This window comes from Triticum urartu, chromosome 5, assembly GCF_003073215.2.
Source record: "Triticum urartu cultivar G1812 chromosome 5, Tu2.1, whole genome shotgun sequence".
NCBI lineage: Eukaryota > Viridiplantae > Streptophyta > Magnoliopsida > Poales > Poaceae > Triticum > Triticum urartu.
In genome coordinates, this window is record NC_053026.1 from 219,631,794 (window position 1) to 219,703,882 (window position 72,089).

The window sequence follows — 72,089 nt, forward strand, 5'->3', positions numbered from 1 at the left end:
ACTTCACCATGATTTTGGACTAGGGGAAGGCATCGGGAATTAGTAAGTAGATGATGGGTTGCTAGAGTGATAGAATATTAAACCCTAGTATATGCGTTGCTTCGTAAGGGGCTAATTTGGATCCATATGTTTTATGCTATGGTTAGATTTATCTTAATTCTTCTTCCATAGTTGCGGATGCTTGCAAGATGGGTTAATCATAAGTGGGAGGCTTGTCCAAGCAAGGGCATCACCCAAGCACCGGTCCACCCACATATCAAATTATCAAAGTAACGAACGCGAATTATATGAGCATGATGAAAACTAGCTTGACAACAATTCCCATGTGTCCTTAGGAGCGCTTTGCTTTATATAAGAGTTCTTTCAGGCTTGTCCTTTGCTACAAAAAGGATTGGGCCACCTTATTTACTTTTGTTACTTGTTACGAATTATCTCATAATACAACTATCTGTCACCGATAATTTCAGTGCTTGCAGAGAATATCTTGCTGAAAACCGCTTGTCATTTCCTTCTGCTCCTCATTGGGTTCGACACTCTTACTTATCAAAAGGACTATGATAGATCGCCTATACTTGTGGGTCATCAATTCTCGCGTACATCTTGATATGCTATCTGAATACAAACTTTCGTGGAAAACCGACAACTTTTGTGTCATATGCAAAAAAAGACAAAATTTAGTGTTAAGAAAGACTTTTCTTTTTTGCGGGAATAACTTTCGATCTATTCATCAACTGTCAAGGTAGTACAAAGAACACCCAAAGTAAAAAATGCATCTAGGTCCGTAGACCACCTAGTGACGACTACTTGCACTGGAGCGAGCCGAAGGCGCGCCAGCGTCTTCGCCCCTCCCTCATTGAAGCCGGGCAAACTTTGTTGTAGTAGACAGTCGGTAAGTCATCGTGCTAAGGCCTCATAGGACCAGTGCACCAGAACAGCATCCACCGCCAATGAAGAGAAGCATAGATCAGAAGGATGCAATATGTAGACACACGAACACAGACGAACGAAGACAAGATTCACATGGATCCACCGAAGACAAACGCCGACCGAATCCCGTGAGATCCGCCGGAGACAAACCTCCACACGCCCTCCAATGATACTAAAAACACCATCAGAATAGGGACAAGGCGGGGAGAACCTTATTCCATTAGCAGAGAGTCGCCACTGCCTCGCCTCTCTGAGATGGACACAAACCCTAACAAAACTCAAAAGAGTATGAAAAAACGAAGCCCTCCCGCCGGCAAAGGCCAGGATCCACCATGTCTCCATGGCCGTAAGACCATAGAAGACGAGGTAGACCGGCGGCGGCACCGGCGGGAGGCACAAGAAACCTTAGCCAAGGGGTCCTCTTTTCTTCAAGTCATAAGAAAGGCTTTTCATGAGACATTTTTTTGTCTTTTTACACAAGGCATATATAATGTCAGGTTTTCATGAAACTTGACGTGCACACATACCATGTTGAGATGTGCGCGTCAAATTTGTGTTCGGAATTTTTTTTACATTTTAAAATATATTTTTCGATGGCAGGAGCATATGCTCCCATGTGTCAAAGTGAATTTCCATAACAAAACGACACACCCTGGCTAGGATTTGGAAACATTCTCACACGGAAAACTTGAGGAGATTAGGATTCATAGGATGGAGGAAAAATATCAAGGAAGATGATACGAGTATTATGGTCTAAAATTTTACATAATGGCATCTATAGGGGACGCGGAGTTTTGGCTCTAGGGAGCGGTTGCTCATTGGTGAATGGTTATTAAAAACTAATAGGAAATAAATTTTTAAAAATCAGTTTTTTTTTGTAAATGTTCGTGTTAGTGTACCAGTGTGCTTGCCAAATTTCATGGAAAACGGGATAGCAGTACTTCGTCGATGAAAAAACAAAATTAAGTGTACCAACATTTGTCGTTCGACTTGTTTTTTTTTATGTTGCACACATCCACATGCTTAAGCTTTCCCCCTAAAATTTTGCAGGTAGCATTTGGGTGTGACAATGAACACATCTATTTTTATAAATAAACAAATTGACCTTGGCAAAATACATTTTTGACGCGGAGGAGCATATATTCCCTAGAGCCAAAAGCAATATCTGCATCTATAGGTGTGATGCAAATTCGAGTGGCATTTTTTCAAAGAGAAAAGTTGTAGTAGCATTTCTCTAAGTTGGAGGCGGCATAATTGTAATGTCATGTCATTTATCTAATTAACCGATGAGAAAGACTACTCCAGAAAAGTGACGAATGTAAAGAGCACAAACAGCTAGTACTTTGATAAACAACAACCTCAAAGCAGCATAGCTCATACAACAGAGATAACATCTGCCCTGGGATCCAAATGAAGCGAGTCATGGATGCCGAATAAGAGCGCAGCAGTAATACAGTACTTCAATTTTTGTTCCTGCCAAAATGGAAGTTATACAGAAAACTCTAATTCTAACTGATGCTAATTGTGTTCATAAAAAGAAAAGAGTAAGGCAATCTGTCAGACAAAAAAAATACATAATGACTGAAGCAATCTACTACAAGAATTTGCACCACATTGGACTTACCAGATATTTTGCTGGCCAATCTTGTAATGAGAAATCAACATTTTGTGTTTATAGCTGAAAAAATATAGCTGCAACAGAAACGAAACAAAGTAGGCTACTCACTCTCCTCACTTAATGAAATCAGCACTGTATTTTGTTCCAAACAAAACATGGTAGGCTACCAAACTGAATAGTCTACGTTACTTTCCTGTTTAAAGCAGAGTGTAAACAACTTCGGTTATTGTCAGCTAGTGCTAACCATTTTGACAACTGACAGGTGCAGCAACAGTCCAAAACATAATAGTACAAACAAGAACTTGCGGATTCCATCATAACCATCTGGTCGTCAAACTGGCCTACATTTCTGCTTACAAATTTCAGTGAGACTTTCATTTCCATTGCCCCTAATTTACAATTCTCTGTCGGCTAAATTGACATTTTGTGAATCAAGTGTAGTAGTATCAATTTTACAACAACACAGTAATACACACAGTTAAGGCAGCCTCACCAGTACAACCTGACCGGCGGCACCGTGAAGCCTTGGGCCTCGTCAAGGAACGGCACCATCTCCGGCCGCGCCTGGAGGTCGCCGTAGAAATCGTACTCCGCCTGGTAGTCGTGCAGGTCCAGCTCCTTCTTCTGGTTCGTGTGATAATGGTGCTTGGCCCCTGCCGGCTTGCCGAACCCGAATAGGCTCAGTTCCTCGCATACCCCCAGCGCCATCACCACCGCCTGCATACCTGACGAATAGTGGAAGTACCTCTCGTCGTGCTTCCGGGTCCAGTTGCTCGCCGGAGCACCCGTGTCCGACACGAATCGCCGGATCGAGTAGTACTTGGCAATGCGCGCCGAGAGCGTGTCCAGGCGCGCGTCGGTGACGAGGAGCGGGAATGGGGAGGCGTGGGTGGCGGTTGCGTTGCAGATGAGGGCGTCCAGGAGGTGCGCGGGCTGGCAGATGTACATGGCCATGGGCACGGTGGGGCCATACGGGTGGCACCCGCAGCCTGCGGCGGTGGCGGCACTGCGGGACGCGCAGAGGTGGAGGATGTTGGAGTTGACGAAGGAGAGCGAGGTTTTGGCGCCGACGTCGGCGACGAAGCCGGCCACGCGTGCGTTGTTGAGGCGGATGACGAGCTCGTGCGCGTCGATCTGCGGTCCGCGGCCGGAGCCGAGGAGCCCGCCACTATTCCCTACGACCGCGCAGGTCGGGAAGCGCCGCCCGAGGACGCCGGCGAGCTCGCTCATGACGCTGGCCACATTACCGGTTCCGCCCCGGCGGCGGCGGTGGTGGGCGAGGAGGAAGGAGTGGAGAGACGTGCGGAAGGACGCGAGCAGGGATTCGTCGGAGGGGAGTGCCTCGGCGGGGATGCGGAGGCGGGACACGGTCCTCGGCCTCGGCGGGCCGCGGGCGGAGCGGACGTACGGGAGGCGGAGGTAGAGGAGGCGCTGGCGGTTGCCAAGGCTGGGGAACGTGGATATCGAGCCATTCACGAGCAGTGCAGCCGCGTCGGCGAGGACTTGCTCGGATCCCACGCCTTCCACCGCGGCGAGGCGACGAAGGAGCGGGTCCCCGGCGGCGGGACGAAGCGGCAGCTGTAGGGGGGTGAGGTGGCGGCGGAGGGAGAGGGAGAGGAGGGAAAGCAAGGCGAGTACAAGGACCGGCGGGAGGGGGCGGGGCTTCATCTCCGGCGGTGCGGGCGGCAAGATCCCGCGGCCATTAGTAGGTGCCGCGTGACTCGAAGGGTGGGGGGTGAGTCGCCGACGTGAAAGAGTGTCAGTGGGGTGGGGGAGAAGTCAGAGCAGCTGGGGCCGAGTGGTGCGAGGCAGCTCCGGTAGTTCGAACGAGGTGACCGAACTGTGGGGTCGGATCGCGTTGGGGCATACGTGTCAGTGGTGGGTTGGTTGGATAGTTTGTTAGCTCTGTGGGCAGTTCGGGTGCGCTGCACTCAAACGTCCCAAAAGTAGACTAGGTGCGAGTCGTGTGTTAGCGGACAAAATTACCGTTCTGACCTAAAAGGCTAACAAAATCCTTATTTAATCTCGTTTCAAAAAAAAATCCTAAAATCTTAAAAATGCACATGCACTATTTGGTCGAGCGTCGAATCCATCGGCCCGCAAGCGCAGGTGTTATCTGGTCGGAGGCTCAGAGCCCACGCACTATCCTCCCTTCACTACTTTCTCTCCGAGAAAAAAGCCTTTCCTTATCCTCTTTTCCTTGTCTAGATCAGATCCGGTGAGGCAGCGGCTAGGGAGGTCGAGGCGAGGCGGCGGACCGAACGAGCCTGGAGAGCAGATCAGCCGGCAAGCCGGACCAGCAGTGCCGCCGTCTCCTCCTTGCTCTTTCTATGAGCAGGAGCAGGGGTCGCCCAGCCGCCGCAGCCCCGACGGGAAAGGGCCGCCGCGGTCCTCCTTTCGGCTACGCGCTTGGCCGCCGCACTTCTCCAGCCACCTCCCAGCGCCAAGTACACCCCGGCCGCCTCCTCCACTTGCCTACTCCTGGCGACGCGCGACGCGCCTAGCACGCGCCCGGCCGTTCCCCTCCTGCTACCTCCTCCTAGCGACGCACGCCGCGGTCAGGGGGCCTGTTTCCCTAGGTCCCCAACGCCGACGGTCGATTACAGTGCCATCTAGGTGTTGTTGCTGCATACTTGGATGGGAGATTGAACATATGTGCCAACTTTCTTCTGTCGGCAGAGGTATGTGCAGCTCCGAAGAAATATGAGTTGTAGTATATGACTGTTCCGATAAAAATGTTTCCTCCCAGCAATGAATGTGCTGATATTTTTGGATTACTATCTTCTGAACTTGTAGTTTGTGACACACATTGACCGTTCAAAGAAGAAGTAGAAGTTTGGTTTTGGGATCACTGTAGGAGAGTAGATATGCTCATAGCAATTACCATGAGAGGACTACAGATGTCTTCTCAGTTTGTTATAAGTGCAGGTTTACCACATGGTCTAGGTTCAGTGTTCTGGACTACAGATGACTCCTCAAGCGTTCAGCCTCTTTGGGTGTACTTGTGGTTGTCTCATTTTCAGCTACTTTAGATAACATGGGCTTTTGGGCGTCCATGATTTACAGGCTGAAACGTTGTTGTGGTAAAAATATGCATTGGCAGTCGAGCTTGCCGGTCGGGCGTCACGCCTCCAAGCTCCTACACGAAGGACGACCTAGGCCCCAGATTTGGTGTTTCGTGTCTGCAGCTGCAGTTTCCAGTGAGGTTCCGGTCGCCATGGCTGTGGTGGGTAGGTGGGGCATAGGGATGGATTTCTTACTTCAGTCCCAATGTGTGTTGCGTTGGGACTACACGACGAGATACTAGGTGGTGGTGCACCCACTCCCCTATGTATTTACTTGAAAGATCTGGGTAGCTGCACGGAGAGCATTATGTAGTTGGCTAGTTAGATTATGTAGTTGCACAAAAATGGCAGGGAAGTTGACTACATTGCATAAAAGCTTGTTCATGCACTCTGGGGTGTTTTTGCACACACACACATATATGCTCAGTTGGCCTGCAAATGTAATTTAGTTGCACACACATTTGTTGTTTAGTTGGTAGGATTAGTTGCACACACATATGCTCAGTTGGCCTGCAATGTAATCTAGTTGTACACACATTGATATTTAGTTGACAGGACTAGTTGCACACACATATGCTCAGTTGGCCTGCAATGTAGTCTAGTTGCACACACAATAATGTTTAGTCGCACACACACAATATGCTCGGCGGGCTGCTCAGTTGGCCTGCAATAGTGTAGGAGTTTGCAGATTTGTTTCCTTTTTTAGCCATTTTTGTGCAACCGGGCAGCCCCCTTTGTGCAACTTGTTAGATAGAACTTACCAACCTTATGTTAAAAATAACCAACTTAATTTTTCTTCCGATGGAGTATTGTGTTTTTGGTGGCACTTATTTTTTGTTCAACTAGGCAGCAAATCATGTGCAACTTTTCTTTTAATTCAAACTAGCCAACTTCATATATAAAAGTAGCCAACCCACCACATTTTCTCTCCCCTGTGCAACTTCTGTTAATTTGATTAATACATTGTTCGCATTTTTTTATTGCAGAGACCAAAATGGCTGGAGAAGGAGATGTGCCTGACAATGAAACAGAGGTTCCCATTTTTTTTCTTTTTGCCCTATTACCACTTTAATTTTTTGGGTTTTATCCTCTGACCATTTTTATTATGCCCTTTTCTTTTACCCTCTTAACATCCCAATGTTTTTGTTCATTGTAGGGTTCTGCAAATCCGATCTCACGGCGGCACTCAAAAAGGGCTGCTAAGCGACAGCCGCATGGCGATGATAAGGACGGGGATGGAGAGGATGACGATGTGAGTGGAGAACAACAGTCCTTTGGAATTTATTTTCCTTCATTTTTCTTTTGTTCTTTAGGTTTTTTATATGGCACACATACATGTTTAATTTTTTCTCAACCCCTTATGCTTGTTAATTTTTTCCTTACACAACTTTAGGGTGGCGAAAGATTCCTCTTAGTAAAACTGTAGAGAAGAAAGGTGCGCATGAAGGCAGTATCCAAAGGGGTAGATGCCACATCTTCTGCAGCAGCCGCTGAGGTAACATAAAATTCCATCAGGAATATTTTTTACTCCACATACAGGCAGCCAAGTGTATTAATTTTCATACATAGTTGCAGAAGGACTAATTAAGCATTGGCATGCTCAACTTTCTCAGTTGCTCACCATTGCCATCTTCAAGTTTTTTAGAATTGTCCCAAGAGTATGTAACGACTTGGCATCCTCAGGCTTTCTAGTTGCACAATAGTATCTAATTAGTTGGCAACCTCAGTAATTCTAGTTGGACAACATTATACAACTAGTTGACATCCTTGGCTTCTCTAGTTGCACAAGACTCAGATTAGTCTCATCTTAAAAAAGTTGAGGATTGCCCAACAGTATCTAATGACTTGGCACCCTCAGGCTTTCTAGTTGCATAAGAGTATCTATTTAGTTGGCACCCTCTGCAATTCTAGTTGGACAACATTATCCAAGTAGTTGACATCCTCAGCCTCTCTAGTTGCACAAGAATATCTCATTAGTTGGCATCATCAGCATATCTAGTCACACAAGAATATCTCATTAGTTGTCATCACCAGCATTTCTAGTTGGAGAACAAACAGGATATCAAGTTGCCATCCTCAACTTTTTAATCTAGTTTTCCAGAGAACAAATATTTGTATGTAATGATAACTAATCACCTCTGCCTTTTTTTGCAAACCCCAAGATATTTTCAACGGAATGAGAGAAATGAAGCAGATAATGTTGACATCCTCAGCCATTCTAGTTGCACAACAGTATATAATTTAGTCTCATCTCCAAAAAATTTGAGGGTTGCCCAAGAGTATCTTTGGCACCCTCAGACTTTATACTTGCACAGTAGTATCCAATTAATTGGCATCCTCGACAATTCTAGTTGCACAATACTTTTCTAACTAGTTGACATACTCAAGACTTTTTCTAGTTGCACAAGCGTATGTATTTAGTTGGCATCCTTAGCATTTCTAGTTGCACAGTAAACAAAATACTGTGTTGGCATCCTCAACTTTTTTAATCCAGATTTCTAAAGAACAACAAAAAAATTATGCAGTGTTAACTAATCACCTTTTTTCACCTTCATGATATTGTGCAGGGGGGTGAGGGTAATGAAGAAGATAATGCAGAACGACAGTCACAAGCTGGTAGGATAAGGGCATCTCCTGGGAGGTTGGTGAAGTTGAACAATAAGTTGAGCCCATTACAAAAGTCCCCCCCCTCTGCCACAAGCTGTTTGGAGGCCTGGATTCATGTTTTAGTAGCACACATTTACAACAAAAGTTGGCTTTAGATTCATGTTTAGTTGCACAAATATGTTTTTTTTGCACAGACTGCACACATCCATGTCTGTGTGTGTTGATTGCACACATTTACAACAAAAGCTGGCTTTTGGATCCATGGTTAGTTTGCACATCTCTTTTCTAGTCTTGGCTGTTTGGTTGCACACATAGAAGGAAAAGTTGGTTTTGGATCCATGTTTTAGTTGGCACAAATATAGCCTTCTATTTGCACACATGGCATAAAAAGGTTTCTTTTGGAATCCATGTTTTTTTAGTTGCGCAAATATGTGCTTCTTTCTGCACAAACAGTACATCCAGTCCATATTTTCTAGTATTTGGTTGTTTGGTTGCACACATTGCATAAAAAGTTGGCATTGTTGGAACTGTGATTAGTTGCACAAACAGGAACATCCAGTCCATGTTTCTAGTTTGGGCTATCTGCAAAACTACTCCCTTGTGTCTATTTGCACACATCTAGGCAAAAGTTGGTTTCACTACAGGGGCCGCAAAACAGTAGCCATGGTGTTAATTTTTCTAAATACTAGTGGTGTCTTGTACCAAATTAGTTGTCTTGTATTTGTCTAAATAAAAATGCACCTAACACTAAAATGTGTCTAAATACATCAGTATTTTAGACAAATAATTACATGATGGCAGCAAATAGCATGTGGAGCTGCAGCGAAGGTCAAAACCAACACACGCATGCAAAAAGGAATCAAAAGCTATGGCAGCAAGGGGACCACACCCGTGTGTCAGGTCGGACATGGAAGAAAGGGCATGGAAAACCAAGGACCAATACGCACCGCACCACAAATCGTGATTAGGAAATCTGACTGCCCAGCATTCCCCACCACAAACAGGGTCTAGTGGCTGGCGGCCGCTCGCGAGCGCTATCGAGCCAACGAAATTTGCAGTCGGAAGGAGGCCTTCATTTCTGGGAACGGGGGACAAGAATTTTCCTTTTCTAGCCGGCCGCTCGCTACCGCTAGCGAGCCAACAGCCGCCAGCCAGACACATCCAAAAAATATATATTGATTTTGACCTCTTTAGGTGACGCCAACATCCCTGGCGTCTGGGTTGCGAACCAGACGCCAGGAACCCTGGCATATGGCCCCTGGCCCGCACTGCCCGCTGCCCGTTGACCTGCTGACGTGGCAAAGGGGCCAGACGCCAGGGACCCTGGCGTCTGGCCCTGATAAGTGGATAATCCCCGCGGGCCGAGCCCAACCACCCATCTCTTTTCCTCTCCTAGCGGCGCACGAATAGACGAACAGAGGGCTTCTCTCCTTCGCCCCTCTTCTCCCTCACACCAAATCCCCCCTTGATCTACTCCATCCTTCATCCAAATTTGTGGATCTGAGGCCCCCAAGCATCCTTGAGGTATTCTCCCCCATTCCCTCCAATTTATTTGGGTTGAGTCCTCTTCTTTTTGATGCATTATTCAACACTAGGTGATGTTAGATGAGTAGATGGTTTCTTTGTTTTAGGAAATTGTTTGTAGTTGATAGATGATTTGGTAGGCAGTAAATGATGTGTAGTTGAACATGTAGGCAAAATCAATTCCGTTTTGTGCATATGTTGCCCATAGGACAAATTTTTTTGAACTAAGAGGGGTGATGGATACATGATTTTTGTATGTAAAATAGACTTGTTTGATAATTTGGTTTGATAGATGATGTGTGTATGTGGTATAACAATACAGTTGAATTTAAATATGATGTCTCTATGTGTAGATAATCCTATTGTTGGCATACTTTATTTGCAAAACACATGGTGAAATTTGGTACTCTAGATGATATTTATTTGCATATGTGACACCATATTATTTGACAAATTTATTTGCTTGAGATGATGTTGGTATGTTTGAGAAGAATTATGTGTGCATATGAAGAAGAAAAAAAATGATGTGGTTATGTTTGAGAAGAATGGTGTGTTCATATGGCATAACTTGGAGAAGAAAATTGTATTGTTTGATATTGTTCATGTATTCATAGATGTTTGTGATTTGTTTTGTAGGATGGCGGATGGTGATGGATCTTGGTATGACGGATTAATCGATGAGTGGGATAAGGAGCATCGTGCTCGTGCCATTGAGAACGGACATGTAAGAAGCAAGACTTATCAATTTTCGTTGTTTCTCATTTGTGTTCTTGTATTGATTAAAACATCACTTTATTTGCAGCTTGTAGTTGCTATGCGCATGAGGGGACATTCGGCTGATGACTTTACTTACGACCCGCGGTACGAGCTTTATATTCGGAGATTGGGTCTTCTCCCATCCGTGTTGCAGTTTAAGCGACGCGCTCCGCCGGTGAACCACGCGGCGCTGACCGCACTTGTGGATCGTTGGAGGCCGGAGACTCACTCGTTCCACCTTCCATTTGGGGAGATGACGATGACCCTTGAGGACATGGCTATGATAAGCGGCCTTCCTATCAACGGACAAGCTGTTACCGGTCGTGTCAGTGCCGTTAATTGGCGAGAACGGACTGGCATTTTAATTGGTGTTCAGCCCGATGCCCCTGAGGAAGGCAAGGCCGATACCGCGAGAGTGAGGCATTCTTGGCTAAAAGCGGTTAGAGGAAACATCAATCCGTGTCCTTAGGGTGCTAATGACGTGGTTGTGCAGCAGTACGCGCGGTCCTATCTTTGGTATGTGCTAACCAAGGTAGTCTTCTCAGATGCAACCGGGAACTCGGCCCTCTGGATGTTCCTGGAGCTACTCAATAACTGGGATACCCAGTATAGCTGGGGTTCGGCCGCACTAGCATATTTGTATCGTCAGGTAAGAGATATTTGCAACCATTTAACTTGCATTTGTCATGCTCCTCCATATCTAACATGTTTGTTTGATTGCAGCTTGACTTGGCGTGTCGCAGGAAGGGAGATACATCCTCATTGGCTGGGTTTGTTTGGAGCCTATCCGTGTGGATGTGGGAGCGGATCCCGGTTGGACGGCCCGATATCAAGGACCCCAATATGGCAAACCCACGGGGTAATCCAGACGGGTTGCATGATGATGATCCATATCGGTGCCCTACGCTTGCTTACTATTGGGAACAAGTGACAGTGTACACAGGAAGCTCGCATGTGCGATACAAGTGCTATATGAACGAGCTGGACACCTTGACTGCTGAGCAGGTATAGAGAAGTTCGATGAGACCAAATTTAGTCAAGAATGAAACTTGTATCTAACAATGTATCTCTTTGTTTTGCAGGTACATTGGTTGCCTTATATGGAAGATCGTGACTATGATCTTAATGAGATGTGCACGCGTGATAGCCATCTTTGGCGGGCAAGGTGCCCAATGATATGCTTCTTCGCAATTGAATGGCACTTTGTCGACCGTGTGGCGAGACAATTTGGAAGAACACAAGGTATTCCAATTGAGGAGAGCAACGAGGAAATGCTATCTCTGCATCGGTGAGCAAGCATGCCTTGAGTATGTAGTAGAGCATTGAATAAGTCTATGATTGCTAATGCTTTGTCCCGTGCATCATTTGTAGGTTCGATCGAAGGAACAATCAGGATATATCGGATTGGGCAAACAAACACCGTGCGTGGATAGAAATTTGGAATCAAAGAGACACGTTAGTGCAATCAGAGAATAGACCTCACAATCAGTCAGCATATCAGAAGTATCAAGTGTGGTATGCGGATCGTTACCGGTTAAAGCTAAAGCCTGGTTGGACTCACGAGGAGTGGTCGGAGTTGGTGTCTGAAGACCCGGAGACTGCAGAAGGTTATCATACCTTCAACACGGCTGTGAGAGACACCAAAGGGGCTCACGTTGACTATGCACCGATGCATGACGAAATGGTAGTCTGTTTGACCTATTCTAACAAACTTGCATGCATCATGTTGTCTTCTTTCAAATACATAAGTTTGGTGTGTTCATGAATTGCAGGGCAGATCGTTGCTTCTGTGCGTCAACGATGCCAATGTTGCACTGAGTCATCCACCTGGTGGTGTATTATCTGAGAGGACTCTTAGGAGCATGATGGAGGTGTGACCAATATATTATAAAAGTTTCTTTTCGCGGATTATTTATTTGTATCTCATATCATAGCATATTTTGTGTTGTTGCAGAAGTTCAAGAAGCGGTTCCATAAGATGGCAGCAATGCTTTCTTGCCATGGTGCTCAGTCCAGTGACGTGTATGCACTTGGTACCCGCGCCAGAGCTAATAGACGGTGTTATATCCAGAACGACAAGGACATGGAGGAGGAGGTCCATGAAGAGGAGCCATCACATCAAGAGGAGCCAACACAAGATGAGGAGCATGAGTATGATGCAACACATCAAGAGGATCATGAGTATGATGTTGATGCTCCACAACCATCACATGTTACACAACTGACACAAGGCAATGCTCGCTCTAGGAAAGGCAAAGCCATAGCTAAGACACCGGGCAAGAAAGGTAGAAAGAAGACATGGAACACACAATTCCATAGTCCGGAGTATCCTCATCAGCTTATCCCAACAGGAATGCAAAGATATAAGGCCAACATTGAGGCGGAGGAGGAGGCATACAACGAAGAGGAGGAGGAGGCTAGCGAAGAGGAGGAGCCTACACTTGCAGCACTTGTGAAGAGAGGAAGGAGGAAGTGAGCTTCTTGTTTGGAAGTGTATGAACTAGGTGGCGTTTGTACGCATGAACTTGGTGTTGTGGTAAAAACTTTTAAGGTTGTCTTGAATTTGGTGTCTTATGTATGCACTTGGTGTCTTATGTATGCATGAATTTGTCGTGATGAAAAATCTGTGAACTTGTTGTCGTTTGTATGCAAGAATTTGTCATGGTGAAAGTTCTGTGAAATGTGCTATCTTCTGTGTTTTATGAACCTGTCATATTATTATATATGTGCTATCTTCTTGTGTGAAATAAGTACAAAATAATGTACAGGGTCCCAGACGCCAGGATCCCTGGTGTCTGGTATGAAGTCAGGGGACCAGACGCCACGATCCCTGGCGTCTGGTGGTCGACTGGAGGCATGGGACAGTAGAAACAGGGCAGCCAGACGCCAAGGTCCATGGCGTCTGGCCCTGGTGTACTAGTTTTTTTTCTATCAAACACCTGTAGTATCGAATGACAATCATTAGTGTTCACATAGATATTTTGTTCTATCAAACACCTATAGTATGACATAATAGCAAATGACAAACATCAGTGTTCACATAATAGCAAATGAAAAACATTAGTGTTCACATAATAGCAAATGACAAACATAGTTATCACATAATCTCAAATTACACAAATAGTCTCGAATGAGAAGTTCATCACATACAAAGTCTCGAATGACATAAGTAGTTCATAACCACGATGGTCCACGATAATTGAAACGACATGAACATCACATATAACTTGGTTTCCTGTAGCAATGCAAGTCAACAACCCTTTTCCATCCCCATTCTTGCAGCATTTCTTGAATCTTGTCATCATCAGTTATGTCAACCAATTTTCTTTGGCCGGGGCCATCTGACTGCTTACTGCTGACATAGTACACAAAATCCTCTTCCTTCAACCCTTGCTTCAACATGAATTTAGTCTTCAACCAATCTAAAGTGAGGTCCACTTCACTAACTTGCACAACACATGGAGACAAGCCTAGGACATGAACAACAGGGCTAAGCACCCACTGAGTACCCTTAGCCATCTACAACACACACAACCAAAAGATGGGGGTGGAGTTGATTTACCTTCTAGTTTCGAAATACTGAAGATCCAACGGTGAAACCAGACCGATTCGTGAGAGATTTGAGGGGGGGTTAGGGTACTGGATGAGAGTGATTGGATGAGAGGGCTAGAGGTGAGAGTGAGTGGAGATGAAAGGAATGAGAGGGGTAGAGGTGGAGATGAATGGATGAGAGGGCTAGAGGTGGGCCCAAAGAATCTTATCCACTCGAAACTTGCTCTCTGGATAGGGAGCCAGACGCCAGGGACTTTGGCGTCTGGGTCTGGACACCCAGACGCCAGGGTTCCTGGCGTCTGGCTCTCTGGATCGGGCATCAGACAGATTAGACAAGTGTCTGGTCTCCTGCGCGACCAAAATGAGCCAGACGCCAGGGACCTTGGCGTCTGGTCTGGATATGGACCCAGACGCCAGGGTGCCTGGCGTCTGGCTCTCTAGATCGGGCGATAGATCAGACAAGTGGCTGGTCTCCTACGCGACCAAAACAAGCCAGACGCCAGGGACCTTGGCGTCTGGTCTGGATATGGACCCAGACGCCAGGGTTCCTGGCGTTCTGGCTCTCTGGATGATCAGACAGGTGTCTGGTCTCCTGCGCGACCAAAACGAGCCAGACGCCAGGGACCTTGGCGTCTGGTCTGGATATGGACCCAGACGCCATGGTGCCTGGTGTCTGGCTTTCTGGATGATCAGATTATGAAAAAAGCATAGTTTGCACATAATTTTAAATAGGTCTCGAATAACAAGTTCACACATGATGTCTCAAATGACATAAGTAGTTCATGACCACACACGGTCTCGAATGACAAGTTCATACATTAAACAAAGTCTCGATATTCCATCATCGATGCCGGTGCCTTTCCATTTGTCTATTGAGTAGTACGGGGCCACTTTCCCTTCTTGTCACGTGCCTCGTCCTCCTCTCGTGCATCGCGAGCCCTTGCAAGTTTTCTTGCCCTCTCTTCTTGACGAGCCTCCTTCTCTTTGCGTGCCCTCTCTTGATCACGCTTCTTGCGCTCGTTCTTCTCCTTCTCACGACGCTCATGCTCCAATCCCCGTGCAAAGGACTCCTCGAACAGGCGCTGCCTCCGTAAGTAATCTCGATGTTGATCCTCTTGGACATCTTTTGGTACCTCGTGATCTATCCAAGTGAAGTACTTGCAAAGTGGAGGAGGCGACTACATAAAAGTCATGTTTTTGTTAGTAATATGAGTTCAAACTTGATGAGGTTTTTTGTATGTACACCCAACATACCGGTGGTATGTCATATGCGTTAGTTGGCCTTCGACGATCATGTGCATAGTTGGGACACACGAAAAACCTTCTACCTTCTGTCCATGACTTCTTGCGGTCCGTGGACACCTTCAGCTTGCAAACATCACCACACCAACATGGTGGTGTGGGCACATCCTTCTCCTTCTCCTTGTCCAGCGTGGCCTCCATCCACGTCTTCGGCATGTCCTCTTGGTCCGCGCACGCCGGCCTCGTCCTGGAACCGGATGAAGCCATGCCTACAAAAAGAACAATTGTTAGCACAAGACACAAAGAGATACAAAATACAGTAGATCAATAAATGCTAGGAATTTTAAGAACAAATAATATACCATTATTATTAGGTCAACCATCTGGATTAAGCAAATAACCGAAGGCCGATCCATTATCAACCATTCCTCTCCGACCACCACCACCTCTAGCACTTGTGCTTCCTCTCCGACCACCACCACCTCTAGCATTTGTGCTTCCTCTCCGACCACCACCACCTCTAGCACTTGTGCTTCCCCTTCGACCACCACCACCTCTAGCACTTGTGCTTGCTCGACCACCACCTCTAGCACTTGTGCTTGCTCAACCACCACCTCTAGCACTTGTGCCTGCTTGACCACCACCTCTAGCACTTGTGCTTCCTCGACCACCACCACCGTCACCTGTTCCACCTCATTCACCATCGGTGCCACCTCCACGACTTGTTTTTCTTTTTTTGGTTTTCCTATTCTTGCATGTCCGCTCATTGTGTCCCCCTTCACCACACACCCCACAGTTGATAGTGTCAGGAGCCTCCATGTAATGACCGCTACCAAATTGTTTCATGCCAGTGTATCCGGCCAGGTCATCCATATCACCCCTGAACCTCTTAGTTCTCCTTCTACCCTTGGTCTCCACCTTCAGAAGAGGGTCTGGCCTAATATGAGGGCCATGGTACTCAGGCCACTGTGATTGGTCCAAGAAAGGGTGAAATCTTGGTGCCCATGTCAACCTAGTAGCTACCACATGGAACTCTTGCATCCGCACGGTTTTTCCATCACAAACATGTATGTTTCTCGCCTTCACCGCCGTTATCAAATGCGAGCATGGCCAATGATACTTACTAGGCCTCTCGCACTGGCGCCATCGAGTCTTCAGACGCACCTCAAATGCAGCACCACCATATTGTCTACCGTCTCGTGTTGTGCCACCTGGCTCATCAATTTGATAGATCATTTCAGTTCTGTCGAATATGATAACTTGTTGCCGTGAAGACTTGCTTGCTTGTAACTGCAACCATTCATCAACCTTTTCCGGATAATCCTTTTTTCACCTATCCATTTTGCAGTCTCTTCAGAATGCCTCTGAAAGTACTCATTAAGCTTGAAGAATGTGTACTCCACTATTGCAGTCACCGGCAATGCACGAGCACCCTTCAGCACATTGTTGAAACATTCTACCAGATTGCTCGTCATGTCGCCATATCGCCTGCCACCATCGTCATGAGCGCGTGCCCACTTGTGCTTCTCGCTTAAATTCCTAGTTAAGAACTCTTTTCCCCCTTCGTTCACCGCTGCAAAGAGTTTGTTGTACCGAGCATCGAAACCTTGGGTGGTGAAGGCCACACATACATGGGTAAGGTCTTTGCTGAGCTCCTTGCTCTTACATGCCTGGTAAAAGTTGGCCACGAAATGCCTCATGCACCATCTGTGGTGAAGCTTTGGAAATCCTGGAATAACAATGTCCATTGCCTTGAGTATGCCATGATGCCTGTCCGATATGATGCATACCTCCCTAGCCCCAATCACGTTGTGCCTAACATGACCCATGAACCACTCCCAGTTGTCTTGGTGCTCGGAAGGCACCAAAGCAAATGCACACGGCAACACGTTGTCGTTTGATGAGTGCGCCATTGCTACCATTAGTGTGCCCTTGTATCTACCGGTCAAGAACGTGCCATCTATAGACAAGACCGGATGACAATACTGAAACGCCTCCACGCATTGTCCATAACTCCAAAAGGCACGGTGGAACACTCCCTCGTGATCCTCGACCACATGAAACATGCCCGGGTTCCTATGTGCAATCGCGGCCAACAACCTTGGGAGCTGGTTGTATGCTTCTTCATAACCACTATACAACATCCTAATAGCATTTGCCTTTTCCTTCCATGCCTTCCCATACTTGACTTCATAACCAAATTGTTTTTTCACCGTCCGCATGAGAAACCTCACTTTCATTGTGGGATCAAAGCCTATGTCTTTCATCCATTTGTATCCGACATACTCAGATGTGAGTTGACGGTGTGTCTTTCTAAGTCGTTTCGATGGAGGTTTGCATCTGAGTGGAAACACAACTTTTTAACACCCATTCTTCGGTTTCTTTAAGCTTTCTTGCATGAACCTTCCATGGGCATCCTTCTTGCTCACACACCACGGTGTAACGCAACTTCATGTAGGAGTGCTCAACATAAATTGGCCTATGGTTTCGAATGGCATAGTCAGCCAACCAAAACTTCAGCATAGGCAAGCTTAGAAACTTCACTCCTTTCTTCAAATAAGCATTCTTGTCCTCATTCTCCACCCTTGGTTCTCCTGGATCTGGGCATGGTGTTGGCTCAATCGCCATCATTCTCATTCCACCGTCAACAATAGCTTTATGGGCAAGGCTGAGATCTTTAAACAAGTGAGTTCTTTTTTCTAAGCCCATCAGCTCAAAGTGGATTTGGTTTTCCTCCTTTGTGAATCCATCCTCGTCCAACTGTTCAACTGGACCCTCGTCATCCGAGTCATATGCATATTGACGACTAAAAGGAAAGTCACGATCCATGTCCTTTTGCACTATGTACGCATCCAAGTCACCAACATCATTACCATGAAACCCTTCCTCTTGCTCTTCGTCATCATCATAAGCATCTTCATCCTCTTGAATTACTTCGTCACTAGCAATCACCTCAAATTCATTTTCTTGGCTAGTTGGTGGTTGGCTAGAAGCATTGGGGGCATACAACTCAACCTCATTTGCTTTAATAGATGGTACACGGGGACGTGGTTGGCGATAAGCATTGGGGGCATCAACCACAACCCTATGCTCAACAAGTGGCACCATTGTCCTCTCGCTCATGTCATCCATTGGGGAAGAGACATGCCGGTTCAAATCAAAGGTAAACCGAGGAGATTCAACCTTGGTGGCAAACAATTCAAGTGACTTGTCTTCCGATTGGGAAACTTTTTCCTTGTATACATCCCAATGCAAATCCGGGGTGATAGGCATACTTTTCAAGCAAGATTTGGCTCCAACTCCAACATCATACCTTCCTATTAACTTAACATCAACATTGGTGTCCATCCACTTTAAGACTTGTCTCACTTTTGCAACAACATCCTCATAGCTAGGGCTTGTACCAAAAACCAATGGTTCCTCACCCGTGTCGGCATTGTTACTCAAGAACGCCTCCTTGTCCATGTAATGAACATTAACAAGTCTCTCCATCTAAAAATATCATGAATGCATTTAAGACTTCAATGAGAATTGGTGTTTATCCAAATACATCTCATTATATCCAAATCATATCAACACTAAATTATTGCCATGGTCAAAAAAGTATCACTAATTAACACACACTAAGCAAAGTTAACCCTAATCACTAACTAACCCTAACCCCCAATCTTTCTACTCAACAAGCATATATTCCTACTACACACCATGCATATCACTATATTATCAAAGTTAACCAAGCCATTCACACTAACATAAGGGAGAAAACAAAAACTAGGGTTCCACGAACATGTATAAAATGCAACCAAAATAACAAGATTTAACAAAAAATAATTGGATGATTTGGGGGAGATTACCAAGAGCAACAAAGTGATGGAAAGATCCACCTAAGGGATGCACCTTTTGGAGAGGATTTGAGGGGGAGCTTGAGGGATGGGAGAGAGTGTGGGAGCTCCAAGTGTTCTTCAAGCTCGGGTTGTGGATTGGGGAAAGTGTGTGGGGTGGGTCCCACACACTTTCCCGTGGGTTATCCACTTACCAGGGCCAGACGCCAGGGTCCCTGGCGTCTGGCCCCTTTGCCACGTCAGCAGGTCAACGGGCAGGCGGGCAGTGCGGGCCAGGGGCCAGACACCAGGGTTCCTGGCGTCTGGTTCGCAACCCAGACACCAGGGATGTTGGCGTCACCTAAAGAGTCAAAATCGATTTTTTTTGAAACAAGGTCAAATAGGGATTTTGTTAGCCTTTTAGGTCAGAACAGTAATTTTGTCCTGTGTTAGCAGCCGTAGAACTAGCCAATAAGAAGGGGATAAAAAATGGCCACGTCATACTCAGTTTTTCCACAAAACCCTAAAACCCTCTGACGGCGATTAGGGTTAGGTGGAGTCGAGGGCGCCCGCAGATCTCATCGGCTGGGCGCACCGGCGAAGCGCGGAGAGGATGTCTACATCATCTGCCGGCAAAGGATGGAAACGTAGTGGCGCTCTTTCACCCTGCTCTTTTAGAGCATAGATGGAGGAGGCACTTGGAAAGTTGGACATATCCGAGGAGGAGGCAATGCCTCTGGTGATCGATGATGCTGCTGATGAAGGTGAACCAACGAAGTGGCTAATAGTAGGGAAGGTCTTGCATCGTTATCTTCTCCATATACAGACTATCGGCAATGCCCTTCGCTCAGCATGGGGTAACCCTAGGGGGCTGTTCTTTCGCCCTTTGGGAGAGAATATGTTTGCTGCTGAGTTTGAGTCCAGACACGATCATGATCGAGTTTGGGAAGGAGCCCCGTGGCATAACAGTAAACATGCGGTGATTCTAGAGGATTTCAAGACACACATGCAACCATCTGAACTGAAGTTCGATAAGTTGCAGGTTTGGATAAGGGTACTGAATTTACCCTATAACCTGAGGAACGATAAAACAGTTTGGTGATAGCCCGGCAGATTGATAAGCAGGCGACTATCGTTCAAATTGATCATGTGGGAGGTTTTCTCAGAGCAAGGAGTGACTATTGATGTGCTTAAACCTTTGCGCAGATGGATTGTCATCGAATCGACCAAGAGGGATAAGGTGGACTGTTACAATATAGAGTATGAACATATACCCCACTTCTGTTTCTCATGTGGTCGTTTAGGGCATGCAGATTTGTTCTGTCCTACGCCAGGGACAAGAGATGAAAATGGTGATCTTCCTTTCAAAGCAAGTCTTAGGGCACCTGAGGAACAGAAGAAAACTTATTCTGGTGATCACTCGACCAAGGAGCAGCAGGAGACGGAGAACAACACAAGGGAGTCTTGCTCGTCGAGGTCCAAGCAGAAAAACGGGGTTGAAGTAACTTCCCCAGCCAAGAATGTAGCTCTGAACAAGTGCAAGGGAGGGCCACAGAACACTCAAGTTTATCGCAAGGTGGCCTCTACACCGCTGGCTATTACAGAGAAGGGTGAAGTTCTTGAACAAAGGGAGGAGGTGGGGGGTTTTGCTCCAGCGTTAGACACTGAAAATCTGGGTGATATCTTGGCTGTGAGAGACCCAAAAAAGAAGAAGCCCACACCACCGTCATATGAATCCTCAGCAGCGGTTGCTAGTCAGCCCTGCCAGAGTGAATGAGTTTATTAAGTTGGAACCGTCGAGGGCTTGGGAACCCTCAGACAGTTCGAGAGCTTCGCAAAGTTGTGAAGCAAGAAGGCCCCGCCCTTCTGTTCGTAATGGAAACAAAGATCAAGGGCAAACGAGTGGAGGATTTGAAGACTACATTAGGCTTTTCTGGATGTTTTGCTGTCGATAGCGACGGGCTTAGTGGTGGTATTGGTCTTTTCTGGTCTAAAGACGTTGATGTTTCTTCGATAAACTATAGCTTGTCCCATATTGATGTAAAAGTCAAGAAAGATAATAAGAGCTGGCGATTTACTGGTTTTTACGGAGAGCCAAGAGTGGAAAATAGACACCACAGTAGGCGTTTCTTGTGTACTTTGTATGAAATTCAACATGAAGCGCGGGTCTGTATGGGAGATTTCAACGAAACGTTGCATGCTGAAGAACACTTTAGTGTTAACGCTTGCCCGGAGAGCCAGATGCGAGAATTCCGGGAAGCAATTGTAGACTGCGCGCTCCAAGATTTGGGGTGGCGAGGAGTCCCGTTTACATGGGATAATAGACAACAAGGGGAGATGAATGTTAAAGTAAGGCTTGATCAAGCTCTTGTCAATGCAACTTTCCTAGACCTTTTTGGGTTTACAACCGTGAAGCATATTGGTAGTGTCGAGTCTGGCCACTGCTATGTACTTGCGGAGTTGAGATCCACTATACCTTATGGTTCGTTACGTGCACAACGCTCGTTTCGATATGAAAATGTCTGGCAGTCCCATGCAGATTATGATGAAAAGGTGTGGACGATGTGGCAAGTGGGAGCTGGGTAAAGAGGTTTGCGGGGTATTGTCGATGCCCTTACAGAAGTACATCAACAACTCGGCTCCTGGGGAGAGCAAGAGTTTGGCAACATGACAAAAAAGGTGCGTAAGTTGCAGAAGTGGCTGGGGAGGGTGGGAGGTGCCTCGTTGGGTCATGGCCCGATGGAGGATGAGAAGACAATTTCAAAACAATTGCAAGAGGCTTTGCGGCAGGAGGAGATTTGGCTGAAACAACGCTCTCAAGTTTTGTGGTTACGAGAGGGCGACCGCAATACTGGATATTTCCAGGCTCAGGCTGCCCAACGAAAGAGAATCAATAGGATTACCTCACTAGAGAACGCTGCAGGTCAGATGTGTACTGAACTAGGGGATATCAAGAATGAAATTCAGAGTTTTTACCAGGCGCTATATCAAACACAAGGGTATGCACCGATGGAGGAGCTGCTATCACATGTTCAGCCTAGGGTGTCGGAAGGCTATGAATGAGACCTTGCAAAAAGAGTTTGTGGCGGCTGAGGGAAAGGAAGTGTTATTTCAAATGGCACCGTCAAAGGCCCCCGGGGTTGACGGTTTCACAGCCGGATTCTATCAATGGCATTGGGATGTAGTTGGTGACGATATTACTGTTGCGGTGTTGGGATTCTTAAATGCGGGAGAATTGCTCTCGGGTCTGAACGATACTGCGATTGCCCTTATTCCCAAGGTGCCTAACCCATAGAAGATTGCTCAATATCGACCAATTTCTCTATGTCCAGTTCTTTATAAGATTGCAGTCAAGGTGGTGGCCAATAGATTGCGCCTTATTCTGGATGAGGTCATAGGAGAGGAACATAGTGCGTTTGTGCCTGGTCGTTTGATAACGGACAATGTACTTGTCGCATATGAAAGCATGCACGCTATCAGGAGGCGAAAGAGGGGCAAAAATGTGTGCTGTGCGATCAAGCTAGATATGCTCAAAGCCTATGATAGGGTTGAGTGGCATTATCTCAAGGCTATGCTCTCAAGGCTAGGCTTTGGAGATCGTTTTCTCAAGTTGGTAATGAAGTGTGTAACCTCTGTTCGGTTCACAATCAAAGTTAATGGTGAGCTCCTGCCATATTTCACTCCTTCCAAAGGACTTACACAGGGGGATCTGGTATCGCCTTACCTCTTTCTAATATGTGCACAAGATCTCACATCTCTGCTGAATAACTATGGTGGAGCACATATAGACAGAGGGATCCGGGTGAGTGTTCATGCACCTTGGGTGAATCACTTATTATTCGCTGACGATAGTCTTATCTTTCTCAGTGCCAATATTCAGAGTGCAGAACGGCTAAATGATATTCTTCGGTTCTATGCGGACTGCTCAGGTCAAGTGGTGAACCGAGAGAAAAGTTCGATTTTCTTCAGTGGTAATTCAGGCCATGACCTGAGGGAAGCTTTAAAAGTTACTCTTGGGATTCCAGTGGAAGAATTCTCTGAACGTTACTTGGGATTGCCTACCGCAATTGGAAGAATCACTAGAGGCACTTTTAACCATCTAGGTGAGAGAGTGAGGGAAAAAATTTGTGGTTGGTCTGAGAGAAATCTAGCTTGCACAGGAAGGGAAGTATTGTTGAAATCCATTGCCCAAGCAATACCAACATACAATATGAGTTTATTTTTGTTGACAAAGAAGGTTTGCAAAATTTTGACTTCACCAATGGCAAAATACTGGTGGAGCAGTTCTATTGATAAGAGGTTGATGCATTGGCTGTTGTGGAAGAAGTTAACTGAGCCAAAAATCAAAGGGGGGATGGGGTTCTGAGACCCCCATCTCTTAAACCTCTCTATGCTGGGTAAACAGGGGTAGCAACTTCTGACGCACCCTCATTTCCTCTGTGCTCGTGTACTCAAGGGTAAGTATTACCACTACTACAGGTTGCTGCTAACGTGACACTACGATCAGAGACCCTTCGACGAAACTGTGTGCGATGCCATAATCGCAAACGATGGTGTAAAATAACCGTCAAAAAAGGTGCAAAACATTTGCGATGTAGGATGCATCAAACACGGTTCAGATTTTAGTTGCGTGTGCGATGCAGGGCACACGGTTCAGCTCAATTAACTGTTTGCGATGAGGAGGAACAAAAGAAACGGGCAGCCAGATGAAGGTGTGTGCAATATACATCATACAGTTCACTCGGATGAACTGTTTGTGATTAGGCAACACAAAAGAAACGGGCAGCCAGATGAAGGTGTGTGCGATATACGACATGCGGTTCACTCGGATGAACTGTTTGCGTCGAGACAAGAGAACAGAAACGATTCAATATAACAAGATGTGTGTGATACACGGCAAATAGGTCTGTAATCAGAAATGTGTGCGAAGACCCATAATAACACAGACGATTGCTTCTAATAAGACGTATGTGATATGCTCTGTCTACACAACATCTATTAGCCATTGGGGGACGGGCGGTCATCCGGATACGCCATAAGGATACGAAGAGGCATCCAATCAGCAAGGACTAGCTGTTCCACAAGTAGCTCATGTAAGAGAACTCTCAAGTTAAGTGTGCTCAAGCTGGAGCAACCATCAGATGGGTGACTGGATGGGAAGTTGTGTTGATGTTAAATTAACTGATAGGATGGGTCATATCTGTCAAATTAAATAACTGATACAACCCATCCCATGAGTTAATTTAACCTCGAGGTCCTTGTTTTTTTAACACATGTTAAAGAAGGTCTACCGCATTACTTTTTGACAATGTGCGATACGTGGCATACAGTTGATCTACCCGACCTGTTTGTGATGGAATAGGCCGTGTGTTTTGTGGGCAAACACTTGCTAGTATTCAACCGTTTGCGATGTCACGCCCAATATGCGACTCTATCCTAAAGGAACTCGAAGGTCCCACCAAGGATAGAACCGCGTATTGACACGCTTTTGCAAGGTGGATATCATTACATCATACCATTACATAATAGTTGGGGATACATACAAAGGCATACAAATTCCACAAGAATACATCAATACATCATACATGATATCAACATCCAACTACAGATTAAACACAATAAGAAACTTAAATGACATCCACCCTGCTAGCCCAGGCTGCCGACCAGGAACTTAACCCAAGATCGACAAAGAATAAGAAGAACTCCAAAACAAGTAAACATCACTCTCACGTCATGATCATCGCATTACCTGTACCTGCAACTGATGTTGTAGTAACCTATGAGCCACGAGGACTCAGCAATCCCATTACCATGGGTATCAAGACTAGCAAAGCTTAATGGGGTAAGGAAGGGTTAAAGTGGTGAGGTTGCAGCAGCGGCTAAGCAAAATATGGTGGCTAACTTACGAGTACAAGAGTAAGGTGAGAAACTACGCAAACGGTCGCAAACTAGTAATGATCAATAAGTAATCCTGGACTACTTACGTTCAAACATAACCCAACCGTGTTCTCCTCTCGAACTTCCCCGAAAAGAGACAGTCATGGTTATGCAACGCGGTTGGTGTATTTTAATTGAGTTTACTTCAAGTACTCTACAACCGAGTATTAACAAATTCCCATATGCCACATAACCGCGGGCATGGCTCTCGAAAGTTTAAACCCTGTAGGGGTGTCCCAACTTAGCCCATGACAAGCTCACGATCCGCGGAGACAATCCTCCATCGTGGGACCCTCCAATCAGACTCGGAATCCCGGTGCACAAGACATTTCCACAATGGTAAAACAAAACCAGCAAGACCTCCCGACGCACCAACATAGCCTGATAGGAGTTGCACGTATCTCGCTCTCAGGGTACACCGGATGGGCCAGACGTCGGGTTGGCTGAGACCCTGGTTGCCCAGGGGGCGCTGGACATCGCCCAGTTTGGACCAACACTCATGAGGAGCGTTGGCCCGGGGGTTGATTAAGAGTCCTTGGGTGCTAGCCGGTCCCTATGGAAGTTTTTAGTTGTTATTAGGCAAATGGTAAAACCAATGCTGGGCCTTGCTGGAAGAGTTTTATTCAAAGCGAACTATCAAGAGGGGCCATAAACCCTCACCGTGTTAGGGACGCAAAATCAAGGAACATAACACCGGTATGATGGAAACTAGGGCGGCAAGAGTGGAATAGAACACCAGGCATAAGGCCGAGCCTTCCACCCTTTACCAAGCATATAGACGCATCAATTAAATAAGAGATATTGTGATATCCCATGATATCCATGTCCCAACATGGAACAACCTGCAACTGCACCTGCAACTAGCAACGCTATAAGAGGGGGGGGGGCTGAGCAAAGCGGTAACATAGCCAAACAATGGTTTGCTAGGAAGGGTAAAAAGGTTAGAGGCTATCATGGCAATTCGGGAGGCTTGATAAACAAGTGGTAGGTAGCGCGACATAGCGATAGCATCGAGACAACTAGCATAGCAATGATAGTAGTGAGATCCAAGATGACGGTCATCTTGCCTGAAATCCCGCTAGGAAGAAGATCGAATCCATGAAGTAGACGAACCAACATAGTCGAACGGATCCTCACAATCGCAACGTAACTGGAACTATCAAGGAGAAGCGCAACCGAAAATAATGAAACATCATGGTAAACAACCATCACATAAACATGGCATGATGCACAATCAAGTATGATGCATGTCCGGTTTAATGAGGCATGGCATGGCAAAGTGCAACAAACAATACTACAAGTTAAGCGGAGCTCAATATGCAACGAGTTGCATATTGACGAAACACCACATTCAATTATTTAGTTCACTCTTGTTTATGAACAAGACAAGATTAAATGTTGGTTAACATGGCAAGAGGTGAAACATAAGTAAACTAACTATTTAGGCAAGTTTAAATGAGGCCGGAATGACAAACAACAATTTCGGAAAATCCCCATGTGCATATTTTGGATTTGGTACTGTTCTGCCCTAAAGCATATTTTATAGTTGTTAAACATGAAAAGTAATGCCAGCATGTTAAACTATGCATTTTTTCACCCCATTTACATATGAATTTTATTTAATTCGGAACAATGGTTTTTTTGGTTATGAAATAAATCATTTTAGCATGACATTTATGCAAATTAATGCAAACAACAAGTTAAACATTTTTAACATGGATGAAAGCAACATATTATGAAACTAGATGAAATTCTAAGCATTTTACATATATAAAACATTTTAATCCGATGCACGGTTATGAAGTTATTATATGCATGAACATGGAGGGTTTTTCTGCAACACTTTAAATCCTGGGATAAATAGCTAAATCCGTCCTGAGGAAAAAAATACATCGGGCCGAATCTGAACACGGGCCCAATAGGAACAGGGGCTCACCCATGGGCTGAGGCCTGGTCGAAGCTGGCACTTAGCGAGGCAGCGACCAGGCCGCGGGTTGACGCGGTCAACGGGACAACGAGCGAGCGGCTGTTGCTCGTTGCAGGGGAAGCATAGGGCACAATGATAGCCTGGCGCGGCTGGAACTTGGCACAGAGGAGGCTCGCGTCCCTGGCGCGTCACTGGGGTGGCGCAGGTGATGGCTGGGAGGCGGATCCGGCGGCAGCGAGGATCTCTCCAACAAGGCAGGGACTTGTCACGGGGGAGCAGAGGAGTCTGCGTGCGGCGGTGTAGCGAAGTAGAGCCCGGCGCGGGTCTCCAGCTGCAGAAGGCGAGGCTAGAGGGGTGCAGAACGGACGGGTTCATCCGGGAACAGGACGGAGGCGAGCTGGGCGTCGAGGGCTGCAGGCCATGGCGACGGCGCGGTCATGGCGTTCCTGTGCGCGGGAGAGATTTGAGATAGAGAGAAAGAGAAGGAAAGAGGAGCTACAGGAAGGAAGAAGGAATAGGAGCAAGGGCGGTCTGGTCTTGCGGGTCGGTCGCGGATGTCGAGGGCTTCGGTGGCCGGTGAGGTTTGGTGGCGTGGTGCTCGGAGAGTAGCCGACGAGTGCGCTGGTTCGGGAGCGAACTCTCCTCGCTCGGGCTCCAATCCAGACCGAATGGGAAGACAGAGGAGGCCCTCCTGGCTGTTGGATGGATGGATTAGTGGACGTGGAGGTGAGCGCTAGTGGTTGGCTTGCTGGTGATACCGAGGGAAATGGAGAGGGTGCCGGCGGCGTGGGAAATTGGAGGAGAAGGTGGAGGCTTGGCTGCGCTGGTTGGAGCGAAGGGGATCTGGGAGAATCCCGAGGAAGACGAGACAGGAGGAGTGGTGGCGGCGGCTAGGAGGATGAGACAGCTCTCCTCAAATTTAGGGTTGGGGTAGGTTGGTTTGTATAGCAGGTGGATCTAAATGCAGACTAATGGAGGTCCTTTGATCTAAATCGGACGGATGAAGAAAATATAGGCTAGAGAGTCCAAATCAGAAACTGAAGATACTTTAGGGATGTTTGGGAATGATCCAGACCCAACGGTGATCACTGAGCGGGTCGGGTTCGGCACAAATTTCGGACGCGCATGCGAGGTGGTCTGACAAAAGGCCATGGAGATAAGGGAGTTTGATGGGCTCGGAGAAGAGAGAGAAGAGAGCGGTTCGGTTGATCCGCGAGGAGGTCAAAACAGACAAAGAAGAAGCGGCAACTACGAGTGGATGCAAGTTTTATGAAAACATGTGAATGCAATGCACATGATGACATGATGAAATGCAATAAGCAAATAATTAACACAACTGACACGCAAAACATAGAAGGCATTTGGAGCACCGGTCTTGTGGCGTCACAACTCTCCTCCACTTACAAGAGATCTCGACCCAAGATCTAAGGATGGCACCGGGGAGAAACGGAAGAGGAAGAGGTAAAACAAAGTTGCTTCTTTGACAAACGAGTGAAACCACGAGCCTTGGGAGGTTGAACAAATTGAAATAAAGAATACAATGGAGATGAACAAGATTGCAAACACTCTGTTAGCAAAGAGGAACAAGGAATATGACAAGAACCTTGTAGGTTGAAAGACATGAAATAAGAGCTTCACCAACCAAGAGAATATGACCACACTGGTATAATGAGATAACCAAGGAACAAGAATGGCATAATTTGGACATCACTCTGGTAGAAAAGATAATGAAAACTTGATAAGTTGAAAAGAACTTAAATAGGGGACACAACACTCCTGTTAAATGGGTAAGCAAGGAAAGAACATGATCTTGACAAAACGAGGTGATACTTGACGAGAGCAACAACACAATTCTCTAGAAGAAATGAAAGAATGGAATGAAAAGAACGAAGCAAAGAACAACAACTTCCACCGTGAATGAACATGAAGGAGCCTTCCTATGAAGAAGGGTTGAACAGAGTTGTTGAAAAAAATCAACAACAAAAGAATAAGCTTGTTGTGGCCTTATGGGAAACATATCAAAATTATGAGGTGACAACCGGCCACAAACGGAAATGATTGAATAGCTGAGAAGAATGAAGAAATGCAAAACTCCACTTCAAAAGAATACGAAGAATTAATTGCACTTCGAGACGCAAAGAGGAAAAGATACTTGCGCTCCTCCAACAAGAATCTTGATGAACACTTGAAGAATGAATTAAATCCTTAACGAACCACCATGAAGAACTCCGGTAACAAAAATGATGATGAGTTAGAATTGAAGGATGAAAGAGTAAGATGATGCCTTGCGATGATTTAGATGGAGCTTCGCGATGAGACAAGCGAGAAAAACTTGGAACTCTGGAAAAGAAAAGATGAACAACTTAGAACCAAGAAATTATTCATCATGAACAATCTCCGAAGCAAGGAATTATTCAACTTGATGAAAGAATAATATGAATTATATTATGCTTATCCTTCATTTATTAAATTGATGAGAAGCAATGGATTGCATACAACTTATTCACGTTGGAAAAGATTAAGGGGAGATATAGCGCAAAACTTGGGAAGGTCTTCATGAACCACCGGTAGGACTGGAAAGAATGAATGAATTAATACGATAACAAAGGAATAGGAATGTTGAACGAACCACCGTAAGAATTGAAATGAATGACGAAAAGAGAATGACTCTCCGGAAAGCATTACAGATGCACGAAGGAATTTATAGACAAGAGAATGAAGAGATCGCGAACTGATTAAAGAATGACTGAACGAAGCACCGGTAGAAATATGGGAACGGACGAAGCTGAAAGCTTGGAACGAAGGAATCTTCTGAAATGGAGGCCTCTGGATAATCGAAACGGAAAAACAACTCCTGAAATACTCCGGATGGTTAAGAAAAGAATTTATGGAAAACAGAATAATTTGAGAGGATAGCGTGAAGCTAGTACCATGAACCTTCGAGAGAACGGACAAGACATAAGAGAAACTCTTCTTCGGTCTTCAAATGTTGAGAATGATGACGAGGAACACCACCAAAATTGTTGAGATACTCCGGGAGAATAAAAAGTGAAGAAGTTGAGCCAACAATGAAAATACTTTGAAAACAATCTTGGAAAAGCATCTAACTGATGAAATTCATTCTTACGTCAAACTTCGAAAATAATTTGAGAATAACTCCATGAAAATTAGAAGAGTCAAGTAAGATCCTGGGAAAAGACCTGTGGGTTAGGGCCCATTGAAAAGAAACACCATTGAGAAGGATTGTTTGAAAGAGAAATGATGCACCAGAATGATTGAAAGATTCGAATAAGGTGACAACCTTAAATTAATTGAAGGCAACCATGAATCTTCTGAGATGTCTTCAGCACTCCGGAAGGATAAACTGGCAAGAGGCGAACAAGCAAGGGGAAGCACTTGAGTCGAGGAAAGGAATATGATCAAAAACGAAAATCTTGAATTGGATCCACCGGAAAGAAAACGAGACAAGCAATGATTAACTAGACGAGAATTCACCGGTTGAGACAATTGAGGACAGATCGAAGAGGCTCTGCACGAATGAAATTGATGCTCGAATAGAGGCTTAGACTCTGGGTAGAAAAGGGGTGGGGGGCGGAAAAAACAAAGGGAACTCGGAACGGGGAACCGATGAATAACTTGAAGAGAAAAGCATCGGTTGAACTAATTGAGGAAAGAATGCAAAGGCTTCGCATGAGTAGGACGGGTACTCGATTAAGGACTCCGGCTCTGAGAAGAAAAATGGTGGGTGGGTGTAAAAAATAAAGACAACTCCGGATTACATCGTTTATCTTCGGACGGGGAAACAACATTGTTGAGAAAGAACTAAGGATCGACCTTGCAAAAGACGACGAGGGTCGAGTCAACTCGAAGAGAAGTGCACCGGATGAAAAGAGCTGACATCGCAACGAACGAAAACTAACTGCGTGATCCTAAAAAAAATTTAAAGGGGAAGAGGAGTAGTTCAAAACACCTACGTCAAGATTTCTCACCAGAGCGATGACGGGACTGAGGAGTAAAAAGAAGTCCTACTCTCTGGTATAACTAGACTCCGAAAAGTTTTCTTCTAGACTCGACAACGGCCAACTACGAACAAACAAGGGGGCTCCTATGTTCGGTCGAGGCTCTGATACCAACTTGTCACGCCCAATATGCGACTCTATCCTAAAGGAACTCGAAGGTCCCACCAAGGATAGAACCGCGTATGGACACGCTTTTGCAAGGTGGATATCATTACATCGTACCATTACATAATAGTTGGGGAAACATACAAAGGCATACAAATGCCACAAGAATACATCAATACTTCATACATGATATCAACATCCGACTACAGATGAAACACAAACAGAAACTTAAACGACATCCACCTTGCTAGCCTAGGCTGCCGACCAGGAACCTAACCCAAGATCGATGAAGAAGAAGAACTCCAAAACAAGTAAACACTGCTCTCACGTCATGATCATCGCATTACCTATACCTAGAACTGTTGTAGTAGTAACCTGTGAGCCACGAGGATTCAGCAATCCTATTACCATGGGTATCAAGACTAGCAAAGCTTAACGGGTAAGGAAGGGGTAAAGTGGTGAGGTTGCAGCAGTGGCTAAGCAAAGTATGGTGGCTAACTTACGAGTACAAGAGTAAGGTGAGAAACTACGCAAACTGTCGCAAACTAGTAATGATCAATAAGTGATCCTGGACAACTTACGTTCAAACATAACCCAACCGTGTTCTCCTCTCGAACTTCCCCGAAAAGAGACAGTCACGGTTACGCAACATGGTTGGTGTATTTTAATGAGTTTACTTCAAGTACTCTACAACCGGATATTAACAAATTCCCATCTGCCACATAACTGCGGGCACGACTCTCAAAAGATTAAACCCTACGGGGGTGTCGCATATTAGCCCATGACAAGCTCACGATCCGCGGAGACAATCCTCCCTCGCGGGACCCTCCGATCAGACTCGGAATCCCGGTGCACAAGACATTTCGACAATGGTAAAACAAAACTAGCAAGACCTCCTGATGCACCGACCAAGCCTGATAGGAGTCACACGTATCTCGTTCTTAGGGTACACCGGATGGGCCAGACGTCGGGTTGGATGAGACCCTGGTTGCCTAGGGGGCGCCAGACATCGCCCAGTTTGGACCAACACTCATGAGGAGCATTGGCACGGGGGTTGATTAAGAGTCCTTGGGTGCTAGCCGGTCCCTATGCAAGTTTTTAGTTGTTATTAGGCAAATGGTAAAACCAATGTTGGGCCTTGCTGGAAGAGTTTTATTCAAAGCGAACTGTCAAGAGGGGCCCATAAACCCTCACCATGTTAGGGACGCAAAATCAAGGAACATAACACCGGTATGACGGAAACTAGGGCGACAAGAGTGGAACAAAACACCAGGCATAAGGCCGAGCCTTCCACCCTTTACCAAGTATATAGATGCATTAATTAAATAAGAGATATTGTGATATCCTATGATATCCATGTCCCAACATGGAACAACCTGCAACTGCACCTGTAACTAGCAACGCTATAAGAGGGGGGCTGAGCAAAGCGGTAACATAGCCAAACAACGGTTTGCTAGGAAGGGTAAAAAGGTTAGAGGCTATCATGGCAATTTGGGAGGCTTGATAAACAAGTGATAGGTAGCGCGACATAGAGATATCATCGAGACAACTATCATAGCAATGATAGTAGAATGATAGTAGTGAGATCCAAGGTGACGGTCATCTTGCCTGAAATCCCGCTAGGAAGAAGATCGAATCCATGAAGTAGACGAACCAACATCGTCGAACGGATCCTCACAATCACAACGTAACCAGAACTATCAAGGAGAAGCGCAACCGAAAAGAATGAAACATCATGGTAAACAACCATCAAATAAACACGGCATGATGTACAATCAAGTATGATGCATGTCCGGTTTAATGAGGCATGGCATGGCAAAGTGCAACAAACAATACTACAAGTTAAGTGGAGCTCAATATGCAAATATTGACGAAACAACATATTCAATTATTTAGTTCGCTCTTGTTTATGAACAAGACAAGATTAAATGTTGGTTAACATGGCAAGAGGTGAAACATAAGTAAACTAACTATTTAGGCAAGTTTAAATGAGGCCGGAATGACAAACAACAATTCCGGAGAATCCGCATGTGCATATTTTGCATTTGGTACTGTTCTACCCTAAACCAAATTTTAGAGTTGTTAAACATGAAAAGTAATGCCACCATGTTAAACTATGCAATTTTCCACCTCATTTACATATAAAGTTTATTTAATTCGGAACTACGGTTATTTACTTATGAAATAAATCATTTTAGCATGGCATTTATTCAAATTAATGCAAACAACAAGTTAAACATTTTTAACATGGATGAAAGCAGCATATTATGAAACTAGATGAAATTCTAAGCATTTTACATATATAAAACATTTTACTCCGATGCACGGTTATGAAGTTATTATATGCATGAACATGGAGGGTTTTTCTGCAAAACTGTAAATCCTGGGATAAATAGCTAAATCCGTCCAAAGGAAAAAAATACATCGGGCCGAATCTGAACACGGGCCCAATAGGAACAGGGGCCGCTCACCCATGGGCTGAGGCCTGGTCGAAGCTGGCGGCTCACGAGGCAGTGACCTAGGTCGCGGGTTGACGCGGTCAACGGGACGACGTGCGAGCGGCTGTTGCTCATTGCAGGGGAAGCAGAGGACGCAGCGACAGCCAGGCGTGGCTGGAACTTGGCGTGGAGGATGCTCGCGTCCCAGGCGCGTCACCGGGGCGGCGCAGGTGATGGCGGGGAGGCGGATCCGGCGGCAGCGAGGATCTCTCCAGTGAGGCAGGGACTTGGCGGGGAGCAGAGGAGTCTGCGTGCGGCGGTGCGGAGAAGCAGAGCCCAACGCGGGTATCCAGCTGTAGAAGGCGAGGCTGGAGGGGTGCGGAACGGACGGGTCCATCCAGGAACAGGACGGAGGTGAGCTGGGCGTCGAGGGCTGCAGGCCATGGCGGCAGCACGGTCATGGCGTTCCTGTGCATGGGAGAGATGTGAGTCAGAGAGAAAGAGAAGGAAAGAGGAGCTAGAGGAAGGAAGAAGGAAGAGGAGCAAGGGCGGTCTGGTCCTAAGGGGCGGTCGCGGACGACGAGGGCTCCGGTGGCCGGCGAGGGTTGGTGGGAGGTGCTCGGAGAGGAGCCGACAAGTGCGCTGGCTCGGGAGCGAACTCTCCTCGCTCGGGCTCTGATCCAGACCGAGCGTGGAGATAGAGGAGGCCCTCATGGCTGTTGGATGGATGGATTAGTGGACCTGGAGGTGAGCGCTAGTGGTTGGCTTACTGGTGATCCCGAGGGAAATGGAGAGGGTGTCGATGGCGTGGGAAATTGGAGGAGAAGGTGGAGGCTTGGCTGCGTTGGTTGGAGTGAAGGGGATCTGGGAGAATCCCGAGGAAGACGAGACAGGAGGATTGGCAGCAGTGGCTAGGAGGATGAGACAACTCTCCTCAAATTTAGGGTTGGGATAGGTTGGTTTATATAGCAGGTGGATCTAAATACAGACTAATGGAGGCCCTTTGAACTAAATCGGACGGACGAAGAAAATATAGGCTAGAGAGTCCAAATCAGAAACTGAAGATACTTTTGGGATGTTTGGGAATGATCCGGACCCAACGGTGATCACTGACCGGGTCGGGTTCGGGACAAGTTTCGGACACGCATGCGAGGTGGTCTCACAAAAGGCCATGGAGATAAGGGGGTTTGATGGGCCCAGAGAAGAGAGAGAAGAGAGTGGTCCGGTTGATCCGAGAGGAGGTCAATAGAGATAAAGAAGAAGCGGCAACTACGAGCGGATGCAAGTTTTATGAAAACATGCGAATGCAATGCACATGATGACATGATGAAATGCAACAAGCAAATAATTAACACAGCAGACACGCAAAACATAGAAGGCATTTGCAGCGCCGGTCTTGGGGCGTCACATGCGATTGATGAATTCATCACCGATGGGTTCCCTAGTGTGGTCCGTGTTCATTTGATGATCATCTACTTCTTGTGCTAGCTCGATCTTCCTTCTATTCTAAGTTTACATTAATTGATGGCATTTTATGAACACGACACTATTTCTCGCCATTTCCTCACCTGTTTCCCGCCACCCAGCGATATTGCGCATAGGCGGCGCGCGATGCACGAAGGAGACAAGCGCAGCCTGTAGCACATCCACCTTTTCCAAGCATGCCAACCCACCAAAGCGCCGCCTCTGCCATCAACCTCGTCGACGAGGAAAACGAGCAGGCGCCACGGCCCGTCGAGGCTGAGGTGTTCCCCGGCAACGCGATGGATGACGCCGTGATGCACGTCATCGCCAGGGTTGAGTAGACCTTTGGCGCATGGCGCTTGAACGCCGCGGATCAAGATAGGCATGTCAGCGCCTACAGGATGCATCTCACCGCAGAACATGATCGATAGCGCACCACAGAGCAAGCTAGGCGCGTCCGCGCTGATAGGCTGTGGCTCGCCGCACGGTGAGACCATTGGAGCGCCGCAGAGCGAGAGGCGCGGCGCGCCGTGATACGTCTCCAACATATCTATAATTTTTGATTGTTCCATGCTATTATATTATCTCTTTTGGATGTTTAATGGGCTTTAATATGCTCTTTTATATTATTTTTGGGACTAACCTATTAACCGGAGGCCGAGTGCCAGTTTTTGTTTTTTTTGCCTATTTTAGAGTTCTGCAGAAAAGGAATACCAAACGGAGTCCAAACGGAATGAGACCTTCGCGATGATCTTTCTTGGACCGAAAGCAATCCAGAAGATTTGGATTCGAAGTCTGGAACTCCACGAGGAAGCCACGAGGCAGGAGGGCGTGCCCAGGGGGTAGGCGCGCCCCCACCCTCATGGGGCCCCCGTAGCTCCACTGATGTACTTCTTTCGCCTATATATACTCTTATACCCTAGAAACACCGGGGAGAGCCACGAAACCATTTTTCCGCCGCCGCAACCTTCTGTACCTGTGAGATCCCATCTTGGGGCCTTTTCCGGCGATCTGCCAGAGGGGGAATCGATCACGGAGGGCTTCTACATCAACACCTTTGCCTCTTCGATGAAGCGTGAGTAGTTTACCACAGACCTTCGGGTCCATAGTTATTAGCTAGATGGCTTCTTCTCTCTCTTTGATTCTCAATACAAAGTTCTCCTCGATGTTCTTGGAGATCTATTCGATGTAATACTCTTTTGCGGTGTGTTTGTCAAGATCCGATGAATTGTGGATTTATGAACAAGATTATCTATGAATATTATTTGGTTCTTCTTTGAATTCTTATATGCATGATTTGATATCTTTGCAAGTCTCTTCAAATTATCGGTTTAGTTTAGCATACTAGATTGATATTTCTTGCAATGGGAGGAGTGCTTAGCTTTGGGTTCAACTTTGCGGTGTCCTTTCCCAGTGATAGTAGGGGCAGCAAGGCACATATTGTATTGTTGCCATCAAGGATAAAAGATGGGGTTTATATCATATTGCTTGAGTTTATCCCTCTACATCATGTCATCTTGCTTAATGCGTTACTCCATTCTTATGAACTTAATACTCTAGATGCCTGCTGGATAGCGGTCGATGTGTGGAGTAATAGTAGTAGATGCAGAATCATTTAGATCTACTTGACACAGACGTGATGGCTATATTCATGATCATTGCCTTAGATATCTTCATAACTATGCGCTTTTCTATCAATTGCTCGGCAGTAATTTGTTCACCCACCGTAATACATGCTATCTTGAGAGAAGCCACTAGTGAAACCTATGGCCCCTGGGTCTCTTTCCTATTATACTATGTCTCTTTTATTTATGTCACATCTCGTTTACTATTTTGCAATCTTTACTTTCCAATCTATACAACAAAAATACCAAAAATATTTACTTTACTATCTCTATTAGATCTCACTTTTGTGAGTGACCATGAAGGGATTGACAACCCCTTTATCACGTTGGTTGCAAGGTTCTTGATTGTTTGTGCAGGTACTAGGTGACTTGTGCGTTGTCTCCTATTGGATTGATACCTTAGTTCTCAAAACTGAGGGAAATACTTACGCTACTTTGCTGCATCACCCTTTCCTCTTCAAGGGAAACCAACGCATGCTCAAGAGGTAGCAAGAAGGATTTCTGGCGCCGTTGCCAGGGAGATCTACGCCAAGTCAAGACATACCAAGTACCCACCATAAACTCTTCTCCCTTGCATTACATTATTTGCCATTCGCCTCTCCTTTTCCTCTCCCCCACTTCTAAGATGATTTTCAAAAACCTTTGCCTTTTCTTCGCCGCTCTTCCGTTCGTCTCTTTCGCTTGCTTCTTGTGTTCTTGTGTTAATGTGCCTGTTTGCTTTGATGGCTCTGCCAAAAAGCATTGATCCTCACATTAGAAGGTTGGAAGAAATTGTAAACAACGTTAGAAGCTTTATGTCTTTGCAATTTGAGCATAATAATTTCTTCAGAAACGAGCTTAAAGAACAAAAGAAATTATGGAGTACATGAATAAAGAGCTCGATGATATGTCTAAAGAATTTTATGGTTTGAAATCTCAGTTTGCTCATCTTGAAAATTTAGTAGGCCAAATATTGGAGAAGCAAGCCACCTTAGTTAATAAGATGGCCGCTAAACCGGAAGATCTAGATGATAATAATGATGAAGATCTAAAAGTGATTGATGTGACTGCTATTAAATCTTTATTTTTCAATATGAATCTTGATAAAGATGGGACTAGAGACGAGTCAACTTTAGTTAAAAGGCGTAACAATGATTCGGAGTTTTTAGATCTTGATGCAAAAATTAATAAAAGTGGGATTGAAGAGGACAAAACTTTACGTAACAATGAACCCACTATTTTGGATTTCAAGGAATTTAATTATGATAATTGATCCTTGATAGATTGTATTTCCTTGTTGCAATCCGTGTTAAATTCTCCTCGTGCTTATAATCAAAATAAAGCTTTTACTAAACATATTGTTGATGCTTTAATGCAATCCTATGAAGAAAAGCTTGAACTAAAAGTTTCTATCCCTAGAAAACTTTATGATGAGTGGGAACCTACTATTAAAATTAAGATTAAAGATTATGAATGCTATGCTTCGTGTGATTTGGGTGCTTGGGTTTCCACGATTCCAGAAACCTTGTGTGATGTGCTAGGTTTCCGTGAATTTGATGATTGTTCTTTAAATTTGCATCTTGCGGATTCCACTATTAAGAAACCTATGGGAAGGATTAATGATGTTCTTATTGTTGCAAATAGGAATTATGTGCCCGTTGTCGGTGTCAAAATCGGCGGATCTCGGGTAGGGGGTCCCGAACTGTGCGTTTGAGGTTGATGGTAACAGGAGACAGGGAACATAATGTTTACCCAGGTCTAGGCCCTCTCGATGGAGGTAAAACCCTACGTTCTGCTAGATTAATATTCATGAATATGGGGGTTACAAGAGTTGTTCTACCACGAGATCGTAATGGCTAAAACCCTAGAAGTCTAGCCTATCTGATTATGATTGTCTCTACGGACTAAGCCCTCCGGTTTATATAGACACCAGAAGGTACTAGGGTTATACAAAGTCGGTTACAGAGGAAGGAATCTTCATATCCGAATGCCAAGTTTGCCATCCACGCCAAGGAGAGTCCCATCCGGACACGGGCGAGAGTCCTCGGTCTTGTATCTTCGTAGCCCATCAGTCTAGCCCATGTCCAACAGGCTGGACGCCCGAGGACCCCTTAGTCCAGGACTCCCTTAGTAGCCCATGAGCCAGGCTTGCATGATGAGGTGTTCGGCGCGCAGATTGTCTTCGGCATTGCAAGGCGGGTTCCTCCTCAGAATACTCCAACGCGGTCTTCAAATATGACTAACATGTCCGGATCTGCAAAACAAGTACCACACACCACCGCAGAGAGTATAATATTTCACGAGTCCAATCTGCTGACAATTTTGGATAATGTGACACCACGTCATCACCCGGTCATTATTCCGAACCATTTTTTGGCCTGTCGCTTCGAGATGCGGTCTCATTGGCATGTCTTGTCAAAGCAGAGATCATGTCCCCTTATTACTGGATTCTCATCAATACGGGCATGGGTAATCCAACCATGCCATTTGCACAACCCTTGGGAATAGGCGAGTTTTAAGGTGAGTGGGGAGGCGCTTGATATTCACTACCTTTATAAGGAGATAAGGATTCCCTTCTTTCACCCACACCTTCTCCCCCTCTCTGCCTTCCATTCTCGAGCTCCAGCGCCCAAGTCCTCATCTTTTCCGCCTCAAGAAAGCACTCCACCATGTCCGGATCTGGAGCGCAAGGCAAGTAGATGGCCTCCTCCGTATAGGAGAAGGACATCACCGATCTTCGGGAGGCCGGGTACCTGGCGAAAGAAATCGCCCACCAGCTTCCGGCCAAGGGGCAAATCGCCCCCACCCTGAAGCCTAATGAGAGGGTGGTGTTCATCCCCCATTTCGTCCACGGTTTAGGGTTTCATCTCCAACCTTTCGTCCGTGGACTCATGTTCTATTATGGGCTAGATTTCCATGATCTAGCCCCGAACTCCTTCCCCCATATCTCGGCATTCATTGTTGTGTGCGAAGCCTTCCTTCGCATTCCACCCCACTTCGGACTATGGCTTAATATCTTCAAAATGAAGCCGAAGGTGGTGGACGACCAACACGCAGAGTGTGGAGGTGCCATGGTGAGCAAGATGCCCAACGTCCCGGGGCCGAAAGGTACCTTCGTGGAGACCGTCAAGGGGTGGCAGAAGCTGTGGTTCTACGTCACAGAGCCCCGCGACTCCTCTTGGGCCGCAGCTCCCGAATTCAAATCTGGGGCCCCAACGCGGCATACCTCCTGGCAAGAGAAGGGCCTGGATTGGTCTTCGTCGGACGAGTTGACAACGCTTCAGACGCACATCAGGAGCATGATGGACAAGAATGTCCAGCTTGACAACGCTTCAGACGCGCATCAGGAGCATGATGGACAAGAATGTCCAGCTTGTTGATGTGATTCAGGTGATGCTAATTCGCCAGATCCTTCCATGCTAGAGCCGGGCTTGCCACCTATGGGAATTTGATCCGGCCAAACACAAGACCCTGCAACGGTTCTTCGGGACTACACACGAAGACATCTGGAAGGTGCTCTTCAAGGCCAACGAGACATGGTCGAAGACAATCGAAGACCGTGGGCACGACCTGGCTCATCCCGCCAGTTTGGTAAGTTCTCCATGTTTCAAGGCATATCCCTTACTTGCTTACTCAAGGAGGGTGTCCCAACTTCCCTATCTGTTTTTTCAGGGTTGGACGAAGAAGGCAGAGCAGATTCAGTGTCCAGCTCCGCTGCTCGAGGACCCAGCCATCTCGCGCTTGACGAAGATGCTGGTTCCGACGCCCTACAAGGCACCGGAGAAGAAGGCCAAGAAGAAGGCCAAGGGGACCAGAGGTGGCCTCCGCCAAAAGGGTATTTCGGACATGGTGTCCGAAGACGCCAAAACTCACTCCGCCATCGAAGATGATGATGAGGAGGAAGATGAAGAAGAAAGCAACCCCCCCCCCCCGGGGGGGGGGGGGGAAGAAGCGGGCGGCCTCCACAAATCTAGAGGTGGAGGTGGCCAAGAAGGGGAAGGCCTCTCTCGCGGATAGCTCCACGTGGGACGTCGACAGTAGCCCAGAACGGTGCCCCCGGGATAAGCCCCTGGCCGAATCGTGAGTATCCGAAGACCCCGATGCATTCATATCTCAGCCTTTTTACTTTATGATTTTAACATGTTGAACCATGTACTTGCAGTACGGCTCGTTCCTCCCTCGAGCGATCCTCGTCTTCGGGGAACTCGCTAGACCCGAAGGCGATGTACAGCGGGTCCCTTCCGACGGCCTCCTCTCCCAAGGTCATGGATGACACCGAGGTGTTGTCCCGAAGGATCCCAGACCAGGGAGAGACGCAGGAGGCTGTCAGGGCGGCGCCAGAGGGCAAGACCTCGGCCACCGGACACATGGGGGAGCAGATCCCCATGGAGACTGGTGATGGGGGCCACGTCCAATTCGGCCCCCAGCCGAATACGGTCCCGGAGACCTATACGGCTCCAGAATCCGGCAGAAAGCCTCCTTTGTCAGAAGGAGGTGTGCCTATTCCACCGGTGACCTCTATCCAACCAGAGGCACCTGCTTCCATAATTGAGGAACACCGTACCCTTATGGTTGCGGTGATTGAGAAGATTTAGTGCGTGAAAAGTGGACTGACCGAAGCCTGCACAAGCCTTCTAACAGGCTTTGGGGTAAGCAATGTAACTTTTTGAAAAGAAAATCACAGTATAGATAGTAGCCCCTGAGACTCTGTTTGGTGTCCGGAAAGAAGAGCCGAACAAAGGATCAAACATTTTTTCGTGTGAGACTAAGCAGATATGTTTATGTGATTAAGCAGGCGTCGCTGTTGGCCGCGACTTCTCATGCTGCCGAAGTCTCCGGACTGAAGCAGAGGTTGGAGCAGACCGAGGAAGAGCTCGGTCGTGCGAAAAAGTAGCTGGAGGACAATCAAGGTATTCAATGTTTTTGTGTATATCCGGTAGGGATGAATGTTTGTGTGGTGACCACAGTGCCGCGATATGTTCATAGGGGTGGCGACCGAGGTAGAGGCCCTCAAGAAGGTGCTAGCCAAGGCCGAGGAGAGGGCGGCGAAGGAACGGGCCGCTCGAGAAAAGCATGAGGCCAGGATTGGTGAGGTCCAGCAGGGGCTCCAAGATGTCGTAAACAAATACGAGTCCTTGGAGCGCCAGAATGCGGACCAAAAGTCCGAACTCGCGAGGGTTTGCCAAAGTGCACAAGAGGCCCGGCCGAAGCCCAAGGCGCCCTCCAGGAAATCCAAGAGGCTAAGAAGATTGCGGCGGGGAAGGGTTTTATTATGCAAAGCAAGTATGTGAAGACAAGATATCTCTTATTGACCCGGATTTGGAGTTCTCCTGGGGCGTTTGCGGATTTGCCGCGCAGCGTTTCTGACGCCGCGGCATTCTTCCGAGCTGAAGAAGGAAGCGCAACAGAGAAGCTGTTCTGGTCACAATACCTTGCGCCAGAACATCCAGTGCCCTTTAGCGACCAGCTAAAACAGCTGGTCGAGCTGCATAGGGTGGCCGAACTAGCCATGAAGGACTTAATAATCCGGCTGTGGCCTGCAGAAGCTATGCCCGGCAGCTACTTCAGACTCGTGAAGCAGCTGGTCCATGCCTGCCCTTGTCTTGACACCATCAAGCGGTCGGTCTGTATAGAAGGTGCGCGGATGGCCTTTGCCTGTGTCAAGATGCAATGGGCGAAGATGAATGCCGCCAAGCTCGCGACCGAAGGACATCACGAGGGAAAGGAGCATCTCATGCCCGCGCGATATTTCGATGATGTCCTAGAGGGATCCCGCATTGTAACGGAGCAATGTGCTAAGGACATTATTTTTGAATGAGTACATTCATGTTATCCCGTCCTATAGTATTAAATAGAGCCATTATGTAATATAATGCTTGTTTATTTGTTGAAGTTTTTACCTCCTGTGCGGCCGTTTTTATTAAATCTGAGGGTTGGCCAGTCGTTGGCTTCAGCCCCCACGTAGGTAGTATGGGGGTGTTCGGGATGGATCTAAACACTCTTTATCCCAACATTTGGTCCTTAAAGGAGGTGTTTAGCGCAACGAACCAGGCAATCAGACTATGTGGCTTTATCGCCCCCACTTAGCCATAGGAGTTTGACAATAAAAATTTAGGCACAACCCCTAGTATCCGAACTAGGGTGCTGTAAACACCTGATCGGATAAGAACCGATTCATCACATAATGCGGAAAAAATTGCTAAAGATTTGAAACCTCCCAAGAGCTGACCGGCTCACGCGACATCATGACAGTCCGTTTTCGGCTTTCTCTACTGAGGTGCTCATCCGGATAAACCAGGACACAATCACAGTAGTTCTCCCTTTACTACCCTAGCCGATATAGCGGAACGTAAGGTAGTAAGCACAGGAGCCGGGCAACCCAACTATTGACCAAAGACATGATTCGGAGCCGATGCATATAATGCTAAATTCGAGGTGCCGAACTGTACTGCAAAAAGTGTTCGGACTTTGTTGCTGTGTTATGGGGCACAATGAAGCCCCTGGCGGAATAAGGCGTACCAAAGTGTACGGGTGCGATTTGATAAGATTGTCAAAAGAACAAACTAGTGCCACAGAAGTTGGGCTACAAACTATTTCCATTATAGTTTGATTAATACGTCAAAGCATATTTTGTACAAGTAGTGCAGCAAGCAACAGTGGCTATTTAACATGCCAAGACCAAGGAGGAGCTGCGTACGGGTCCTGAAAGCGGTTTGAATGATCGTCGAGAAGAACATCTAGAGATTCCCCGACACGTCTGTGCTACTTGCCACCTTGGTGTGTCTGTCCTTCGAATGGACCGATTAGGAAGCCGTTGAGAGGGGCCTGCCGAAAAGAAACCTGAAAAGGAAAAAAGATAAAAAGAAAAAGTGAAAGTATGTGTGTCCAGGGGAGGTCAAGCCATATTATGGATCACAATCTAGTTATGCCTTCATCTATGCCCATGGTATTTTGAGTGCGTAATTATGTACGCGTGGCACGAACGCCGCCACTTGGTGGGGTCTGGGACGGAGGCCGAATTGCTAGTTGAGCTCTTGACGAGCTGGGTTGTCCCTTGATAACCCACAAGTATAGGGGATCGCAACAGTTTTCGAGGGTAGAGTATTCAACCCAAATTTATTGATTCGACACAAGGGGAGCCAAAGAATATTCTCAAGTATTAGCAGCTGAGTTGTCAATTCAACCACACCTGGAAACTTAATATCTGTAACAAAGTGTTTAGTAGCAAAGTAATATGATAGTAGTGATAACGGTAGCAAAAGGTAACAGTAGTAAAAGCAATGTTTTTGGTATTTTGTAGTGATGATAGCAATAGCAACAGAAAAGTAAATAAGCGAAGAACAATATATGGAAAGCTCGTAAGCAATGGATCGGTGATAGAGAATTATGCCGGATGCGGTTCATCATGTAACAGTCATAACCTAGGGTGACATAGAACTAGCTCCAGTTCATTGATATAATATAGGCATGTATTCCGAATATAGTCATACGTGCTTATGGAAAAGAACTTGCATGACATCTTTTGTCCTACCCTCCCGTGGCAGCGGGGTCCTTACGGAAACTAACGGATATTAAGGCCTCCTTTTAATAGATAACCGAAACAAAGCATTAACACATAGTGAATACATGAACTCCTCAAACTACGGTCATCACCGGTAAGTATCCCGATTATTGTCACTTCGGGGTTAACGGATCATAACACATAATAGGTGACTATAGACTTGCAAGATAGGATCAAGAACACTCATATATTGATAAAAACATAATAGGTTCAGATCTGAAATCATGGCACTTGGGCCCTAGTGACAAGCATTAAGCATAGCAAAGTCATAGCAACATCAATCTCAGAACATAGTGGACACTAGGGATCAAACCCTGACAAAACTAACTCGATTACATGATAGATCCCATCCAACCCATCACCGTCCAGTAAGGCTACGATGGAATTACTCACGCACGGCGGTGAGCATCATGAAATTGGTGATGGAGGATGGTTGATGATGACGATGGCGACGGATTCCCCTCTCCGGAGCCCCGAACGAACTCCAGATCAGTCCTCCTAAGAGGTTTTAGGGCTTGGCAGCGGCTCCGTATGGTAAAACGCGATGATTTCTTCTCTCTGATTTTTTTCTCCCCAAAACTCAATATATGGAGGTGGAGTTGGAGTCGGAGAGGCAACAGGGGGCCCACGAGGTAGGGGGGCGCGCCCCCACCCTTGTGGAGAGACGGGGGGCCCCCTGGCCTTCATCTTTGGCAGGTATTTTTCTTATTTTCTGAAAAGTGACTCCGTGAAGTTTCAGGTCATCCCGAGAACGTTTGCTCTGCACATAAATAACACCATGGTAATTCTGCTGAAAACAGCGTTAGGCCGGGTTAGTTCCATTCAAATCATGCAAGTTAGAGTCCAAAACAAGGGCAAAAGTGTTTGGAAAAGTAGATACGTTGGAGACGTATCAACTCCCCCAATCTTAAACCTTTGCTTGTCCTCAAGCAATTCAGTTGATAAACTAAAAGTGATAAAGAAAAACTTTTACAAACTCCGTTTGCTCTTGTTGTTGTAAATATGTAAATCCAACATTCAAGTTTTCAGCAAAGATTATAACTAACCACATTCACAATAACGCACAGGTCTCAAGTTTACTCATATCAATAGCATAATCAACTAGCGAGTCATAATAATAAATCTCGGATGACAACACTTTCTCAAAACAATCATAATATGATATAACAAGGTGGTATCTCGCTAGCCCTTTTTGAGACCGCAAAACATAAATGCAGAGCACCTTTAAAGACCAAGGACTGACTAGACATTGTAATTCATGGTAAAAGAGATCCAGTCAAGTCATACTCAATGTAAAATAACAGTAATGAATGCAAATGACAGCGGTGCTCTCCAACTGGTGCTTTTTAATAAGAGGATGATGACTCAGCATAAAAGTAAATAGATAGGCCCTTCGCAGAGGGAAGCAGGGATTTGTAGAGGTGCCAGAGCTCGGTTTTGAAACAGAGGTGAATAATATTTTGAGCGGTATACTTTCATTGTCAACATAACAACCAAGAGATGGCGATATCTTCCATGCTACACACATTATAGGCGGTTCCCAAACAGAATGGTAAAGTTTATACTCCCCCTTCCACCACAAGCATCAATCCATGGCTTGCTCGAAACAACGAGTGCCTCCAACTAACAAGAGTCCCAGGGGGAGTTTTGTTTGCAATTATTTTGATTTAGTTTGCATAAAGCATGGGACTGGGCATCCCGGTGACCAGCCATTTATCTCGTGAGTGAGGAGCGGAGTCCACTCCTCTTGAGAATAACCCGCCTAACAGGGAAGATACAGACAACCCTACTTGATACATGAGCTATTCGAGCATACAAAACATGATATTTATTTGAAGGATTAGAGTTTGGCACATACAAATTTACTTGGAATGGCAGGTAGATACCGTATATAGGTAGGTATATTGGACTCATGTGGCATAACTTTGGGGTTTAAGGGATTGGATGCACAAGCAGTATTCCCACTTAGTACAGGTGAAGGCTAGCAAAAGACTAGGAAGCGACCAGCTAGAGAGCGACAACAGTCATGAAAATGCATTAAAATTAATCAACACTGAATGCAAGCATGAGTAGGATATAATCCACCATGAACATAAATATCGTGAAGGCTATGTTGATTTTGTTTCAACTACACGCGTGAACATGTGCCAAGTCAAGTCACTTAAATCATTCAGAGGAGGATACCACCCTATCATACCACATCATAACCATTTTAATAGCATGTTGGCACGCAAGGTAAACCATTATAACTCATAGCTAATCAAGCATGGCATAAGAAACTATGATCTCTAGTTGTCATTGCAAACATGTTTATTCATAATAGGCTGAATCAGGAACGATGAACTAATCATATTTACAAAAACAAAAGAGGTCGAGTTCATACCAGCTTTTCTCATCTCAGCCAGTCCATCATATATCATCATAATTGCCTTTCACTTGCACGACCAAACGATGTGAATAATAATAATAGTGCACGTGCATTGGACTGAGCTGGAATTTGCAGGCATTCAATAAACAGGAGAAGACAAGGCAATATGGGCTCTTTTATCAGATCAACAATAATGCATATAAGAGCCACTTTAACAATTAGTTATGGTCTTCTCCTATCGACCCCCAAAGAAAAGAAAAGAAATAAAACTATTTACACGGGAAAGCTCCCAACAAGCAAAAGAAGAACATGAAATCTTTTTGGGTTTTCTTTTTAATTACTACTACAAGCATGGAAATTAAACTAATTAAAAGCTACAACTATTTTTTTTGGTTTTTCTTAAGGTTTATTAAACACACAAGAAGAAAGCATAAAAAGGAAAATAAACTAGCGTGGATGATACAATGAAAAAGTATGAGCACCGACATCTAGCAATGAGTGTGTGAACATGAATGTAATGTCGGTGGGAAATATGTACTCCCGCAAGCTTAGGGTTTTGGCCTAAGTTGGTCTATGGCCATGGCTGGCCTCGCGGATATCCATAATAGTAGTTGGGGTCGTACTGGGACGAAGAAGAGGAAGACTCCGATTGCCACTGGCTGACAATCATCTCCGGATCCCACTGATAATTAGACTGCCGTGAAGGATCAAATTGGGGTTCCGGCTCTGGCTCCTCAGCTGGTGCAGGGTTCCGGTAGGCGTGAATAGCCTTCAATGGAACAAGGTACGTGCCTACAGTTAAATCAAACAAAGAAGGAGCAGGCAGGGTAATAGTCTCAGGATGATGTTTGTTAAACAACAATTGATATTTAAGCTCTCCTTCCCTATTCTTAACAATAAAATCATGTGCCACCATACTTTTATAATCTAAATAAACATGAGGCAGCACTTTTTCTTCCTTCTCATAGTGCCTAACAGGTATGTTAAAATGTGCAGCTAGGCGTGTAGCATAGATGCCTCCAAAGATGGGGCCCTTGGTACGGTTTAGACTTAACCGTTTGGCAACAATGCCGCCCATACTAACAGAGTTATCACCATATAAACCATGGAAAAAATAATAATATCAGGGATACTCTGGTTTCCACAGTTTCCACGACCAATTAAGCAACGACTAGCAAATAATGCAAAATAACGTAACACAGGAAATGTATGCTAGTGATTCGTGCATTGGAAACCTTCCTTGTTTCCCCTATAGTGATAGTATCAATAAATCCCTCCACATCATCACGATGAGGTTCTTCTATCTTGCCCACAAAAGGGACTAAACAAACCCGACAAAAATCATAAAGTGACATCTCCTTATGCTCATCATATAAATAAAACTCCACCGTAGGTGGTGAGCTCTTAGAATGGAAATGAAAGTTTTGCCCAAAGATATTTGTGAGCAAGAGATACTGATCGCATTGGTTGTGGAGGAAAGCGGTAAGGCCTGCATTCTTAGCCAATTCATGAAAATCTTCATAAATCCCGGCTACTCTCAAGAACTCCTTGGAAGGCCAATCACACGCCCGAACCTCCGCGGTGTGAGGCAAATTATACTTAGGCTTCGGTGCCTTCTCCTTCGAGCTTTGGCTCGATGAGCCCCTCAAAATTCTCCTCATCATTTTCTGAAAAATTCTGAAATTTTTAGTAACTTCAAAATAAAAGTAAACCAAACTCAATAATATTGATAGCAACTACTCCTACAAGTGCCTAGAGTCTATATCATGCATCAAAACTACTTTTGACCATATAAATTTGACATGCAAGCTCAAGAACAGGGTCACCTAAGCAGCAAAAATTTGCAATGAATAAAGCACTAGAACAAAAACTAATTGGACCAATGGAGGAGTCACATACTAAGGAACAATCTCCCCAAGCAGTTTTGTGAGAGATGCTTTGAGCAAGGAGATCGAAAATGGCAGCAAAACGAGCTTGGACTCGGGTTTGAGCTGGATATTCGTGTTTGTGGGAGGAAGATGAAGTGTGTGGGTGCAGGAATAAGTGGAGGAGGGCCACCATGGGCCCACGAGGTAGGGGGCGCGCCCTAGAGGGGTAGGCGCGCCCTCCACCCTCGTGGGCAGGTGGTTGACCCCCCTGGTGTGTTCTTAGTTCCATAAATCCTCAAATATTCTAGAAAAAAATCATATTTAATTTTCAGGGCATTTGGAGAACTTTTATTTTTGAGGTATTTTTATATTGCACGGATAATCAGATAACAGACAGAAAATATTTATTTTTATTTTATTTAATATAAATAATAGAAAGTAAAAGTGGGGTATAGAAGGTTGTGCCTTCTAGTTTCATCCGTCTCATGATCATCAAAAGGAATCCACTAACAAGGTTGATCAAGTCTTGTTAACGAACTCATTTCGAATAACATGGAACCGGAGAAATTTCGAATAACAGTATGTTACCTCAACAGGGATATGCACATCCCCAATGATAAGAATATCATATTTCTTCTTGATAGTAGGAAGGGGAAATTCAAAACCTCCAAATATAATCGATGGAATTTTTCCAATAGAGTTGATACTATGAACTTGAGGTTGTTTCCTCGGAAAGTGTACCGTATGCTCATTACCATTAACATGAAAAGTGACATTGCCTTTAGTGCAATCAATAACAGCCCCTGCAGTATTCAAAAAGGGTCTTCCAAGAATAATAGACATACTATCGTCCTCGGGAATATCAAGAATAACAAAGTTCGTTAAAATAGTAACATTTGCAACTACAACAGGCACATCCTCACAAATACCGACAGGTATAGCAGTTGATTTATCAGCCATTTGCAAAGATATTTCAGTAGGTGTCAACTTATTCAAATCAAGTCTACGATATAAAGAGAGAGGCATAACACTAACACCGGCTCCAAGATCACATAAAGCAATTTTAACATAATTTCTTTTAATGGAGCATGGTATAGTTGGTACTCCTGGATCTCCAAGTTTCTTTGGTATTCCACCTTTAAAAGTATAATTAGCAAGCATGGTGGAAATTTCAGCTTCCGGTATCTTTCTTTTATTTGTAATAATATCTTGCATATACTTATCATAAGGATTGGTTTTGAGCATATCAGTTAATCGCATACGCAAAAAGATAGGTCTAATCATTTCAGCAAAGCGCTCAAAATCCTCATCATCATTTTTCTTGGATGGTTTGGGAGGAAATGGCATGGGTTTTTGAACCCATGGTTCTCTTTCTTTACCATGTTTCTTAGCAACAAAGTCTTTCTTATCATAACGTTGATTCTTTGATTGTGGGTTATCAAAATCAACATCAGGTTCAATTTCTATATCATTATCATTACCAGGTTGAGCATCATCATGAACATTATTATTAGCATTATCACTAGTTTCAGGTTCATTACTAGATTGTGTTTCAGCATCAGAAATAGAAATATCATTTGGATTCTCAGGTGTTTCAACAATAGGATCACTAGAAGCATGCAAAGTCCTATCATTTTTCTTTTTCTTGTTTTTAGAAGAACTAGGTGCATCTATATTATTTCTCTGAGAATCTTGCTCAATTCTCTTAGGATGGCCTTCAGGATACAAAGGTTCCTGAGTCATTCTACCACCTCTAGTCATAACTCTAACAACATTATCATTATTCTTACTATTCAATTCATTGAGCAAATCATTTTGAGCCTTAAGTACTTGTTCTACTTGAATGGTAACCATAGAAGCATGTTTGCTAATAAGTTTAAGTTCACCTTTGACATTAGCCATATAATCACCCAAGTGTTCAAGCATATTTGAATTGTATTTCAATTGTCTACCAAAATAAGCATTAAAGTCTTCTTGCTTAGCCATAAATTTATCAAACTCATCTAAGCATGGGCTAGAAATTTTAGTAAATGGGATTACAGCTTTACCATATCTATAGAGAGAATTTACCTTTAGGGACAATCACATTTGAGCCCCTAGTTGTGTAACACCCGGGTGTTTTGCCCCTAAATTCAAAAAAACCTCGTTTCTGTCCAAGCTCGTTTACTCCTCTTATGCTTTTGCCCTTTGACCGTTTTACCGCAACTTTGAAAACTTCATAACGAATTCATACTAACTCAGAAAAATACAAATAAGATATCAAAATGATCGGAAAAACATCACCTATATGTGCATGTCATTTGCATTCATGACAAAAGTGCTCAAAAGTCCCTATCTTAGTTTGAGCTCATATGATGTCAGCATGAATAGTAAATGATGAAAAAATTGAAAACAAATTCAAAACATATAGGTGATGTTTATCCGAACATTTTGATATCTTATATGCATTTTTCTGAGTAAGTATGAATTCATTATGAAGTTTTCAAAGTTACGGTCAAACAGTCAAAGGGCGAAAGCATAAGAAGAGCAAACGAGCTCGGGCAGAAACGAGGGTATTTTGAATTTAGGGGCAAAACACACGGGTGTGACACAACTAGGGGCTCAAATGTAATTGTCCCTTACATTGGTTACTACCTGTGTCGGGTTATCAAGACCATGAGGTTCTTCAATAGGAGATGGATTAAGATTATATGCTTCTTCAACAGGCGGTAAATTAAGACCATGTATTTCTTCAATAGGAGGTAAATTCTTAACATCTTCAGCTTTAATACCCTTTTCTTTCATAGATTTCTTTGCCTCTTGCATATCTTCAGGACTGAGAAATAGAATACCCCTCTTCTTCGGAGTTGGTTTAGGAATAGGCTCAGGAATTGGCTCCGGAGGTTTCCAATTATTTTCATTTGTCAACATATTATTCAATAGAATTTCAGCTTCATTCGGTGTTCTTTCCCTAAAAACAGAACCAGCACAACTATCCAGGTAATCTTTGGAGGCATCGGTTAGTCCATCATAAAAGATATCAAGTATTTCATTTTTCTTAAGAGGATGATCAGGAAAAGCATTAAGTAATTGGAGAAGCCTCCCCCAAGCTTGTGGGAGACTCTCTTCTTCAATTTGCACAAAATTGTATATATCCCTTAAAGCAGCTTGTTTCTTATGAGCAGGGAAATATTTAGCAGAGAAGTAATAAATCATATCCTGGGGACTGCACACACAACCAGGATCAAGAGAATTAAACCATATCTTAGCATCACCCTTTAATGAGAACGGAAATATTTTAAAGATATAAAAGTAGCAAGTTCTCTCATCTTTAGTGAACAGGGTGGCTATATCATTCAGTTTAGTAAGATGTGCCACAACAGTTTCAGATTCATAACCATGGAAAGGATCAAATTCAACCAAAGTAATTATATCATGATCAACAGAGAATTCATAATCCTAATCAGTAACAAAGATAGATGAAGTAGCAAAAGCAGGGTCAGGTTTCATTCTAGCATTTAGAGATTGCTTACTCCATTTAGCTAATAACCTTTTGAGTTCAGTTCTATTTCTGCAAGCTAAAATAGCTAAAGAAGCTTCTTGATCAAATAAATAACCCTTAGGAATAACGAGTGATTCTTCATCATCACTTTCATCAGTATCATCAGATTCAATATTTTCAATCTCTCTAGCCCTAGCAAGTTTTTCATCAAGAAAATCACTAATTGGCACAGTAGTATCAGGCATAGAGGTAGTTTCATCATAAGTATCATGCATAGTAGAAGTGGCATCATCAATAACATGCGACATATCAGAACGAATAGCAGAAGCATGTGTAGGTGTCGCAAACTTACTCATAACAGAAGGTGAATCAAGTGTAGAGCTAGATGGCAGTTCCTTACCTCCCCTCGTAGTTGAGGGATAGATCTTGGTTTTTGGATCTCTCAAGTTCTTCATAATGATAAGCATATATATATCCCAAGTGACTCAAAGAATAGAGCTATGCTCCCCGGCAACGGCGCCAGAAAATAGTCTTGATAACCCACAAGTATAGGGGATCGCAATAGTTTTCGAGGGTAGAGTATTCAACCCAAATTTATTGATTCGACACAAGGGGAGCCAAAGAATATTCTCAAGTATTAGTAGCTGAGTTGTCAATTCAACCACACCTGGAAACTTAATATCTGCAGCAAAGTGTTTAGTAGCAAAGTAATATGATAGTAGTGATAACGGTACCAAAAGGTAACAGTAGTAAAAGTAATGTTTTTGGTATTTTGTGGTGATGATAGCAATAGCAACAGAAAAGTAAATTAGCGAAGAACAATAGATGGAAAGCCTGTAGGCAATGGATCAGTGATGGAGAATTATGCCGGATGCAGTTCATCATGTAATAGTCATAACCTAGGGTGACACAGAACTAGCTCTAGTTCATTGATATAATGCAGGCATGTATTCCGAATATAGTAATATGTGCTTATGGAAAAGAACTTGCATGACATCTTTTGTCCTACCCTCCCGTGGCAGGGGGGTCCTTATGGAAACTAAGGGATATTAAGGCCTCCTTTTAATAGAGAACCGGAACAAAGCATTAACACATAGTGAATACATGAACTCCTCAAACTACGGTCATCACCGGTAAGTATCCCGATTATTGTCACTTCGGGGTTAACAGATCATAACACATAATAGGTGACTATAGACTTGCAAGATAGGATCAAGGACACTCATATATTGATGAAAACATAATAGGTTCAGATCAGAAATCATGGCACTCGGGCCCTAGTGACAAGCATTAAGCATAGCAAAGTCATAGCAACATCAATCTCAGAACATAGTGGACACTAGGGATCAAACCCTAACAAAACTAACTCGATTACATGATAGATCCCATCCAACCCATCACCATCCAGCAAGCCTACGATGGTATTACTCACGCACGGTGGTGAGCATCATGAAATTGGTGATGAAGGATGGTTGATGATGACGATGGCGACGGATTCCCCTCTCCGGAGCCCCGAACGAACTCCAGATCAGCCCTCCCGAGAGGTTTTAGGGCTTGGCGGCGGCTCCTTATCGTAAAACGCGATGATTTCTTCTCTTTGATTTTTTTCTCCTCGAAACTCAATATATGGAGGTGGAGTTGGAGTCGAATAGGCAACAAGGGGCCCACGAGGTAGGCGGCACGCCCTAGGGGGGAAAGCGCGCCCCCATCCTCGTGGAGAGACGGTGGGCCCCCTGGCCTTCATCTTTGGCAGGTATTTTTCTTATTTTCTGAAAAGTGACTCCGTGAAGTTTTAGGTCATTCTGAGAACGTTTGCTACTGCACATAAATAACACCATGGTAATTCTATTGAAAACGGCGTCAGTCCGGGTTAGTTCCATTCAAATCAGGCAAGTTAGAGTCCAAAACAAGGGCAAAAGTGTTTGGAAAAGTAGATACGTTGGAGACGTATCAACTCCCCCAAGCTTAAACCTTTGCTTGTCCTCAAGAAATTCAGTTGATAAACTGAAAGTGATAAAGAAACACTTTTACAAACTCTGTTTGCTCTTGTTGTTGTAAATATGTAAAGCCAGCATTCAAGTTTTCAGCAAAGATTATAACTAACCACATTCACAATAACGCATAGGTCTCAAGTTTACTCCTATCAATAGCATAATCAACTAGCGAGCCATAATAATAAATCTCGGATGACAACACTTTCTCAAAACAATCATAATATGATATAACAAGGTGGTATCTCACTAGCCCTTTCTGAGACCGCAAAACATAAATGCAGAGCACCTTTAAAGACCAAGGACTGATTAGACATTGTAATTCATGGTAAAAGAGATCCAGTCAAGTCATACTCAATGTAAACTAACAGTAATGAATGCAAATGACAACGGTGCTCTCCAACTGGTGCTTTTTAATAAGAGGATGGTGACTCAACATAAAAGTAAATAGATAGGCCCTTCGCAGAGGGAAGCAGGGATTTGTAGAGGTGCCAGAGCTCGGTTTTGAAACAGAGGCGAATAATATTTTGAGCGGTATACTTTCATTGTCAACATAACAACCAAGAGATGGCGATATCTTCCATGCTACACACATTATAGGCGGTTGCCAAATAGAATGGTAAAGTTTATACTCCCGCTTCCACCACAAGCATCAATCCATGGCTTGTTTGAAACAACGTTTGCCTCCAACTAACAAGAGTCCCAGGGGGAGTTTTGTTTGCAATTATTTTGATTTAGTTTGCATAAAGCATGGGACTGGGCATCCCGGTGACCAGCCATTTATCTCGTGAGTGAGGAGCGCAGTCCACTCCTCTTGACAATAACCCGCGTAACATGGAAGATACAGACAACCCTAGTTGATACATGAGCTATTCGAGCATACAAAACAGGATATTTATTTGAAGGTTTAGAGTTTGGCACATACAAATTTACTTGGAACGGCAGGTAGATACCGTATATAGGTAGGTATAGTGGACTCATGTGGCATAACTTTGGGGTTTATGGGATTGGATGCACAAACAGTATTCCCACTTAGTACAGGTGAAGGCTAGCAAAAGACTGGGAAGCGACCAGCTAGAGAGCGACAACAGTCATGAACATGCATTAAAATTAATCAACACTGAATGCAAGCATGAGTAGGATATAATCCACCATGAACATAAATATCGTGAAGGCTATGTTGAGTTTGTTTCAACTACATGCGTGAACATGTGCCAAGTCAAGTCACTTAAATCATTCAGAGGAGGATACCACCCTATCATACCACATCATAACCATTTTAATAGCATGTTATTGCTATGGGCTAGCCAGCTATCTTCTCCCGTGCAAAAGCGGGTCATGAGTGTCGTGAGGGCTGCCATGGACTTCGGCTTTTCTTGGCCAAGGTGTCGGGCGATCCATTTGTCCTGGATGCTATGTTTAAATGCCGCTAGTGCTTTGGCATCCGGACATTCGATGATCTGGTTCTTTTTGGTTAAGAATCTAGTCCAGAATTTCCTGGTTGACTCTCCGGGCTGTTGAATTATGTGACTTAAGTCGTCGGCATCCGGAGGTCGAACATATGTACCTTGGAAGTTGTCAAGGAAGGCTTCTTCCAAGTCCTCCTAGCTGCCAATGGAGTTTTCAGGCAGGCTGTTCAGCCAGTGTCGGGCTGGCCCCTTGAGTTTTCGGGGGAGGTATTTGATAGCATGAAGATCATCGCCGTGCGCCATGTGAATATGGAGGATAAAGTCTTCAATCCATACCGTGGGATCTGTGGTTCCATCATATGATTTGATATTCACGGGTTTGAACCCTTTTGGGAATTCATGTTCCATTACTTCATTAGTGAAGTAGAGGGGGTGTGCGGATCCTCTATATCGGGCCAGGTCGCGACGTATTTCGGATGGAGTCCGTCTGTGATTTTTGGCTCGGGTGTAACTGTGCTTGCCATGTTCGGCTCTATAGCCGTTGTCGCGCGTCGGGGCATGCCCCCGTGATCCATAGATCGATCTGGCCGGACCTTCTTTATTTTTCAGGCCCTGCCGGAGATCATATGTGTATCCCCGAGCAGTTCTGTCTCTTTCTTTACGGCGAGGTGGTACGGGCTGGTGTTCGGCTTGGGTTGCCGCTTTGTCCCGACCATGTGGTGGTCAGTCAGCCGCATTATGCGTTGATGGCACGGGCTCCAACACCTCGTCATCGAATTGAGGTAGTAATTTGCGCTTCGGGTAACTTTTGAGTGGTCTCTTGAGGCCGTACTCCTCGGCTTCCAGGATGTTAGTCCATCTATCATTGAGCAGATCTTGATCAACTTGAAGCTGTTGCTGCTTCTTTTTCAGGCTCCTTGCAGTGGCTATTAGCCGGCACTTGAAGCGCTCCTACTCGAGAGGTTCCTCAGGCACGATAAAATCCTCGTTGCCGAGGCTCACCTCATCCTCGGAGAGTGGAAGATAATTGCCGTCCTCCGAGTCCTCGTGCGCGGACTGTTCATCAGGGCTGACTCGCCCATCTTCCCATTCATCTTGTTCGGAAGTTGCCTCAACGGGGTCTTCATTGTCTTTGGCACCGTCCGGAGTGTTATCTTCTCCTATGCCGGTGTTGATATCTTTGCTGCAGCGTGATTTAGAGCGGTGCTACCTCTTTTAGCACTTCGTTGGTTTTCCCCGAAGAGGAAGAGATGATGCAACAAAGTAGCGCAAGTATTTCCCTCGATTTTTGAGAACCAAGGTATCAATCCAGTAGGAGGCTACGCGCGAGTCCCTCGCACCTGCACAAAACAAATAAATCCTCGCAACCAACACAAATAGGGGTTGTCAATCCCTATAGGGCCACTTACGAGAGTGAGATCTGATAGATCTGATAAGATAATATTTTTGGTATTTTTATGATAAAGATGCAAAGTAAAATAAAGGCAAAGTAAATAGCAAAGTAAATAACTAAATAGTAGGTGATTAATATGATAAAGATAGACTCGGGGGCCATAGGTTTCACTAGTGGCTTCTCTCGAGAGCAGAAGTATTCTACGGTGGGTGAACAAATTACTTTGAGCAATTGACAGAATTGAGCATAGTTATGAGAATATCTAGGTATGATCATGTATATAGGCATCACGTCCGAGACAAGTAGACCGACTCCTGCCTGCATCTACTACTATTACTCCACTCATCGACCACTATCCAGCATGCATCTAGAGTATTAAGTTAAAAACAGAGTAATGCCTTAAGCAAGATGACATGATGTAGAGGGATAGACTCATGCAATATGAAGAAAACCACATCTTGTTATCCTTGATGGCAACAATACAATACATGCCTTGCTGCCCCTACTATCACTGGGAAAGGACACCGCAAGATTGAACCCAAAGCTAAGCACTTCTCCCATTGCAAGAAAGATCAATCTAGTAGGCCAAACCAAACTGATAATTCGAAGAGACTTGCAAAGATAACCAATCATACATAAAAGAATTCAGAGAGGATTCAAATATTATTCATAGATAGACTTGATCATAAACCCACAATTCATCGGTCTCAACAAACACACCGCAAAAAGAAGATTACATCGAATAGTTCTCCACAAGAGAGGGGGAGAACATTGTATTGAGATCCAAAAAGAGAGAAGAAGCCATCTAGCTACTAACTATGGACCCGTAGGTCTGAAGTAAACTACTCACACTTCATCGGAGAGGCTATGGTGTTGATGTAGAAGCCCTCCATGATCGATGCCCCCTCCGGCGGAGCTCCGGAACAGGCCCCAAGATGGGATCTCGTGGATACAGAAAGTTACGGTGGTGGAATTAGGGTTTTGGCTCCGTATCTGGTCGTTTGGGGGTACGTGGGTATATATAGGAGGAAGAAGTATGTCGGTGGAGCAACAGGGGGCCCACGAGGGTGGAGGGCGCGCCTGGGGGGGGGGGGTAGGCGCGCCCCCTACCTCGTGGCCTCCTGTTACGTGGCTTGACGTAGGGTCCAAGTATCCTGAGTTGTATTTGGTGAGAAAATCACGTTCCCGAAGGTTTCATTCCGTTTGGACTTCGTTTTGATATTCCTTTTCTTCGAAACCCTAAAACAGGCAAAAAACAGCAATTCTAGGCTTGGCCTCCGGTTAATAGGTTAGTCCCAAAAATAATATAAAAGTGGATAATAAAGCCCAATAATGTCCAAAACAGTAGATAATATAGCATCAAGCAATCAAAAATTATAGATACGTTGGAGACGTATCAAGCATCCCCAAGCTTAATTCCTGCTCGTCCTCGAGTAGGTAAATGATAAAAACAGAATTTTTGATGCGGAGTGCTACTTGGCATAATTTTAATGTAATTCTTCTTAATTGTGGTATGAATATTCAGATCCGAAAGATTCAAGACAAAAGTTCATATTGACATAGAAAATAATAATACTTCAAGCATAGTAACAAAGAAATTATGTCTTCTCAAAATAACATGGCTAAAGAAAGTTATCCCTACAAAATCATATAGTGTGGCTATGCTCTATCTTCACCACAAAAAATATTTAAATCATGCACAACCCCGATGACAAGCCAAGCAATTGTTTGATACTTTTGACATTCTCTAACTTTTTCAATCTTCACGCAATACATGAGCGTGAGCCATGGATATAGCACTATAGGTGGAATAGAGTGGTGGTTGTGGAGAAGACAAAAAGGAGAAGATAGTCTCACATCAACTAGACGTATCAACGGGCTATGGAGATTCCCATCAATAGATATCAATGTGAGTGAGTAGGGATTGCCATGCAACGGATGCACTAGAGCTATAAGTATATGAAAGCTCAAAAAGAAACTAAGTGGGTGTGCATCCAACTTGCTTGCTCATGAAGACCTAGGGCAATTTGAGGAAGCCCATCATTGTAATATACAAGCCAAGTTCTATAATGAAGAATTCCCACTAGTATATGAAAGTGATAACATGAGAGACTCTCTACTATGAAGATCATGGTGCTACTTTGAAGCACAAGTGTGGTAAAAGGATAGTAACATTGTCCCTTCTCTCTTTTTCTCTCTTTTTTCTTTGGGCCTTTTCTCTTTTTTTATGGCCTCTTTTTTCTCTTTTTTTATTTTTCGTCCGGAGTCTCATCCCGACTTCTGGGGGAATCATACTCTCCATCATCCTTTCCTCACTGGGACAATGCTCTAATAATGATGATCATCACACTTTTATTTTTCTTACAACTCAACAATTACAACTCGATACTTAGAACAAAATATGGCTCTATATGAATGCCTCCGGCGGTGTACCGGGATATGCAATGATTCATGAGTGACAAGTATGAAAGAATTATGAACGGTGGCTTTGCCACAAATACTATGTCAACTACATGATCATGCTAAGCAATATGACAATGATGGAGTGTGTCATAGACGGAACGGTGGAAAGTTGCATGGCAATATATCTCGGAATGGCTATGGAAATGCCATAATAGGTAGGTATGGTGGCTATTTTGAGGAAGGTATATGGTGGGTGTATGATACCGGCGAAAGGTGCGCGGTATTAGAGAGGCTAGCAAAGGTGGAAGGGTGAGAGTGCGTATAATCCATGGACTCAACATTAGTCATAAAGAACTCATATACTTATTGCAAAAATCTACAAGTTATCAAAGAAAAGTATTACGCGCATGCTCCTAGGGGGATAGATTGGTAGGAAAATACCATCGCTCGTCCCCGACCGCCACTCATAAGGAAGACAATCAATAAATAAATCATGCTCCGACTTCATCACATAACGGTTCACCATATGTGCATGCTACGGGAATCACAAGATTCAACACAAGTATTTCGCAAATTCACAACTACTCAACTAGCATGACTTTAATATCACCATCTCCATATCTCAAAACAATTATCAAGTATCAAACTTATCATAGTATTTGTTGGTGTCAAAACCGGCGCATCTCGGGTAGGGGGTCCCGAACTGTGCGTCTAGGCAGATGGTAACAGGAGGCAGGGGACACAATGTTTTACCCAGGTTCGGGCCCTCTTGATGGAGGTAAAACCCTACGTCCTGCTTGATTGTTCTTGATAATACGAGTAGTACAAGAGTAGATCTACCACGAGATCAGAGAGGCTAAACCCTAGAAGCTAGCCTATGGTATGATTGTATGTTGTCCTACGGACTAAAACCCTCCGGTTTATATAGACACCAGAGGGGGCTAGGGTTACACAAAGTCGGTTACAAGGAAGGAGATCTACATCTCCGTATTGCCAAGCTTGCCTTCCACGCCAAGGAGAGTCCCATCCAGACACGGGACAAAGTCTTCAATCTTGTATCTTCATAGTCCAACAGTCCAGCCAAAGGATATAGTCCGGCTGTCCAGATACCCCCTAATCCAGGACTCCCTCAGTAGCCCCTGAACCAGGCATCAATGATGATGAGTCCGGCGTGTAGATTGTCTTCGGCATTGCAAGGAGGGTTCCTCCTCCGCATACTTCATAGAAGATTTTGAACACGAGGATCGTGTCCGGCTCTACAAAACAAGTTCCACATACCACCGTAGAGAGAATAATATTTCCACAAATCTGATCTGCCGACGTACCCCGTAGCGTGGTTTCACACCACAACCAGGTCTTTATTCGAATCGTTTTTCATGACCTATCTCAGCGTGTTTCGCGAGGCGGTTTCCTTAGCATGTCTTGTCGAAGCAGAGATCATGTCCCCTTTATTACGGGATTCCCATCAATACGGACGTGGGTAACCCAACCGCGCAACCAATTACGGCGCTTGTGGGATAAGCGAGTTTTACCTGGCTGGTGGGGGCGCATAGTTTCGTCCGCCCTTATAAAGGGATAAGGTTTCACCTTCTTCTACCCACGCCTTCTTCCTCCTTGCTCATCCATTCTTCCGCACTCATGCTCCAGCGCCCAAGTCCGCATACTTCTCCTCAACCTTCTCCAATATGTCCGGAGCGGGAGGCAAGTGGATGGTCTCCTCCGTCACAGAGAGAGACATCAAAAAGCTGCCCAGGGCCAGATACTTATCTGCGGATATCGCGCACCGGCTGCCAGCCACGGGGCAGATCGTCCCTACCCCGGAACCTCGCGAAAGGGTGGTTTTCCTCCCCCACTTCGTCTGCGGACTGGGGTTTCCCCTCCATCCATTCATCCACGACCTTATGTTCAATTATGGGCTAGACTTTCATGATCTGGCCCCGAATTTCATCCTCAACATCTCGGCGTTTATCGTCGTGTGCGCGGCTTTCCTCCGCATCCGGCCCCACTTCGGCCTGTGGCTGAAGACCTTCAATATCAAGCCGAAGGTAGTAGGCGACCAACAAGCGGAATGCGGCGGAGCCATGGTGGGCAAAATGCCCAACGTTACGTGGCTCGAGGGCTCCTTCGTGGAGACCATAAAGGGGTGGCAATCGGCATGGTTCTACATCACCGAGCCGCGCGACACCAACTGGGTGGCGGCCCCCGAGTTTCAATCCGGAATCCCCACGCGGCTCACTTCCTGTAAGGAGAAGGGCCTGTCCTGGGGTTCATCGGTCGAGCTGGACGGACTCCAGAAGTGTATCCTGAACATGACAAGCAAGAAACTTAAGCTTGTCAACATAGTCCAAGTCATGCTCTTCCGCCGGATCCTCCTGTGTCAACAACGGGCTTTCAATTTATGGGAGTTCGACCCGGCCCAGCACCAGACTCTACACGAGCTCTTCGACACGACGCATAAGGATGTCTGGAAGGTGTTGTTCAAGGGCGCTGAGGTCCCTCCTTCTCTTACCAAGGACTGCAGGCTAAGCGCGAAGCGCCCTGCGAATTCGGTAAGTTCTATACATCTAGTAGGGTATTTATTTCCCATAGCTTAACCATGTGCGGGGTCTGATCTACCATGCCTTTGACAGGACTGGGTGGAGGCATTGGAACAGATTAACTGTCCGGCCCCTCTGCCCGAAGACCCTGCGGACGCTCTTCTGACGAAGATGCGGACCCTGTCTCCTTATGAGGTGCCGGGGAAGACCAAGAAGAAGGCCAAGGGAACCCGAAAGAGTTCCCGGTGCCAGGTGGTATCGGACTCGTCGTCCGATAACTCCAAGACGCACTCCTCCCATGGAAACGAGGAGGAGGAAGATGAAGACTCTCCCCCTCCAGCCGGGGGAGACAAGAAAAGGAAGGCCGCCCCAACCGGGGAGGCCGAAGGGTCCAAGAAGGGAAGGACTCTCCTTCCGGACTGTTCCACCACCGCCGCCAACGGCGAAGACGAGTGGTTACTCAGGGCCAAGCCCCTGGCGAAGTCATAAGTATTCGGATGCCAGAGTAACTCATAGCAACCTTTTATCGCACTGCTCCTTCTAACGTCGAATATGATCATGCAGTCCGCCCCGAGCCCGTATCGGCGTATCCTCATCGGAAGGTTCCTTGGACTCGTCGGATATGGATAGCGATCCGCTTCCATCCGCCTCCTCTCCTCGCCCTACAGGCAATGCCGAGGTATTGTCTCAAGGGGCACAGAGCCGGGGGGAGACAGTCCCGGAGGCGCCTCAAGGCGACCTTCCGGACTCCAGGAGCAAAGGGAGCCAGGTTCCCAGGGGCTCCAAGTTCGGCGCTCAGCCGAACACTGCGCCGGAATCTTCAGTGGTTCCAGACTTGGGCATGCGGCCCCCTTCCAAGAGGGGCAAGCCATTCGCGCCGGTGACCTCTGTCCATCCAGAGGCACCGGACAACTTGCTGGCAGCGCTTCGCGGCGCTTCCATCGACGAAGAGCACCGCACTAGTATGAGTGCGGTGATCGAGAAGGTTCAGTCCGCCAAGAGCGGACTGATTGAAGCCTGTGCCAGCCTTGTAACAGGCTTTGAGGTAAGTATTTAAAATGTAGGAAAATATTACCGCATAGACAGTAGCCCCTGATGCTCTGTTAGGTGTTCACAAAGAAAAGCCGAATAGAGGATCAAATAATATCCACAAGAGTCTAAATAAGTATGTCTGTATGCGTATGCAGGCTTCGCTGCTGGCCTCTGCCGCACTGACTGCGGAGGTCGCCGCTCTGAAGCAGAACTTCGCGCGGTCCGAGAAAGAGCTCGGCCTTGCCAAGAGGCAGCTTGAGGAGAACAAAGGTAAGTAATACATTGTCTATATATATATATAAGATATGGTTGCAAAATGATAGGATCATCATGGATGTGCCAGGGGCCACGACCGAAGTGGCGACCCTGAAGCAAGCGCTATCCGAGGCCGAAAAAAAGCGGCCAAGGAGCGCACCGAGCGGGAGAAGCAAGAGGCGCGGGTGGGCGAGGTGCAGCAAGAGCTCCAGGCTCTCGTGACGAAGCACGAGGCTTTGGAGCTTGACTCGAAGACACGAGAGTCCGAGCTTGCCGCGGCCTTGGAGAGCACAAAGCGTGCCAAGGCTAAGGCCCAAAAGGCCCTCCAGGAAATTGAGGCAATGAAGAAGATTGCGGCGGGTAAGGCATTCATTATGCAAAGCAAGCATGTGAAAGTAAATTACTTGTTACTTACTCGAGTCCGGAGCTCTCCAGGAGCATTTGCAGATTTGCCTCGCAGCATGTCCGATGCCGCACAGTACTACTGGGCCGAGGAGGGAAGCTCGACGGAGAAGTTATTCTGGTCTCAGTATACTGGGACCGAACACCCGATGCCTGTGAGCGACCAGCTGAAGCAACTGGTCGAGCTGCACAAGGCGGCCGAACAGGCCATGAGGGGCCTTATAGTCAGGATGTGGCCTGGCGACTACCTTCCCAACAGCTACTTCGGCCTGGTGAGACGGCTTTTGGATGCCTGCCCACGGCTGGAAGTTATCAAGCGGTCCGTCTGCATCGAAGGTGCCTGCCGGGCTTTTGCCCGTGCGAAGGTGCACTGGGCCAAGATGGACGCCGTGAAGATGGTGAAGGAGGGGCCACCGCAGGGCAAGGAGCATCGCCACCCTGAGATGTATTATGAGGGTGTCCTGAAGGGTGCCCGTCTTGTGGCGGACGAATGTGCGAAGGTTGTAATTTTTGAATAAACTTGCTCGTGGGATCCTGTATTATGAAAACTTGTTCATGTGCGCTATGCAACGCTTGTTTAAATTTAAAATATTACCTTCTCTGAGGCCGTTTATCAAATCTAAGAGATGGCCAATCGTCGGCTTCTGCCCCCATGCCACGAGTGCTGGGGTGTTCGGGATAAATCTGAGCACTCTTGTTCCCATTGTTGGGACCTTCGAGGGAGGTGCTCAGCACAACGAACAATGCAATCGGACTATAATGCATTATCACTCTCACTTAGCCATAGAATTCTATAATTTTGAATTTTGGCAAAGCCCCTAGTATTCGGAAGGCCGAATTCGGGGCGCTATACACGCCTAAGCCGGACAAAGCCGACTCCTCTCCCTAAGCGGCATAAGTCTTTAGGGACTCGAGACCTCTCGAACAGCGACCAGCTCTCGCCTTATCATGACAATCAGTTTTAGCTTTCTCTACTGAGGTGCTTAGCCCAGCTGAACCGGGGCACAAATCGCAGTAGTTCTCCCAGTGCCACCTTAGCATATATAGCGGAACGTAAGGTACCAAAACATGGGAGCCGGGCAAACCCAACTATTGACCCAAGACATGATTCGGAGCCGATGCATATAATGCTATAAGTTCGGGGTGCCGCACTGTCAAAATTGTTCCGACTTCTCACACCGTATTATGGGGTACGCTTAAGCCCCTGGCGTATTGGCCGTACCAGAGTGTACGGGTGCTGAATGTCATGAGTGAACATATATATATAAAAAGGAATAGAGAATGCTAAAATAGACTAGTGCTATGCATTGTTTATTCAAAAAAGAGTGCGTCAAAGTAGAATGATACAATTAGTATGATAAGCAAAAAGGTAGGACTATTTGACATGTCCCTTCCAAGGGCAAGCTAAGGAATGTTATTTAAAGCATGTATTTCACTCGTTGTCAGAGATCACCTGGGAGTTCCATGGTGCGACGTAGCTTTCTGCCTCCTTGGTTGTTGCATCGTGTGTCCAGCAATCGTACTGCCGGACGGGGTTTCCAGAGATTAAAGTCCCGAAAGAGAGAAAAATAACAAAGCGGGAAGCCCCTGGTGTGGTTGAGCCGCGTCTTGGGGCGTGCCGTAGTCGTGCCCCCTCCCCACCTGTGCCCATGGTATTTTCAATGCGTAATTATGTACGTGTGGCACGAATTTCGCCATTTGGCTAGTACTGGGGTGGGGGCCGTATTGCTATGCGAGCTCGGAACGTGCCAAGCGGTCTTGTTGCCGATTACTCCGGGCGCGCTTGAAGGTGTCCGGGTCCTTAATCGCCGAATTGGTGGATTTCCTTACGAGGCTGCTTTGCGCTTCTGCTGCGAGGGCCGCAGTGTGCTCCTCTGTGCGGAGAGAGCGCTCTGTGTTTCCGTTGACTATGATGACCCCCCGAGGTCCTGGCATCTTGAGCTTGAGATATGCATAGTGCGGTACCGCGTTGAATCTCGCAAATGCGGTCCGTCTGAGTAGTGCATGATAGCCACTGCGGAACGGGACTATATCGAAGATTAAATCCTTGCTGCGGAAGTTATACGGGGATCCGAAGACCACTTCCAGTGTGACTGAGCCTGTACAATGGGCCTCTACACCTGGTATGACGCCTTTAAATGTCGTTTTTGTGGGTTTGATCCTTGAGGGGTATATACCCATTTTGCGCACTGTGTCCTGGTAAAGCAGGTTCAGGCTGCTGCCGCCGTCCATAAGGACTCGAGTGAGGTGAAATCCGTCGATGATTGGGTCTAGGACCAGTGTGGCAAATCCGCCATGACGGATACTAGTGGGGTGGTCCCTGCGATCGAAGGTGATCGGATAGGAGGACCATGGGTTGAACTTTGGGGCGACTGGCTCCAACGCATATACGTCCCTTAGCGCACGCTTCCGCTCCCTCTTGGGGATGTGAGTTGCGTATATCATGTTCACCGTCCGCACTTGTGGGGGGGAACCTCTTCTGTCCTCCGGTGTTTGGCTGCCGGGGCTCTTCCTCGTCATCGCTATGTAGCTCCTTATCTTTGTTTTCGGCGTTTAACTTGCCGGCCTGCTTGAACACCCAACATTCCCTGTTGGTGTGTGTCGGTGTCAAAACCGGCGGATCTCGGGTAGGGGGTCCCGAACTATGCGTCTAAGGCGGATGGTACCAGGAGGCAGGGGACACGATGTTTTACCCAGGTTCGGGCCCTCTTGATGGAGGTAAAACCCTACGTCCTGCTTGATTTATTCTTGATAATATGAGTAGTACAAGAGTTGATCTACCACGAGATCGGAGAGGCTAAACCCTAGAAGCTAGCCTATGGTATGATTGTATGTTGTCCTACGGACTAAAACCCTCCGGTTTATATAGACACCGGAGAGGGCTAGGGTTACACAAGGTCGGTTACAAAGGAGGAGATATACATATCCGTATTGCCTAGCTTGCCTTCCACACCAAGTAGAGTCCCATCCGGACATGGGACAAAGTCTTCAATCTTGTATCTTCATAGTCCAACAGTCCGGCCAAAGGATATAGTCCGGCAATCCAGATACCCCCTAATCCAGGACTCCCTCAGTAGCCCCTGAACCAGGCTTCAATGACGATGAGTCCGGCGCGCAGTATTGTCTTCGGCATTGCAAGGAGGGTTCTTCTCCAAATCTTGAATACCTGTTAAGTAGTGTCCGGTCCCATAAATGTTGAACCTCTTGGCTTCTGTGCCCAATAAGGACTATCTTCCACGCGTCGAATGAATGCGAGGCGCTAGGGCATTTTTACATTAGCCCCCCTAGCCAGATAAATAAATTGTCTATTAAAGGGATGGGGATTCTTAGATCCAATCCATACCATCCTCCCCCAGCGAGAATCCATCGGAGCGTGCTTCAGTAAGATCCACTCCAGCATGGCCGACCTCCGCAGCTCCTCCTCCCGCCCCCGTAGCCCTAAGCTCGGTGATTGGGAGAGGTGTTCAGTCCCACACAGTCGATTAGTCGAACTGCAAACTAAGGGATTTCTCCCTTCGGCGTATATGGTGCCAGTCCGAGCCGGGCTCGCCACCTACAATGGCGGGGAGCAAGCGGGGAGCTTCCCCAGCCCCTCTACAGGGGAGCGGGTATGCCTTGTCCCTTATTTATTGAGGGGACTCGGATTTCCGATTCATCCGTTCCTCCGCGGGCTCCTGGATTTTTACGGCCTCCAACTGCATAATTTCACCGCTGCTTCCATTTTACACATCGCCGGCTATGTTGCCCTCTGTGAGTTATTCCTGGGCTGCGAGGCTCATTTCGAGCTATGGAAAAGGCTATTTTGCCTTGTACCTCGCACACAGGAGGGGTCACTTTATCAAGTGGGCGGAGCCAAAATATGGCGCATCGCCGAAACCGGATACCTGTCCGGTACTCCAAAGAATACGTCCGAAGACTGGCCTTCGAAATGGTTTTATATGGAGGACGTCCCCCTTCCGGACACTGTTCGGCGGGGTCTTCCTGAGTTCAGCAATGCTCCTCTGAAGAAACACCGAAGTTGGCGCCCACGGAGCCCCCAGGAGGAAGACAACGGGGAATTCCTTTACCTGATGAACCAGATTAAAGCGCTGGCTCAATCAGGATTGAGAGTAATCGAGGTTATGTCAATATGCATAATGCGGGGAGTGCAACCACTTCAATATAGAGGGCACCCCTTGTGGTGTTTTAATGGGGAAGATGACGCCACCCGTTGCGGGCATAAGGGTCCGAACAACGCTGCCGCTTTAGCAAAAATTATGTCCGAATTGTTCAGAGGAGAGGAAGAGGAGTTCATCCGCATCAAGCCACGGGATGGATTCTCCATGTACAACCCTCCAAGCTAGGTGAGTTATAACTCCCTACTCCCACTCTTCCCGCATTCTTTGTTGTAGGTACTCACCTTTCCATTTTGCGGCAGGAACTGCGAAGAGCCATAAGGGAGGTCAGCAGCCCATCTCCACAACCAGAGGACCCTGACCAGGCCCTCGGTCCCGGACTCGAAGAAGATCCCGACATATTCATGGAGCTGATAGACTGGCAGTTCTATCAATTAAGCTGTGACGATGCCATGGTGGCCATTATGGCCGACTATCCCGGACTACTTCCTCCGTCGCAGGTAAGAAAAACCAAAAATCCCAACTCCAAAAACTAGGATCCCCTTTTAGACACTTCACCTACCATATACATATGGTGTTTTTACAGGGAAGGCATTCGGGATGCCATGCCGAACCCGCAGCCACTCGCCAACAAGAGGCACCGAGGCCGGGCCGGCCAAAAAGGAAGGCGGTCAGGACGGAGACGCCGGCGCAGAGGTATGACAGAAACCCCACTCTGTGGTTGTCGTCTTTCTTGAAATATAATGACATCCATGTTTCATTAACAAAAAAACGCTCGCCGGAATATGTCCGGTGAGGCTGCCGATCACGCTTCTACTAGTCGGGCTCCAGGGCCGGACATAGAGGCGGAAGCCGACATGGGGCGGACGCTGAATACTCCCCCTACAGAGGACGCGGATAGGCTATCTGCTACAAATTCAAAAGTGGAGAGCACCATGAATCATAGGCGCCACCGGGCCGTACTCTGCGACGCTTGCTTCTCACCAGAGGCAATTGATGCCTTCAATTCTGGAGAGGCGTATCTCCGTGCTGCTCAAAATGGTCTAGCCAGAGCCACGGACCAGTATGTAAAGGATGTACGGGTAAGCTTATCTGACGATTATATGTATCAGTATGTAACACCCCGGATGTAACTTTCCCTATTTGTATCCAACTCTTGCCCTTTCCGGTGTTAAGTTATATTTATTTCTCGGGTTCGGGTCCTTGTCTCTGTGTGGGTTTTTCTTTTCCGTGCATCTCTTATCATGTCATCTCGTGCATTGCATTTGCATACATGTTCATCTCATGCATTCGAGCATTTTCCCCGTTGTCCGTTTTGCATTCCGATGCTTCGTTCTCCTCCGGTGGCCATTTCTAGCTTTCTTTCGTGTGTGGGGATTAAACATTTCCGGATTGGACCGAGACTTGTCTTGCGGCCTTGGTTTACTACCGGTAGACCGCCTGTCAAGTTTCGGGTCATTTGGACTTCGTTTGATATTCCAACGGTTAACCGAGGGGACCGAAAAGGCCTCGTGTGTGTTGCAGCCCAACACCCCCCAAATTTGGCCCAAAACCCACTAAACTCTTCTCCATGTCCTAGAGCGTTCGATCACGATCGCGTGGGCAAAAACCGCACCTCATTTGGACTCTCCTAGCTCCCTCTATGCCTATATATACACCCCCCATTTCAGATCTCGTCTTCCTCCCCGTCCTCCTCGTTTTAAAAAAAAAACAGCTCCACCGCGCCGACGGACGTGTCCGCCCCGGCCGGACAACGTCCGCCGCCGCCGCCTCCCGTCCAGTCCGCGCGCGCCACGTGGGCCGCGCCCACATCGCCGCCGCCGGGCCCGCCTGGCCCGCGCGCCGGCCCCCTTCCTCCTCCTCCCGGGCCAGAGGTGGCGCCGCCACCGACCGCTGCCGCCCGAGGCCACCGGCCTCCGCCGCCGCCCGTAGCTCCGGTGGCCGGAGCCACCACCGCCGCCATCGCCGCCCGCCGCCTCGCCCGGCCCCGCCTCGGGCCCCGCCGCCTCTTCGCCGCGCCGCCGCCGCCGCCCCCGCCGCGCCGCCGACCGGCCGCCGCCCGGCCGGCGAGCCCCTCCTCTCCTCCGGCGTCTTTCTCCGGCGAGCGCGAACTCCGGCGCCGAGCTGCTACAGTGCCGCCGTGAACAGTGCCCGAAACCCTAGATCTGAGATCTAAAACTGAGGGTTGACTTTTTCCTCTCCCCCCCTTAATTTTTGTGCAATCTTTGACTACCCGTAACTTTGCATCCGTAGCTCCGTTTTGGGCATATAATATATCAAAATCTTCGTCTCGACATGTACATCATTTCATTCCATTGCATCATTTGCATTTGATCTCATCTTGATGCCCTAAATGCTGTTAGAAGGAGGCTTCGTGAGTTAAATTGCAGATCCGTTAGTTCATCATGCACTTTTGTCATTTTTGCCATGTTTAATCCGTGCATGATATGCCTGTGCCCCTTTGGGATGAATTGTTAAGCATTTTGTCTTCTTTCCAGAGGTGCCACCCATGCATTTTTAGGATGTGTGTGTTGTCTTGTGCAAGCTTGCGAAGAGAGGTACCTGAGATTGCTGATTTCAGGGACTTAGTGATTTTCACTAAGTCTGGGATATTTTAGTTCGTGATGCCATATGTCCAGCTTGTTTCCTAGTGATCCGTGCCTCTTTTGAGGATGATCAGTAAGGGAGTTTTGATATTTATGTTATGCTCTATCCATCCATGTCTTTGTTTGCATATGTGGAGTGCTCTAGGTTGACTCAATCGAGCTCAACTTTTGCTTCGTTGTTAATCTGGGCAGATCGTCAACTTGTTTGCGATTTTGCCGATGCTACCGTTAGTGTTCCATGCATGCTATGCCTTTGTTCTTGCCATGTGTAGCTAGAATATTGTGTCTTCTTTCTATATATGCTTGCCTTGCCATGACTTGCACCGTAGTGAGTGCATCGAGCTCGTTTACATGCCTTCGTGAGTTATAATTTCAGCATGTCTCAGTTTTCACTAAGTCTGAAAACTGATTGTGTTCGAGCTATGTTCGTTGAGCTCGTTAGAGTATTTTGTGAACCCTTTTGGCCCCAGGTCACTTTGGGTCTTTTGTTAAGCTTGTTGAGTAGCTCCATGCCATGTTCTTACTTGTCATGTTCAGGTCTATTTATCGTTTTGCTGCTCCGAAGAGGCTTCGTGATCTGAAATTTCAGGCTAGTGTTAATTTCACTAAGTCTGGAATCTGTTTTGCATATTCATTTTTGCCATGCTTGTTTGAACCTCTTAATGGATGAATTTTCCTATGGCTCAGTGCTAGTGTTTTATTAACCATCTTGTGTACATCACTGCCATGTATTTTGTTTTCATGTTTGGTGGCTGTAGCATGTTCATTTCGTTGCATTTAGATGCCTACTTGCTGTAAATCGCAGACCGGTGCCATATCTTAAAACGCTTGCCATTTCCAAACCGTAACTCCGATTCCAATGATCTTTATATCGTTTTCAAGCGATTTCATCCCCTCTATCCAGTGGCACACTTGGTTTTCCAAGTTGAGGCCGGGTTCATGCATTTCCTGCCATATCTTGCATTTTGCATCCCGCATCGCATCCCGCATAGCATATCATCATTTCCTCATATTGCTTGGTCTTGCACGTGGTTGATTGTATCCTTGTTGCTTGTTTGTATTGTTGGGTAGAGCCGGGAGACGAGTTCGCTACCGAGGAGCCCGTTGAGTTTGCTTGTGAGGATCCAGTCAACTCTGACAACTGTGCAGGCAAGATGATCATACCCTCGAAATCACTACTATCTTTGCTATGCTAGTTTGCTCGCTCTTTTGCTTTGCCACTGCTACGATGCCTACCACTTGCTTGTCAGCCTCCCAATTGCATGATTGAACCTCTAACCTACCATTGTCCTAGCAAACCGTTGATTGGCTATGTTACCGCTTTGCTCAGCCCCTCTTATAGCGTTGCTAGTTGCAGGTGAAGATTGGAGCCGTTCCTATTGGAACATCTTTTATTTTGCTTGTTGGGATATCACTATATTGCTATGATATCTTAATGCATCTATATACTTGGTAAAGGGTGGAAGGCTCGGCCTCTCGCCTAGTGTTTTGTTCCACTCTTGCCGCCCTAGTTTCCGTCATATCGGTGTTATGTTCCCGGATTTTGCGTTCCTTACGCGGTTGGGTTATAATGGGAACCCCTTGATATTTCGCCTTGATTAAAGCTTTTCCAGCAATGCCCAACCTTGGTTTTACCATTTGCCACCTAGCCTTTTCTTTCCCTTGGGTTCTGCAGACTCAAGGGTCATCTTATTTTAACCCCCCCCGGGCCAGTGCTCCTCTGAGTGTTGGTCCACCTGTCAGCTACCGGTGGCCACCAGGGGCAACTCTGGGCTGGCCTACCCGTACCTAGGACAATCTGAGTGTGCCCTGAGAAAGAGATATGTGCAGCTCCTATCGGGATTTGTCGGCACATTCGGGCGGTGTTGCTGGTCTTGTTTTAACCTGTCGAAGTGTCTTGAGTTACCGAGATACCGAGTCTGATCGGAACGTCTTGGGAGGAGGTCTTTTCCTTCGTTGACCGTGAGAGCTTGTCATGGGCTAAGTTGGGACTCCCCTGCAGGGATTGAACTTTCGAAAGCCGTGCCCGCGGTTATGGGCAGATGGGAATTTGTTAATGTCC

The 72,089-nt window shown here is 46.1% G+C and overlaps 1 protein-coding gene and 1 long non-coding RNA gene across 2 annotated transcripts; one reads left to right on the forward strand and one right to left on the reverse strand.

Annotated features, from left to right (window-relative positions):
* Positions 1-2,808: 2,808 nt before the first annotated feature.
* On the reverse strand, positions 2,809-4,348 carry LOC125555830 (sialyltransferase-like protein 2). The gene has a single exon (XM_048718663.1). The coding sequence runs from the start codon at positions 4,211-4,213 to the stop codon at positions 3,035-3,037; it is 1,179 nt and encodes a 392-aa protein (XP_048574620.1). The 5' UTR covers positions 4,214-4,348; the 3' UTR covers positions 2,809-3,034.
* A 628-nt stretch (positions 4,349-4,976) lies between these two features.
* On the forward strand, positions 4,977-7,018 carry LOC125555831. Its single transcript, XR_007304891.1, has 4 exons — positions 4,977-5,226; positions 6,599-6,643; positions 6,767-6,862; positions 7,004-7,018. It is a non-coding gene; the product is annotated as an uncharacterized LOC125555831 (long non-coding RNA).
* Positions 7,019-72,089: the final 65,071 nt, after the last annotated feature.

Bases quoted from the DNA above. Each gene is read 5' to 3' on its own strand.
- LOC125555830 (XM_048718663.1), bottom strand. From the start codon at position 4,213: ATGAAGCCCCGCCCCCTCCCGCCGGTCCTTGTACTCGCCTTGCTTTCC.